The sequence below is a fragment of the Perissodus microlepis genome, chromosome 16, assembly GCF_051167445.1.
Source record: "Perissodus microlepis isolate ML-2025 ecotype Zambia chromosome 16, ASM5116744v1, whole genome shotgun sequence".
Taxonomy (NCBI): Eukaryota; Metazoa; Chordata; class Actinopteri; order Cichliformes; family Cichlidae; genus Perissodus; species Perissodus microlepis.
This window is the reverse complement of record NC_140476.1, coordinates 9,090,136-9,151,083: the sequence shown is the minus strand read 5'-3', so window position 1 is coordinate 9,151,083 and position 60,948 is coordinate 9,090,136. Positions and strand designations below refer to the sequence as shown.

General features: G+C 40.9%; 3 protein-coding genes across 3 annotated transcripts; all 3 read right to left on the bottom strand.

The window, feature by feature from the left end:
* Window positions 1-278: 278 nt before the first annotated feature.
* slc10a2 (solute carrier family 10 member 2) lies at window positions 279-4,485 on the bottom strand. Its single transcript, XM_084908573.1, has 6 exons — window positions 4,088-4,485; window positions 3,510-3,628; window positions 3,276-3,364; window positions 2,895-3,070; window positions 2,650-2,807; window positions 279-617 (listed from the first exon to the last, which is right to left on the bottom strand). The coding sequence occupies exons 1-6, from the start codon at window positions 4,483-4,485 to the stop codon at window positions 430-432; spliced, it is 1,128 nt and encodes a 375-aa protein (XP_084764699.1). The 3' UTR covers window positions 279-429.
* A 3,379-nt stretch (window positions 4,486-7,864) lies between these two features.
* LOC146370384 (ileal sodium/bile acid cotransporter-like) lies at window positions 7,865-19,024 on the bottom strand. The gene is made up of 6 exons (XM_084908032.1): window positions 14,920-19,024; window positions 14,336-14,454; window positions 13,060-13,148; window positions 12,447-12,622; window positions 12,201-12,358; window positions 7,865-8,497 (listed from the first exon to the last, which is right to left on the bottom strand). The coding sequence occupies exons 1-6, from the start codon at window positions 15,315-15,317 to the stop codon at window positions 8,307-8,309; spliced, it is 1,131 nt and encodes a 376-aa protein (XP_084764158.1). The 5' UTR covers window positions 15,318-19,024; the 3' UTR covers window positions 7,865-8,306.
* Window positions 19,025-21,353: 2,329 nt separating this feature from the next.
* Window positions 21,354-36,293, bottom strand: gtpbp8 (GTP binding protein 8). Its single transcript, XM_084908033.1, has 8 exons — window positions 36,162-36,293; window positions 35,678-35,878; window positions 34,715-34,868; window positions 31,855-31,953; window positions 29,587-29,717; window positions 28,784-28,883; window positions 26,771-26,889; window positions 21,354-26,485 (listed from the first exon to the last, which is right to left on the bottom strand). The coding sequence occupies exons 2-8, from the start codon at window positions 35,845-35,847 to the stop codon at window positions 26,395-26,397; spliced, it is 864 nt and encodes a 287-aa protein (XP_084764159.1). The 5' UTR covers window positions 35,848-35,878; window positions 36,162-36,293; the 3' UTR covers window positions 21,354-26,394.
* Between the last annotated feature and the right edge of the window lie 24,655 nt (window positions 36,294-60,948).

Below are 60,948 nucleotides of genomic sequence, written 5' to 3'. Positions count from 1 at the left end.
TCTTTATTGTCATCACTGTGTTCTTGTTGCTATTGAAATAACATTAATATGAAATAAATTATGGCTGTCACCTTACAAAAAACCCCAAACACCCTGTTTACAATCACTGAAGCACTGATTAAGACACATGTCTAACAAAGTATAGGGAACGTGGTTCTAAATATTTAGATATGAATAAAAGTAAATAACACATAATTCAGCAGTTGGTCCCCACCACGTTCCCACTTGAAGTTAGATACTGACTGTTCCGGGGAAGAAATTTGTGCAACCCTGTTCAGCTAAAACTTTTCCAAATGGTTTAGTGTGGTGCACATACAGCCTGCAGAGTGCAGTGTGTCTTCACAGTAGAGTCCGAATGCTGTGATCACTGATGCAGTTGTTATTGCTCATACCAACAGTCCAAAGTCTCTGGTTTTCAGAGCTGCAATATCACAGCGCAGTGCTTTTGTCAGTGCTTTTATCCTTCACATCCGTGTTGCCGTTCTTATCGCCCTCAAAGCCACCATTTTCCTGTGGGCAGTGCTTTTGCTCTTCTACATCAGCGTTCTGACCTTCCAAGTATGGAGCGTCACTGTTTGCAAACGAGCCACCACAAAATCTTTTATAAAGCTGGAAGCCTGGACAGGAAACAAACCATAGATTCAGAACCAGTAAGCAAACACCTTTGGACAAAACCTTTAAAAGTGGAATAAACAGGACTTCAGGGACAAAGCATCTATGCAAGATGCCATAACAAGAAAATTTGAAGCATCCCATGTTTTCTTTTCTGTTCAGTTTCAAGTATAAGTGAGCATCGATACACTGTAAACCAGTGGTTCTCAAATGTTTGGTGCACAGGACAGACAGAATTCAAAATTTCAAGGTATTCTGCAGAAGATGCCCTCTATGTCAGCGGTCCCCAACCTTTTTTGTGCCACGGACCGGTTTATGCTCGACAATATTTTCACGGACCGGCCTTTAAGGTGTCGTGGATAAATACAACAAAATAAAACTAGTACCGGTACCGAAAAAAAGAAGATTTATTCATAACATACGTGAAAAGACCCAGGAAAACCGAGTTAACGATAAAAACGATAACAAAATAACGCTGAAAACCGATAAAAACCCTCAAAACCATACATTTCACACCTGAGCCTCAACTCTCGCGGCCCGGTACCAAACGACTCACGGACCGGTACCGGTCCGAGGCCCGGGGGTTGGGGACCGCTGCTCTATGTCAGTTTAGACAATGTGAACTCTAACTTCCATTCATTCCCTCACTGCACATTTTCACACGAAAACCTATTTTAATGCAAGCCTATTCTCACGTCTGGGGTATGGCATTAGTGGGATTGTGGAAGGTCCATTTCGTCACTGGTAAATGTGCAGGAGGTTTGTTTTAACCTGAAGTGAAAGGAATAAGTAAGGGATGAAAAAAAAACAGCAAGAAAAAAATACCACAAAACAAAAGATCTCCTAGGTGACATAAAAACTCATGAAGATGTTGCACTTCTTTAAGTTTTTCATAGGTGTTAGAGCATCAGTGCAGTAATGCTAAAGATGTCTGCATGCATGGGGAGACACAGGAAGCAGACCCGAGAAAGCGGTGTTGTACAATACCTCTTATTGAGAGTGCATTGTTCCTGCTTCTTCTGGTTCAAATCCACCACTGTTTTACAGAAGCCAGTATTTCTCTCAGGAGAATGTTTAGTTAATTCCTGCCAACAAATGCCACAGTTGGGCTAATGACCATTGACATCGCTGATCCAACTAAAGCCTTAAGGCTTTTTACCTGACAGTTGGTTGCTACTGGATATTTCAGATATCAGTTGCCTAGGTAACCCTATAACATATATATTGTCTTCTCATGTCACTTATAATCCTCTCAACGTCTATTTGAGCTGTTATTTTACACACTGTTGCAGGAAGTTGTGAAAAGTCATTGCCATTCAGGAGTCTCAGGTTGTAAAGCTGCTGCTAGTTACTTCATGCGAGGAAGTTTCTAAAGACAGGTAGCTTTTGTAGGTGATTTTGGGGGTGCTTTTCTTCATCTTCTCCGCCATTCTCCAATGCTCTCCTCAATCACAGCTTTAAATGCGTCAGTCAATAATATAGTCAAATTCAATTTCTTACATTACTTTTTTTTCTGTTACAAAATGATGTTTGGTTTACACAAAGTCCCTGGCACACCTGGACACCTCTTGGGAAACACTTGAATTAACCTTGACTGGTGCCCTTGAATTCTAAGCAGCATCCCCCTTTATGTAATTTGCTTTCACAGTTAGATAATTCAATGGTCAAAGAAATAGTAATAAGACTGTGAGGTAAAGTCATCCATTTTCCCAATTTTCCCGAAAGAAACTGGTGGAAAAAATATTCAAACTATGTGCTGACATGGATATTACGATACTTTATAGCTGACACAGGCAAACCACTGAAACAACATGAAGCACGCTTCAATTCTGTTACTGGTTAAACTTGGGTTAAACATTTAATCCTTATATGGCACAACACCTGGCTCAAACTGTTGACTCGACACAGCAAAAAAAATCACAATGGAGGAAAACAAGGAAAATAAGGAAGCTGCATTCACTGACCAAGAACTAAAAAAAAGTCAAGCGATGCAGGAGAAAATGGCCAATGTATGTGTTGTTTGTTTTAAGGTCTTACATCCCACAAAGACGAGTGCTGACACGAGCTGGAAGATGCTGTAGATGAGGGGGAAGGCAAACATCTTTTCCAGCTCCTCTGGGGTGAAGGACAGTTGGACGATAGTGCTGCACAACTGGGCATTCTGGATACCTGTCTCCAGTGCAATGGTTCGACATCTGAACAAATAAAGAAACAACGACGAACCTCATCAGTAAGTCAAACTTGAATGTAGCTGTGTCAGAAACATTTTGCTGTCACCTCACCTGTACCAGGGTTGACCCACAAAGCGAGCCAGGGAGAACCCAAGGCTCAATCCAATAAAGGGGTAGATGGTGCCAATTATCCACAGGGAGGGAGCAATGGTCCAGGATGACTGGTAGAGGACTCCTCCAATCACAGCTATAATAATAATGAGAACCAAGCCAACAATGGATCCAACCTGTGCACAACATAAACACTCCATTAAAACCCAGTCCAGGTGATTTAACTGGTTCGGCACTGTAAAATGGAAATATCACATCCCCCCAGTATGTATGATGGAAATGCTATTTCTAAAAAGAAACATGTCACAGAGGCACAAGATGTTATAAGTGAAAACATTAAACCTGTAGAATTATATTCAATAAACTGTAGAGTATTCCTACCTTCAGGATCTTTTTTGCCATCTCAGGCCACCCGTGCTTTACGTACATTCCCTCACCGATCGGGATGATTAGGGCTGCCAGTGTGATACCTGAGGATGCAAAAAAAGTAGATTATAAAAAGGTTACCTTAGAGGCAGGAACAGCATTCACAGTTACATCCTGATAATACACATTATTGAGAGCACTTGTTTGAAATTCTTTAAGGTGTTTCAGTTCTGCGAGAGCTTTCCTTACCGATACTGTCATACGGGATCTTGATGGTGTCACTGGATGTCCATACACTGGTGTAGATTAAAAGACAGAGAGGCATCATCCCCAAGGCCAGGAGAGAGGAGCAGGCTGTCATACTGAGACTGAGGAGCGAAGGATTTGGACACAGATGAGTTTCCTGCATTTGTCCTTAGCTGTGCTTATACACACTAACGCAATTTGTTTTATTTAAATAGTGCATTGACATTGAATAAATGTAAATAAAACTCTAGACCAATAAAAACTTGTAATACATTAATTCTATTGTGTTCTCCTGCCAGGTAGCTACACAACAAGAAAGTCTTCCTTAAAATAGCTTAAGAGTGTTCTGGGATTCAAACAACATGAAAATGTTCTATTTAGTTTACATACACAAGAGAAACAAATAGTTATCATAGAGTAAACATAGTGGTCCTCTAAGAGCAGCATTTGGTGATAGTAGGGAAAAAAGAAGGTTCCTTTTTTAACAGGGAGAAACCTCCAGCCGAAAAAGGCTCAGGGAAGTCTGCTCTTTAACATAAAGGGAAAAAGAAAAATAGCAGTGAACCTGCCCAAGGTCTTACCTGAGGTCCATGTCTCCTTCCAACCAGTAGCAGATGATGTTGGAGTTTGAGCCACCTGGACAGCAGCCCATGATGATGATGACCACTGCCTGCACAGCCTGGACCCTAAAAGCCAGTGACAAGGCAAAAGCTGTGAAAGGCATAATACCAAACTGGCAGAGGAAACCAATGATAACTCCCCATGGCTTCTTAATGTGGCCCCACAGCTTTGCAGCCTCCACTGTACAGCCCATGGCGAACATGACCATTGCGAGCATGATGGTGAGCACCGTGCTCATCACTACTCCCAGAGTGGCATTGAAGTTACTGGGAGGAACAAGGCAGTCTGTGCCCGAGCAGGCTGTGGCAGCATTGTCACAGATAGCTGGCAGCATGGTGGTTGGCTTCAGCGTGGACATTGTTGTTGCAGAAGAAGAATATCAGCCGATACTAAAACTTGCACACACTTTGGGGCTTCTTAGAGTCCTTGAGGTGAGACAAGTCCGGTTTCACCACCTGTCCAGGAAAATGGATGTGACAAAGAGAAGGAGTGAGCTTGGATCACTGCCCTTTATGCCCACGGTTCCAAAGCCAAATAAAATTGGGCTGAAAGATAAAAAATTAACCAATAGTTTTATGGGGTCAGCGTTCAAAACACATGCATATAAAAAAGAAAATCACAATGAAATATGAAATGCCATTACACCATGGCTCCATTTTTTACAGCCTTGTGGGTTTTAAAGTTTTAATGAACTCACATGTCATCAAGCATCATCATGCAGGAAAAGTTTCAAAGAGGCAGCAGCCACAGAATACATGTCCTTTGCACAATTATATATGGCCCTCTTTGGTCTCTTAATCATTCTTTTAAACATGAGTAACCCAGAGCCCATAAAACAAAATAAAGGTGTACAGTGGTCCTTCGTTTATCGTAGGAGTTATGTTCTAAAAAATAACCTGAGATAGGTAAAATCCGCAAAATAGTCAGCTTTTTAAAAAAAATTATTATAGATGTTTTAAGCTGTAAAACCCCTCACTACACACTTTATACACTTTTCTCAGACAGGCATGAACATTTTCACACTTTTCTCTCTTGTTTAAACACCCTCAAAGTTCAAACCTTTGTAGAAAAATAAGTCCAGTATTATAGAATGAAAACAAAGATCAAACCCTGTTTCAGGTGCAGAACGTGAATAGAGCAGCTGCCAGAGAATTCAACATCAATCAATCAAGTAGAGGAAGCAAGAAGAATGAGCTAAGTTTGACTTATCTGTTTTGTTTCGCTTAACGCGCTTTATAATCCGGTGTGCCTTATAATCCTGTGTGCTTTATAATCCGGTGTGCCTTATAATCCGGAAAATACAGTAACTTCTACCTTCCTTTAGCATGTCCGGAAGTCCAACTTTTTGTGCGATGGTTAGCCCAAAGTCTGCATGATCAATCTGCATGATTAATTTTTAATCTGAAATGCTGTTAATATAAAAACAGCTTCCCTAATTTAAAAACAAACAAACAAATCCACCACGTGAGTGTGTTTAAACCCAGCAAGAGATCCCAGGGCTGTTCCCTGATTGTTGGCTTTATTTTCCATATATTTTATCTTCTTCCTAACTGACGTTATGCAACTTTGCCATTTTCCAGACTGGTTTATGTAATTTATGATTCTTTCACAGGGGTTTCGTTCAAATTAATGAGAACATGTTGTAACAGTCACAATGGTGTGGTTTCTCTTTAAGACAATGTAAGGTAAGGGTTAGTAACTTCATAAGTATGCACCAATGCCCTCCCTTTGCAGTATGAGAGCAACGTGCTTGCACGTGAGCGTATGGACTGGACGGACCTTAAATCTTTCACCTCTTTAACTACTTGCAATGTTGTAGGAACACAGGTTGTGCTTCATGTATGATAAGCGGGCCTTGTAAGGTAGATGTAAAGAGTGTGCACTAAAGCAGCGGTCCCCAACCCCCGGGCCTCGGACCGGTACCGGTCCGTGAGTCGTTTGGTACCGGGCCGCGAGAGTTGAGGCTCAGGTGTGAAATGTATAGTTTTCAGGGTTTTTATCGGTTTTCAGCGTTATTTTGTTATCGTTTTTATCGTTTACTCGGTTTTCCTGGGTCTTTTCACGTGTGTTATGAATAAATCTTCTTTTTTTCGTTACCGGTACTAGTTTTATTTTGTTGTATTTATCCGCGACACACTAAAGGCCGGTCCGTGACAATATTGTCGGGCATAAACCGGTCTGTGGCGCAAAAAAGGTTGGGGACCGCTGCACTAAAGGACAAGCACTGTGGAATTCCCAGTACCAGTGTGGTCGTGAGTTTTTCTGACTGAGTACACTGAGTACAACCCGTGTTGTTTTAGTTTATTAAAGTCTTTATCTCCTTCCTAATTCACTTTATGCAACTTTGCCATTACCTATCATTTAGCATCTATCATTTATTTTTCAGACTAGTTTATGTAATTTATGATTTCTTCACAGGGGTTTCCTTCAAATTAATCAGATCATGTGTTGTTTCATTTTATTAAAGTTTTCATTTTAAGCACTTGCTATGTAGTGTACTGTACATGAGTCATCATGAGCTTAGAAACCTAAAACACATCAACGTGATACCTTTTTTTAATCCTCTCTGGATGCCCATATCAGTCCATAATGGTGATACCAATATTTAACTTTCATTTGTGAACTAAATTAAATGTTTTACATATAAACATAATACAGATTCTTGAGGAAGTAAACATTTCCATGCTAAATCTGGTGCATCTCATTTTAACACATGAAATGTCTGTCTGTGTGTTTGCTGCTTTATCCACCAACTCCCTCTACACAATCAAGAGTTGAGCAACCAAACTTGGCACACAGGTACATTTTAGGCCTCTACAGGTTATTATCTATATGGTGGATTTACAAATCTGATTAATGTTGCCTTCACCCTCCACATCTCCTTGAGTTCTTTTCTCAGCTCTTGGTATTTCTCCAGCTTCTTGTGTTCCTTCTTTCTAATGTTGCTGTCATTTAGGATAGCTACATCTATCACTACAGCCATCTTAATCTGCTTATCCACCACTTCTGTGTCCAGTTGGTTAGCCGTAATCACTTTGTCTGTTTGTATCTGGAAGTCCAACAGGATCTTGGCTTGGTTATTCTCGACCACCCTACGGGGTATGTCCTATTTTGACCACGGCACTTCTAGGCCATATTTGGCACAGATGTTCCTGTATACTAAGCTGCACATTCGGTTACGCCGCCCCATGTGTGCCCGGCAGGGCATAAATAACATCCAACAAATATGCTTGTTTAGATAACAACAATAATAAAAATCTGTTTATCTTTGTCTACTTTTATGGAGCTGTTACACAGTTAATTCATGCTAACAGCTTTATTGGTAACCATATTTTTTATATAAGAAATGTCACATTTTTCTTTAATGTTATAGCAATCTATTTACATTTTTTCTTGTATTTGTGTAACTTAAACTGATCTGTATGCTTTTGGGTTTTCTTCATCCTACTTGATTTCTACTTCTTGTCCATTGCATTTATTTAACTGCCAGCCCCTCTGCCAAAGCAAGTACAGTTGCACTCAGTTTTTTAAATTGGTGTTTCTTCAGATTATTTGTATGTACCACCACCTACATCTGAGTTATCCTTCTGCGGTAACTGTACCTCAGTGCCACTTCATCAGGCAGGGTCGTTTCAATCACACACTTTGAAAAAAACAACTCCACAGCACCTTTTACATGACTGGATCTCACATAGATTTTTCTTACGCTGTAACTACATCAGTATATTGCTTTTTGTTCTTTATTGTCATCACTGTGTTCTTGTTGCTTTTGAAATAACAGTAATATCAAATAAATTATGAGTCTCACATTACAAAAAACAACAACAACAACAACAAAAAACCACCCTGTTTTCCACCACTGAAGCACTCATTAAGAGACACTAACAATGTACAGGCAAAGTGGTTCTAAATATTTACATATGAATAAAAGTAAATAACACATAATTCAGCAGTTGGTCCCCACCACCTTCCCACTTGAAGTTAGATACTGACTGTCCCAGATAAGAAATTTGTGCAACCCTGTTCAGCTAAAACCTTTTTAAATGGTTTAGTGTGGTGCACATACAGCCTGCAGAGTACATTGTGTCTTCACAGTAGAGTCTGAATGGTGTGTTCAGTGATGCAGTTGTTATTGCTCATACCAACAACCCAACATCTCTGGTTTTCAGGGCTGCAATATCACAGCTCAGTGCTTTTGTCAGTGCTTTTATCCTTCACATCCGTGTTGTTGCTCTCATCGCCCTCAAAGCCACCATTTTCCCGTGGGCAGTACTTTTGTTCTTCTAGATCAGGATTGTGACCTTCCAAGTACGGAGCGTCACTGTTTGCAGACGAACCGCCACCACAATACCTTTTGTAAAGCTGGAAGCCTGGACAGGAAACAAACCATAGATTCAGAACCAGTGAGCAAACACCTTTGGACAAAACCTTTAAAAGTGGAATAAACAGGACTTCAGTGACAAAGCATCTATGCAAGATGCCATAACAAGAAAATTTGAAGCATCCTACATCTTCTTTTCTGTTCAGTTTCAAAATTAGTAAGCATCTATGATAATCTGTAAACCACTGTTCTCAAATGTTTGGTGCCCAGGACTGAAAGAAAAGTGAAAATTTCAAGGTATTCTGCAGAAGATGGCCTCCATATCATTTTCAACAATGTGAACTCTAACTTCCATCCATCCCCTCACTGCACATTTTCACACATTAAAACCTATGTTTATTCAAGGCTATTCTCATCTCTGTGACATTAAGTAGCACCATCTTCTCAAACACACAGGCATTGCTAATTTAAGCAAAGTCTTTCCTTCGGATGTGTTCCGATTTGCACTGGGGTATGGCATTAGTGAGATTGTGTTAGGTCCATCTCATCACTGGTAAATGTGCAGGATTACTATTTTTAGGGGGTTTGTTTTAACCCAAACCAAAGTCTTTCTCTCTAAATTACTTAAAGTACTTGTAATTACCTAAACTCAACACAGAACCTTTTGGTTTGCAAACTAAAGAGAGTAGAATTGAAAGGAAAAGTGAGGGATGAAAAATAACAGCAAATAAAACATCCCACTAAACAAAAAAACTCCTGGGTGACATAAAAACTCGTGAAGATGTTTCACTTAAAATTGTTCATAGATGTTAGAGCATCAGTGCATCAGTGCTAAAGACACAGACACACAACGCCCCGCCATTGATGCTGCAGGTCAGCCAGCTGGCTGCTCAGTTGCCTCAGTGACACGCTTGCACCTGGCTGCGTGGCTGCGTTTCATCACTGCTTCGCTCAGTTTCATCTGGGACAGAGACTGCGTTTCCAGACGATATTACATTTGTTGGGCACGATGGCATCTATGATCACTGTAGTGCCACTTGGACTGGTAAAGATGAGTGTTTCAATGCTGGACTCTCTCTCACCACCTGTGTGCATCGCGTCACCTCTGGAGGAGGCTGATGGTAACCGCATCGTGCATGCTAGTTCTCTATCCCTGGAGGGAGCCTAGGCTACTGCATCAGGGCTCTCAGATGGGAGGGTGTTGTTTCGCAAGGTGGTGTCCACAGATGCTTCCCTAAGGGGGTGGGGAGCGCTGTGCGAGGGTGCATCAGTGAGAGGGATCTGCTCCGCAGCCCTGCGTGAGCTTCACATCAACCACTTAGAGCTGTTAGCAGTGTTCTTAGCTCTCAAACATTTCCGTCCAGTCCTGGAGGGCCAGCATGTCTTATACAGGAAGGACAATTCAACAATAGTCTCTTACATAAACAGTCAGGGAGGGACACCCTCCCTTCCCCTATTAAAGCTGTCTCGCTCTCTGCTGTTATGGTGCAGTGTTCATTTCCCCCAAGGGGGGCACTCTGGTGAAGGAATGGAGGTTGCACCCTTTGATAGTGGCTCAGATTTGGAATCTGTTTGGCAATGCACAGGTAGATCTTTTTTTGCCTCCAGGGTAAATATTCACTGCCCCCTGTTCTTCTCAATAATTGTTCACAATGCAACCTTGGGCATGGACGCGCTAGCGCACCAATGGCCAGTCATGCTCCTGTATGCATTTCCCCCAGTGGAAATGATATCTCCAATTTTAGAGAGAGTGCGTCGGCAGTCTCTCTGACTGATTGTAGTGGCCCCTTGGTGGCCCACAGGGTCTTGGTATTCAGAGATAATCAGCCTGCTAGCAGTGAGTCCTTGGCAACTTAGTCTCCGCAGGGACCTCTTCTCTAAGGTGGGAGGAGAAATAATTCATTCGCGCCCGGATCTGTGGCGTCTTCATGCTTACCTGCTGAGAGGTCAAACTTGATTGCTAAGGGTCTGCTACCTAGTGTGATAGCGACAATTCAGAACACTACGGCCTCATCCACTAGAGGCTTGTACTGTTAGAAATGGCGAGCCTTCGAGCAATGATGCCAGGACCGCCACACTGTCCCATTCCAGTGCTCTTTTGTGAATGTTTTGAAATTCCTGCAGGAGCTGCTGGATAAGGTCCTTTCATTTTCAACGATTAAGATTTATTTAGCAGCTATATCTGCTTGTCATTTTGGCTTTGACGGGGTGACACCAGGTGCACATCCCCTCACCATACCTTTTCTGAAAGGGGTTTGTTGGCTGAGACCTGTGCTTAAGTCCAGTGTCCCTGCTTGGGACTTTTCTTTAGTGCTGGAGGCATATGTAGCCCCCCTTTTGAACCCATTGAGTCTGTGGATATGAAATTTCTCTCATATAAGACTGCATCAGTTCTCACTTTGGCTTCAGCAAAGTAAGTGGGTGACCTACATGCGTTGCAGTGCATCCCTCCTGCACAGTGTTCTCTCCTGATGGCCTGTGCTGCCCCTTTAAGGCAGGCATGATAATTTGGGTGTGTGTTTTTTGTACCAGCAGACTTGCCGTAGTACCTCATCAGTGAAAAACAGTCCTTTAGACAAACTGTCGTCTGTTCCACTTTTTGTTCACTTTTTCTTGCTGAGCCTGAGAGAGCACATGCCTGTAAGTAGTTGCTATCTGTTTTGTAAGCTTTCCCGCGATAGTTTTGTGTAGCAGTTTAGAGGTTTGTGTGGAAAACTTTCTTTTGTGAGGAAAAACGGCCGCGATGCTAACACGTTAGCCCGTCTATGGGATTTCCCATGTAATGTTAGCATTAAGCTAATCGCTAAATGCGTGAGCCTGATAACCAGTGAAAGGGTTTGGATAAGTTTGTGTTTATGTGTTATATACATTGTAGTGCACGGTTTAATGTTTGATGTTGTAAAGAAAATGCAATTACAGCAGAAATGTAATATTTTATTTTTGTTTCTGTACCAGTTTTACAGTGCTTCAACAGTAAACATCTAAAACGTATCCGCTGACTCCTGGATGTTTATTGTGGACCTGTTAGCTATCTGCCAAGCTAGAAACCAGCTTCACACCCTAGTGAGGGCAGAATATGGCCATAAGGTCGTATTGCGTCCGAATGCTGCCTATTTTCCCAAGGTCAAGCCTGCATCTTATAACTGAATGGAGTTTGAGTTGCTGAGCTTTTGCTTCCCTCCTTTTGCATCTGAGGAGCAGAGGAGGATGCATTCTCTTTGTCCAGTGTGTGTGCTACGTACCCACATTGAGAGCACTCAGAATGTGTGTTTATGTTACCAGCTGTTTGTTTACACAGAGCTCTACCTCTGGCTGGATTGGTGAAGCAGACAGAGGCTGTCCCACTGGATTATAGAAGCAAGCTCACTGGCGTACAGCACCAAAGGTCTTGCTTTGCCCCAGGGAGTGAGAGCTCATTCCATCAGGGAATGGCAGCCCCTTTGGCCCCTTTTAAAGGGGTACCTGTAGCTGATATTTGTGTGGCAGCTAGTTGGGCATCACCGCTGCTGTCATAGGTGTTATGATACTTGATCTCTGAAGCATGCTGCAACTCTATTACTGGTTAAACTTGGGTTAAACATTTAATCCTTATATGGCACAACACCTGGCTCAAACTGTTGACTCGACACAGCAAAAAAACATCACAATGGAGGAAAATAAGGAAGCTACATTCACTGACCAAGAACTAAAAAAAAGTCGAGCGATGCAGGAGAAAATGGCCAATGTATGTGTTGTTTGTTTTAAGGTCTTACATCCCACAAAGACGAGTGCTGACACGAGCTGGAAGATGCTGTAGATGAGGGGGAAGGCAAACATGATTTCCAGCTCCTCTGGGCTGAAGGACAGCTGGACGATAGTGCTGCACAACTGGGCATTCTGGAAACCTGTCTCCAGTGCAATGGTTCGACATCTGAACAAATAAAGGAACGATGACGAACCTCATCAATAAGTCAAATTTTAAATGTAGCGGTGTCAGAAACATTTTGGTGTCACCTCACCTGTACCAGGGTTGACCCACAAAGCGAGCCAGGAAGAACCCAAGGCTGCATCCAATAAAGGGGTAGATGGTGCCAATTATCCACAGGGAGGGAGCAATGGTCCAGGACGACTGGTAGAGGACTCCTCCAACCACAGCTATAATAATAATGAGAGCAATGCCAGCAATGGATCCCACCTGTTCACAACATAAATGCTCCAATTAAAACCCAGTCCAGGTGATTCAACTGGTCGGGCACTATAGAATGGAGATATCACATCCCCCCAGTATGTATGATGGAAATGCTATTTCTAAAAAGAAACATGTCACACAGGCACAAGATGTTATAAGTGAAAACATTAAACCTGCAGAATTATATTCAATAAACTGCAGAGCAGGGGTGTCAAACTCCAGGCCTAGAGGGCCGGTGTCCTGCAGGTTTAAGATCTCACCCTGGGTCTACACATCTGATTCAAATGATTAGTTCATTACCAGGCCTCTGGAGAACTTCAAGAAATGTTGAGGTCATTTAGCCATTTAAATCAGCTGTGTTGGATCAAGGAAACATCTAAAGCCTACAGGACACCGGCTCTCGTGGCCTGGAGTTTGACACCTGTGCTGTAGAGTATTCCTACCTTCAGAATCTTTTTTGCCATCTCAGGCCACCTGCGCTTTACGTACATTCCCACAGTAATCGGGATGATTAGGGCTGCCAGAGTGATACCTGATGATGCAAAATAGTAGATTGTGTCTGTGAAGGTTCTCAGTCATCCAGGTCATCGTAGTCAAAGGAGCTTGCAAAGAAAAGCGTCTGGGTGTGGGTCCCAATCACCCAGTTTCACACCTTGGCTCAGGCGATTAGAGGATCATCAGGGGGTCCTTTTGTCCCTCTGTGGGGGGATACTCCCACTAGGTTTATATCTGGGACTCTCCTCCATTTGACCTTAGAACTGAAGAAGCTTCTCGGATGAGAGGTGAAACGTCTTCAAGAAACTTAAAGAAGTCCAGACGCTTTTCTTTGCAAAAATAGTAGATTATAAAAAGGCTACCTTAGAGCAGTGGTTCTCAAACTTATTACATCAATTCCCACATGGCAGGAAGAAATATTTTCATTTCCGATCTAAACAAAACAATGACAGAAAATCCTACCTGCAACTTTATTTAGATAATAAACTCATTCAAAATGAATCCTTCAGTAATTTGTGTTTTAAAACAACTTTCATTTCAAATTACTATTTGTAACTTTTGTCACTAGACTGCTTCATTAGTCTGCACCACTTCTTCAAAAAAGCAACAAGTTAAACAGAATGTGAACATTATCAGACATGGAAAAATAATGTTCAGTCTTAGTTTAAAAAAAAGAAATCCAGAAACTTGTGAACAGAGATGAAAAATATATCATTTAAATGAGAGTTTAATACTATTCACTAATAGTGGCTGCAGTGAGCCTGCTTTTGATTGCAGAGCTTTGGCGGGGCGTGGTCTGTGGGGCAGGTGAACATACCTGAGCGCCATCCGCGAACACACCTCACCAGCTTAAAACAGAATGAACTAGGTCCTGTTGATGTGTGTAGGCTGTAGCCAAAAAGCTGCAGCCGCATGTGTAAGTCGACAGCCGACAGACTTGCACACACGGCTGCAGCTTTTCAGGGGATGCAGTGGATGTGCATAATATTAACCTAGCTGCCACAAATGTCTTTGTTCCACCATAAAAGTGATTCTGATGTTAGTTCCGCATAACCTTTCTGCCAGGTAACTTGTACCCCACCAGTGGTGTGCTCCACACACTTTGAGAACCACTGCCTTAGAGGCAGGAACAGCCTTCACAGTTACATTCTGTTAATACACATTCTTAAAGGCACCTGTTTGAAATTCTTTAAGGTGTTTCAGTTCTGCGAGAGCTTTCCTTACCGATACTGTCATACGGGATCTTGATGGTGTCACTGGATGTCCATACGCTGGTGTAGATTAAAAGACAGAGAGGCATCATCCCCAAGGCCAGGAGAGAGGAGCAGGCTGTCATACTGATACTGAGGAGCGAAGGATTTGGACACTGATGAGTTTCCTGCATTTGTCCATAGCTGTGCTTATACACACTAACACAATTTGTTTTATTTAAATAGTGCATTGACATTGAATAAATGTAAATAAAACTCTAGACCAATAAAAACTTATGACACATTAATTCTGTTGTGTTCTCCTGCCAGGTAGCTACACAACAAGAAAGTCTTCCTTAAAATAGCTTAAGAGTGTTCTGGGATCCAAACAACATGAAAATGTTCTATTTAGTTTACATACACAAGAGAAACAAATAGTTATCATAGAGTAAACACAGTGGTCCTCTAAGAGCAGCATTTGGTGATAGTAGGGAAAAAAGAAGGTTCCTTTTTTAACAGGAAGAAACCTCCAGCTGAATCAGGCCCAGTGAAGTCTGCTCTTTAACATAAAGGGGAAAAGAAAAAAAAAAATAGCAGTGAACCTGCCCAAGGTCTCACCTAAGGTCCATGTCTCCTTCCAACCAGTAGCAGATGATGTTGGAGTTTGAGCCACCTGGACAGCAGCCCATGATGATGATGACCACTGCCTGCACAGCCTGGACCCTAAAAGCCAGTGACAAGGCAAAAGCTGTGAAAGGCATAATACCAAACTGGCAGAGGAAACCAATGATAATTCCCCATGGCTTCTTAATGTGGCCCCACAGCTTTGCAGCCTCCACTGTGCAGCCCATGGCGAACATGACCATGGCGAGCATGATGGTGAGCACCGTGCTCATCACTACACTCAGGGTGGCATTGAAGTTACTGGGAGGAACAAGGCAGTCTGTGCCCGAGCAGGCTGTGGCAGCATTGTCACAGATAGCTGGCAGCATGGTGGTGGGCTTCAGCATGGACATTGTTGTTGCAGAAGAAGAATATCAGCAGATCCTTAAAACTTGCACACACTTTGGGGCTTCTTAGAGTCCTTGAAATGAGACAAGTCCAGTTTCTCCGCCTGTCCAGGAAGATGGACCTGACAAAGAGATGGAGTGAGCTTGGATCACTGCCCTTTATGCCCACGGTTCCAAAGCCAAATAAAATTTGTCCGAAAGATAAAAAATTAACCAATAGTCTATGTTTTATGGGGTCAGCGTTCAAAACACATGCATATAAAAAAGAAAATCCCAATGAAATATGAAATGCCATTGGACCTTGGCTCCATTTTTTATAGTGGGTTTTAAATTTTTATTGGACTCTCATGTCATCAAGCATCATCATGCAGGAAAAGCCACAGAGCACATGTTCTTTGCACAATTCCCATAACATTCCCAATATAAAGGCATGCAGCTTACACAATCATAAAAGAAAGTGTAGAAATATTTTTTGCATGCTGATAGGAAAAGAGCACATAAATTGGGGTGGGCTAGAGGTGATTTGTCTGTGGTGTCATTCATTTTTGCATTTTGATTTTACATTTTTTTTATGTGCCATAGGTCTGTAAAATATGCTGTAAAAAAATAAAACATGAAAGAAGGATGAAAATGTTTACGGGCACTTCATGTCAATTTAAATTTAAGGGCTATCACAAGGATAGTACCAGCATCATCAACATAAAAACAGTTTACCTAATAAAAGAAGAAAAGAAATCTGCCACATGAGCATGTTTAAACCCACCAGGAGATCCCTGGGCTGTTCTCTAATTGGAGGCTTTATTTTCCATATATATTTTATTGCCTTCCTAACTGACTTTATGCAACTTTGCAGTCTCGGTCGTTGTGTCCTTGGGCAAGACACTTCAACTACCGCCTACTGGTGATGGCCAGAGGGTCCGATGGGGCGATATGGCAGCCTTGCTTCTGTCAGTCTGCCCCAGGGCAGCTGTGGCTACAACTGTAGCTTGCCTTCACCAGTGTATGAATGTGAGAGTGAATGAATAGTGGTATTGTAAAGCGCTTTGAGGGTCCCGAAAAGCACTATATAAATGCAATCCATTATTATTATTTTTCATCTATCATTTATTTTTCAGACTAGTTTATGTAATTCATGATTCTTTCACAGGGGTTTCCTTCATATTAATCAGATCATGTGTTGTTTCATTTTAGCAAAGTCTTCATTTTAAGCACTCACTATGTAATGTACTGTACATGAGACATCATGAGGTTAGAAACCTAAAACACACCAACGCAATACCTTTTTAAATCCTCTCTGGATGCCCATATCAGTCCATAATGGTCATGTCAATGTCTAACTTTCATTCTTGAACTGAACTGAATGTTTTACATATAAATATATTGCAGGTTATTGAGGAACTAAGCATTTCCATGCTAAATCCTGACATTAGTGCATCTCACTTTAACACATGAAGTGTCTGTCTGTCTGTGTGTTTGCTACTTTATCCACCAACTCCCTTAACACAGTTGAGCAACTGAACTTGGCACACAGGTACATTTTAGGCCCCTAAAGGCTCTTATCTACAGAGTGGATGCCACGTGGTTGCCAGGCCAAGACACTAAAATGATTTATGCACATATAACATCCTATTAAACAACAGTGGTATTTTCATTTCATGGTAGTAAAATGTAATTTATATCCACAATAACTCATTTATGCATGACAGCCAAAGTAGGACCAAAGTAGTATGTTTTTGCATTTTTGCACCACAACACCACCCCATCAGTTTAATTTAATCAAAATAAGACCATGTTTATATTTACAAATCTGATTAATAAATGTTTTATTTTAATCCCATCATGTTGCCTAGAACATGAGGACATTCCTACCTAGCAATGGGCTAAAATGATAAATAAAATTACAAAAAAATCCCGTCTTGCCCCTTCAGGCACTCTATCCTTCAAGCTTGGGTTCTCTACCACAGGCTAATGATATATGTAGTGTCGCTACATCTATTGACCACCCTATGGGGAGTGTCCTATTTTGACCTCGTGACTTCCAGGCCATACAGATATTCCTGTATACTATGCCGATCAGTTCGTTATAGCCAGGGGTGGACGTAACGAATTACAAATACTCACGTTACTGTAATTAAGTAGATTTTTTGGGTACTTGTACTTTTATGAGTAATTTTTCAAGTGTGTAATTTTACTCATACTTGAGTACAACTTACACCATGTAATCTGCTTCGCTACTTATAAAATCAAAAGTCGCTACTGAGTACGCCCACAATTTGAGTTAATATTCAAACCTTTCATCTGCATTTTTGCAGCCAATAACGCTGTGCAATAGCGACCGCGCCAATTTAAGACGTAAGCAAAGAATAAACTCCGCTGCAGCAGCAGGCACAGGTGTCTAGAGGTGCTAAATGGTGGAGTATAAACTACTTTATAGACGGAAGATTTGGAGACAAAGAAGCCAAAATGAAGACAGAGGACCCTGCTCTTGCTCTTGGCGAAGGCAGTCGCACTTTTCTCCTCTCCTTCTCCTCCTCTCCCTTATCTTCCCTGCTTAGCTTCTTATGTCCTTGTCTTGTCTTGTGTTTTTACTTACTTTTCCCTGGAACATTCTGTCACAGTCTGTTCTCTAAAACCTAAAAGAGGAATTATGGATTGGATCAACTGGTCCCTAAATGCAATTGACACCCCTTTCTCAACGAGAAGTTTGGGCTTGGGTGAGCCTGAGTGCTGAAGATATCTACCTATTCGGAACCATGGTAACAGGGTTCTGGCTGATCGGAGCTGGCTTGGTCCTGACTTATCGAAGAATTAAGAAAGCGGAACCGGCTGTTCAAACCCCCACAAGGCTGCCCGCTGGGATTGGAACGATGGGAGAGGCGTGAGTTTCTCAAAATGGGCTCATTGAGTCAGCACGGATAAGATCTTGGAGAGGCTACGGCTGCTGAATAAGATCTCTGACTGCAGACTGGATACATCTCAGAAGGGCTAGCCTGGACTAACATCTCTGGGCGCAAATTGGATGACATCTCGGGGAGGCACACTGCCGTGAGTTCTCAGAAATCGGCTCCTTGAGCACAAGAAATGACAACATCACAGAACACAAGTATGGCGAAGCTCGCGGGAGATTGAAAGACCAGTGTTGGACTGTAGAACTGCTTTGAAATTCATATGAGCTGTTCGCACTAAAGTAAAAATCACCATCACTTATGCGGATACCCCCTTTGGCGCCAGTTGCGGTCTCAAGGCTGGAGCTGAACAATAACACCCTGATAACGACTGTGTTTAGTCTGTTCCTTCCCATTCCACGCAAGGCCACCTGGGTTGGCTGGAAGACTGTTTACTTAGCGTAGCAGGGCGAAGGACACTGTCTCAGCTGAACTCTGGACACGCACACATATACACTGATATGCACACACTCATCCCCCCTCCCTTTCCAAACGCCTTCGACACTTATTCTCTTCCGATGCTGACGGGGATCAAGGAGACCAGCGCACGCAGGCCCGGATGTACTGTCTAATTCGGCTGTCTCTCACCCTTTACCCACCCCTGTCGCTTGTCATGTGTTTCTTTGGTGTATTAAGAGTTTTTTTCATGTGCTATGTGCAGAGGTGTTTTTTTTCTGTTCTCAAACTGATCTCCCTGTTGGAGCTAGGTCTGGGGGGAGTTATTTTTCTCTCCTTATCTTTCCTCATGTGGTGCATTTTCCATTGTTATACCTCTGTGACCTGTCTTCCCCATGTGATGTTTTGTGTAATGTATGTATGGTCGGAGGGTAAGATGGCGCCGCCATTGCGTGCAATAGGTCGGCAGCCTTATGAAATTTCCCCTTGTGGGACTAATAAAGGTATATCAAATTTAAATTTATCAAATCAAAACACTGTCAACCATGAAAACGACGTAGAAAAGATGGAGGACGAGTGCCCCCCGTGGCCGTACCTGGAGGAATGTTTCATGTACAGAGGGAGAAAAGGGGACAGCGTCCAGATGCAGTGCAAACTTTGTTTGACCTCATTCGTAGGAATGTTTTAGCTTATTATTTGGACAACCACCACCATTACAATAAATTAAATTTGTAGTCATTTAAAAAACTTGAGGTAAGAGGTTTTACAACTATACGTGTACAATATTGCTTTCTTATTTTTCATGTGTGTTAAGGTTATTAGTTTGGCTAAGATATTGTCACCGCCATTGGTTAGCCTGATATTAAAATAAGATGGAGCTAGCTAACGTGCGTGTGTGTGTGTACATGCATAATTGAGCTACAATTCATAGGATTGTTTTAGCTTATTATTTGGACAACCACCGTCATTACAATAAATTAAATTTGTAGTCATTTAAAACTCACAGGCCTACAATCAGCTGGCCTATATTTAAAAAAAAAAAACTAAACTGGAACAAAGTGCTGAGCTGCATTTCAAATTAATCTTCCAGCTCTCAGCTGACATGTACCGGAGCCAGATTGATGGATCAGTTGAACAGTATCATTGGCCTGAGATAGGTCTATCATAGTGACATGGCTCTTAATCAGTAGGGTTATATGTTTCCCAATATGATATATTTTTTTAAAGAACATAATGTGGATTGTTTTTATTTGTTAGCTGTATGGGCAGCATTTTTGTGTATGTGATCCCTTTTCTTAAATTAGATTTGCTAAATACACATATTTTGCTCTCTAAGTATTATCTACTAGCAATTACAGCCTTAACATACATCAAACAACATCTTGAAACGACAGAGCATGGGAGTGAGGATCAGCAAAGAGAGTCATCTGATGAAGATGAATTCTTCTCCAGACCAATCTCCAGAAGGCTGTAAAGTGCAGTTGAGCTTGATGGTTATCTTGCTTGTGCCACAGATACCATGGAGCTGCTGCACTCCTCAGCAATCAAAAACCTCTCTCTTAAACTGAACACAGCTCTGCCTGCTTCTGCTGCGTGTGAACGACTTTTTAGCTGTGCTGGTTTACTCTTCACAGCCAAACGAAGTCGGATAGCCTCTGTTAATTTAGAAAACCAGCTCTTGCTGAAACTGAACAAAAGGTTCAGATAGTAAAGTGTGACAGAAATGCTAAGAGTTTAAGACACTTACCTGCCTGTTGTTCAGTGTATGGGGAAAAGTTTAAATGGTTCGACGCATGTTCAGAAACATTTTTGTCATTCTTTTAACAAACAAAATTCCTTCTTTTATATCTACATTTATTTACAAAACAAGTTACCTTTCTATACCTTGTTCATCTGAGAAATGTGCTTTGAACATTATACTGGTGAATCGAGTTGAATGCCTGCTATTGACGACAGAATAAAACATCAGTCTGTTAACAAGTAATTAATACTCTGAGTAGTTTTTGAGAAGAGTACTTTGCACTTTTACTCAAGTATTTTTAACACCAGTACTTTTACTTGTAATTGAGTACAATTTAACCAGTGTAACAGTACTTGTACTTGAGTACAAATTTTGAGTACTCTTTCCACCTCTGGTTATAGCACTCCATGTATGGCCTGCTGCTAGCATCTTGCACCCTGCTGTTATGTTCTGGATTGTCTCAGGGGCATCTTTACACAGCCTGCACCGGGGGTCTTGCCTGGTGTGATAGACCCCAACCTCTATGGATCTTGTACTTAGAGCTTGTTCCTGTGCTGCCATGATTAGTGTCTCTGTGCTGTCCTTCAGTCCAGCTTTGTCCAGCCACTGCTGGGATTTCTTTTTTTTTCTTTTTCTTTTTTTTCACCTGTCCCCTGTCCCGTTTGGTTCTTTTGCCATTGCCATCAGAATTATTGTCTAAAGGCAAAGAAAGATGCCCAACGGATTTACAGGGTGGGCCATTTATATGGATACACTGTAATAACATGGGAATGGTTGGTGAAAGTTCTGTTTGTGGCACATTAGTATAGGTGAGGGGGAAAACTCCTCAAGATGGGTGGTGACCATGGTGGCCATTTAGAAGTTGGCCATCTTGGATACCACTTTTGTTTTTTCAATAGGAAGAGGGCCATGTGACACATCAAACTTATTGGTAATGTCACAAGAAAAACAATGGTGTGCTTGGTTTCAACGTAACTTTATTCTTTCATGAGTTATTTACAAGTTTCTCTTTGTTCACAGCCATTGACATGTCGAAGAGGTTAACACGTGAGGAGCGGATCAAAATTGTGTTGATATCTGGTGAACGCAGTAACCGGGTCATTGCAGCAGATTTCAATGCAAGACACCCTACGAGACCCCCCATCTCCCATGCTACAGTTAGCAAACTGCTTGCTAACTGTAAAACACATAAATGCTAACACATAAATTAAAACTGCCAAAATGTCGACGCAAGAAAACTGTCACTAATGAAGAAACATCAGTGGCTGTCCTAGCTTCATTCATGGTAAATGAACTGGTTCTTATATAGCGCTTTTCTACTCATCTGAGCACTCAAAGCGCTTTACACAACTTGTGCATTCACCCATTCACACAAGCACACTTTTGTAAGTGCTTCATAGCTAACATTCACACACATTCATGCTCCGATGGATGCATACGAAAACTTGTACTTCATAGTCAAAATCGACACAATACAGACAAGAACAGGAAGACTTCACAACCAATGACGGTCAGGAAAAATGGGTGAAGACCTTTTCAGACAGGAATCTCACTGAACCTGAAAACCATTTCTCCACAACAGTTGCCCATAGTGGACCTCGGCAATACATCAATACATGATATAAGAAACTTAACAAAGTCCAGACGCTTATAGTATGGTATAATTTTCATTTCACAGATAATAGCATGAACAGGCAAACAGTACTGCAGCATCAGTATGTACTAGTAAATGGCGGTAATGATCAATGGATAAATTATGTTCTGTAGTGGTGGGCTCATAAGGTGGATAAAAACCTGAGTACAAAATCACCAGCATGCTCTGGTGAACCCAGTGACTTGTGTCATTGTACTGTCGTTCAAAAAGTGAAGCTCCAGGTGGCACTTTAGTTTAATGAGTTTAATGACTAAAGTCATTAAAAATACAATGACGCATGAAACCTTTACTTCGGTTAGCCATTGTTTTTAAAGGAGTTATTGATGTGTTACATTTTTATGAGACTCCCTGGAAAATACCACATAAATTAAAACTGAGTAAACAGTTTTCAAAGTTTCCATGCATGCTCAATCATCCAGGTAAGGAAATCACAAAAGGTTTAATCTGTTCATCTGGACGTAGAATTTTCAGTGAGAGAAACAAACAAACAAATGAAATCAAAACCTAATTTATCCTTTTCTTGATAGAGATAAACTGGCCTCACAGCCTATTATTTGTCAGCGGGTTCAGTCATTATTCAAACGTACTGTTTATAATTTTGGGGAAACCTGCATTCAGCTGAGACTGAAAGAGTCACTTGGATTAGCGACGAAACATTTCTCCCATTGAAAACAGTACGTCCAGAGTAGAATAAACTTTTTGGGAGTTGTCAAAGCAAACACTGATAATTAAAACAAAGCAGTGTCTGATATAACTTGTAGTTACATTTTATTTTATTTTTTTTTAAATGATGATCAGTTGTCTAGGAATGGCTCCAAGAGACCTTACTAACAATCTCATCTCAATTTTCATTCTTAGACCATCATTGAGTGCCTTGGACTTCTCCATTGTTCTGAGTATTGGTCAATTTAGTGAGTACTGTCAAATAAATCTGTTTTATGTTGGCCAGTTGTAGTTTCTAATATCCGCTTTTTAATGAAAACAGATTATGTAGTCTGATATGATACCCATTCTTAAACAGCTCTTTGTAATCACTTCTTCAGCAACTTTTTGTCAGGATCTAGTGAGAGAGTTATGTTGATGAGCTTTTACAAAACGTCTCTCTTAATCTATGCTTCAGTTTTCCAAATGACAAGATCACATCAGCAGCTGAAAGATTTAAATCTTTAATCATTTCTTTGGAAGCTCAAACTGTAAATGTAACTGGTGGAAAAAAAAAGGTTTGCCTATTACTAACAAAAATTTAATAGATCTTGGCCTTGCCAAGGTAAAAGACACTGTATAAATTTCAACACAACCTAATAAAATACATATCTATATATTATATCGCATATGTATATATTCAAACATGTATGTATAATTTTGAGCCTGTGTGGATTAGGTAAAACCTAAATTAAATTCAAACTAACTTTTTCAGTTAATTAAACATGTATGCCGTGCAATCATTCCTCTGTGAAAAAAGAACACTTACAATAAATCACTAAACATGCCCAAAAGTTACCATGTGAGGGAGGATTTTTTTGATCGCACCAGTGTTTTAATAAACTGTAACATATAGTTGAGTAATGATGTTGCTGAATATCAGTTTTTGTATAAAGTGGGCGTATGTAAATATACATAATATCTCTTCTGCTTTTTAGCCGTACTACCTTTTCACGGCTCATAAAGTGTAAAGGTATGTGTGCAGATCAGCTATGAGAAAGGGGATCATAGTCATCCACTGCAGTGTAAAACAGTTTGTCTTCAGAGGGCGTCTTATCAGTCTTTATCTTGGTCAGCTGTTATCTTTTGTGCTCAATCTGACTTGTCCTTCATTCTGACTGCAGTAAACTTTAAGTATGGCTTCTCTCCTGATGTGAACGAGCGTGTGAAGGCTTGTTGGGTCATATCTCCACAAATCTGTCTGCAGATAACAATCTAATCTGATAGGATTCACACCGTAGTTACTGCTCTACTGTTAAAAAAAAAAGAGCGATAAGAATTCATCTCGCTTGGGGAGAAGCCAACTAACTCAACAGATGTTGAGTTTGCGTTGAGTTTATGGCCCCGATCTTTTGCATAGTAGTTCCTGTGAAAAGTTTATGGATTTACGGATTTGTACCATGTTGTGCCATCTTCAACCTCCCAGTCAAAAGTATTTTGTTGTTGTCTCAGTCATCCAGATAAGGAATTTCCAAAAAGTTGATTCTGTTCATGTGGCCGTAGTGTTTTCAGTGGAGGAAACGTTTTGTTACTCATCCAGGTGATGTCTCAGCAGACTGCAGATTTCATAAATAATGGACTGTGAGGTCACTTTCTTGATCATTAATATGCAAACTGACATGACCATTGATCAACAACCTTTGGTCAATGGCCAATGATAAATGGATTTTAGCACCATTTACATGAAAAGGGAAAAGACCATCTCTGAATTAAGGAGGGGGCCTAATGGTACATCTTTTACCATCTTACAATGCTGTGATTGCAGCCATTCCCCAATTCTTTAGATATTGCTCAAACCAGCGTTCCTCCCTGTCCAGGATGTGTACATCCTCATCATTGAAAAAGTGGCTACTGGCCTATAGGTGTAAATAGACTGCAGAGACCTGCCCTGATGTGTTGTGCTATCCGTTTAGCCAGAGGTTGTTTGGTTTCCCTAATGTATAAATCATGGCAAGCCTCCTGGCACTTAACAGTGCACACTATATTATTCTGTGTGTGCCAGGGGACCGGATCCTTGGGGTGGGCCAATTTCTGACGCAACATGTTTTGGGGTTTGAAAGCCACAGAGAGGCGGTGTTTCTCCCACTGAAAATGCTACGTCCAGATGAACACAACCAACTGGGTGATATTAGGAGAGAAGGTTTGATTCTTTTAGATTTTTTTTAACAATATAACAAATTTTATTCACATGTTCAACAGTTATTGGTCTGTTCTTGCACCTTTTTTCACCGTGTCAGAGTAAAAGTAGGAACAGATAAAAACCTTCAGGAATAGAAACACAGCGATAAATTTAGACATTTTAAACCCCAACGATCTAAATTTGCAAAGCTGCCAAGCCTTGTAAAAGAGATTTCAATCTCAGTGGAACATTCTGGTAAAATAAAGGTAAATGTAAGAGGGTATAACAGAGATCAAGGCATCATGAGTTTTCTTTTTTCAACCATGTAGATTTTTATTTTTAGTTAAGAGGTTTTTATTTTTTTAATCAACAGAAAAAACAGGCCTGAGGTTAGGCCTATGCTTAAACTGGAAAACCTTTAAAATTTTTACATCCAGGATTATCTTAATGGCTGCCAGTCTCACTGTTTTATGGTGTTGTATAATCACTTACTTGCTATATTAAAGTTTAGCCAAGTTCTGTGAAGGATATAATTCATTATAATGCATTCAACTCGTTATATAAGGTTCCTTTTTTATTATGTTTGAATTACCAGTGAATTCCTGACATTAACATTGTGTATGTAGAAGTATTTCACAATTGTTGGTTATAGTTATGACATTGTCTTAGTCATAGTTGTATACTGGAAAGTCAACTGTGACATGGCGTTCACTCAATATTTAACCAAAACGGTCATCTTTTCTTACGCAACCCAAAGCCTTCCCATGCAAAAGCCCATTCAAGGTGCAGCATGGAAACTCTAAGACCCACCGTCAAACATTCGCCCTTTGTATCCGTCTACATGCCAACCTCATTAGACAACACTCTCTGGATAAGACAAAACACAATTTTTAAAAACAAACTGAATAAAAACACTTGCAGTACAGAGAAGTGGGATTGTAATGAGACATCTGGCAGCATCATGTAAGAATAAATGTAAAAAAATAATAATAATAATTTCATCAAAAAATAATCGCCTCCAATCTGACCCTGAGAATTCTGATATTCCGCATACAGCTTCAGTATATTTAATGAGGCCATGCAAAATATTACCCTTATACTATGATCATTTTCTGAGACGCAGACCCTCAGTAGGCGTGGGTGCAAATTTGTTTTTTAATTATTGTTTTTAGCATTTTTCAGCCCTAATAACTACATAAGTACTAGCGATATCCTCAGTAAATTTTCAGTAAATTCTCCTTCCCATTATTGAGTGTAACCAGTGGTTTGTACATTAGAAATAAACAGAGTTTACAGCAATCATGAAGGAAACTTGACAGTGATCCTACTACCTCCTAAATAGTGTTCCTGACTTGGTTAGATGATGTGAAGTTGGTTTTCATAACCATGGAAATAATTGTCATCATCTCATCAGGTTTTGTTGTTGTTGTTGTTGTTGTTGTTGTTGTTGTTGTTGTGTTTTTTTTTAAAGAAATGTAGCAGAGAAGCCCGTTTGCCCTTCTCAGTGAGACCGAGTCGGCCTCTTTTCAGCTCTGTGACGTCTCCTTTATCCTGATGCTGCCTGTTACATGAGCGATGAAGCATCTCAGCAGGTAAATCCCCCCAAACTGGAGTGAGCTGTTTCACAAAGAACACAAAAAGGGAGAAATATAGACATTTTATTATGCTGTGAAGTATTGTTATAGTGTAAAACTATCAGCTTTCAGGCACTGAGTTTGAACAAAAACAATAATTAATGAAAACATATGTGTCAGAGTCAGGTTTAATGTAACAATAGAAATCCAGGAAGTATCACTCAAGCTTCAAAGGAAGAAGACTCATTGAGGGCTCTGTTTATATTTTTTCATCACTAAGAAACTCACTGTGTGAGTCTTGGTCTGTGAGAGGAAGTGAGACAGTTACCTAATAAGAAACGGTTGAGGGAAGCAGCTCGTCGTCTCTGTCTTCACCACATCCTGAAGGTTCAGCAAATTTGTCAGCAGAGTGCCACTCCCACATTTGTCGATCTTTGTCACCACCATCTGAACAATGAAGTACAACCCTCAGAAAAGCGCACAGACAGGATGTCCCCGTGGCTCCCCCAAAAAGCCTTCAGTAAATCCAAAACTGCAAGAAGAATACTAACGGGGCTAAGAGTTGTGAAGAATCCAGCTCCATCATATTCTAAATACTTAATTGTGCCATATTATTCCACTTATCTCAGTCTGTCGGCTTACTTGACTTACATAGTTTCTAAAACTAGAATGGGAGACAAGGCCCTCTGCTGTGGAACCAGCTCCCAGTTTGGATTCAGGACACAGAAACACTCTCTAATTTCTCTTCTTTTAAGATTAGGCTTCAAACTTTTCTTTGTGATCAAGGTTATAAATAAGTTATGAATCAGATGATCCTGATCCACTGATAACTTTAAGCTAGTGCAGAACTGTTAGCACTGTCACCTCTCAACCAGAGGATCCTGGGTTAAAATCCAGGTTGTGGTCTCTGAGTGAAGTCTGACCAATGTCCCTGTGGTTTTTTTCTTTGGATGTAGACACCCTCACACAGGCCAAATGCATGCACGTTAGGTTAACAGGCACTTTTAAAGTGGCAAATGAAAGTGCTGGGAATGGCACGAAAGCACGGTTAGAATAGTTTTTTATTCTAACTGTATTGAGTGCCCAGTAAGACTGGAAAAGCACTATATAAATACTGGTACCTTACATGGACCCTCCCTTAGCTAGGATCTCTTTCACTTTATGCTTCCTTCTATCATCTTGAACTAACACAGCAGACTAGCTCTGACACCTGGTGGCCTCTTAAAAACACTGCACTCCCTGATCAGCATTTTAAAGGATTCACTTTGTTGTTGTTCTCCTGCAGTTCAAAGAAATGAACGAGGAACCCGGTGAGTCTAAAATGGGTGCAGCCTTGACTGTAAAAGCTGTAAAGAAAATCTATCGGCAAGAGAATGTAGACCTCCTGCCACCTACTACCATGTGACACGCAATAAACTTCACTGACAAGTCTCAGTCCTTTGCCTTGTAAATCATTAAAAGAATCCGATCATTTGCAACCACTACTTCCATGTAATCATATTTAAAGTGTGTACACTCCCCATTTCTTTTTCAACTTCACAGAAATATCAGTTTTAAGTTTGAAACTGTCTTCGACTGTGCTGTCACAGCCTTAATGTGTTGCAGTGTTTAATCAGCTCAGAGCATGAATAATTGACCGCAGAGTGAGCAGCGAGCGGGGCTGCTTCATTTTAACGTCCAGTTTTTAAATAGCTGAGTGGGAACGTTCAGCATTAATTCAGTGTGGACATAATGATGAAGGACTGAGAAGAAGAATGAGCCACATGTAAGGCGGAGGGGGAGGCACTTCGATGCTTGTTTCCTCCTGGAGAACACGGCGGGTCTGGACCCGCGCTGGAGTGGCGGCGCAGTGGCAGGATGGCTGCTGTGTTTGCTCAACCAATGTGCTTTCTGTGCAGAGGAGTTTTTTGTTTCCTGTTCTCATGCTGTCCTCCCATAGGAGCCCAGCATGAGTAGAGGTCTCTTTTTTCCCTCTTGTACTTTCCCATTGTAGTGTACATTTCAGTGGTTTTCTGTAATGTTACCGATCTCCGACCTGTATCCCCATGTGATGTCTGTGTTGTGTGTGTAAGATCGGGGGCGGGTCCATTCCACTGCAGGGCAACCTGCATGTGGCGAATAAAGCTGATTGATTGGTTAGTGCTCAACAACTCCACCAAAGAGCGCAAACCCAAAGAGACCCTAATTCCACAAAATATTCCACATGAAAGCTGATTAAATTTAGTTACTTTCAATCAACTAACCAGGCTTCACTTGTTCTACAAACCGCAAGATCTTAAAACCTTTTTTCGCACCAAATCATCCTGATGATTACAAAACTGAAATTAAGCCAGAGTCCTACCACATACGGACATCCGGTCTCCTCACACATCTCCAAGGCAATCAGGTCAGCCTTCTGCAGACCGACGCTTCCATCGACCAACAGGAACGTCCTCACGAGGCTGAAAGAAGACATGTTACACAAGGTTTTTTTTAGTGAACACCAGGTTCGCACCAGGAAGACACGGTCGCTCACCATCAGAAAGACAGGAGCACAAACGCTGAGTGACATTTAAGCTCACCGCAAACCTAGATGTGTCACCTGAGACCTGGTGAACATCCATTTAGTTTTTGTTACTTTCAGTGTTAGTTTATACTCATTAGGAACTCCTAAATAAGCGGGAAGGATCAAATTAATATAAGAGACTGCATTTAAAAGCTTAAGACTACTAATGTTAAACATTTTCCTTTTTAAAATGTTGGTGGTCAACCACCTTTTAAGTTTTGTATATATTGTCTGTGAAAGTTCTCAGTCATCCAGGTCATAGTACTCTAAAGAGCTTGGAAAGAAAAGCGTTGATTTTTGTGAACATGTCTTTGTTGGCAAAAACATCACAACAGCAATGACCAATCACTACAAGGCAAAGTAAACAGGCTTATATTAGCAGACAGCATTAGCCAAACTGGGAATAAATTCATTCATAATTAGCAGGCTGATTTTTCACTGCAATAAACAACTTTTCCTTACTTACCTCAACCCCTCAGGATAGTTTCATAGCATGATTTCTTTGGCTAACTGTCAGAGGAAATCCTCAGTATTGCTCCATCATAGACATCATGAATAAACAACACAAACAAGTCTTTCATCAGCTCTTCATCACTTACTTTTTCCGTGTGTAGAGGTAAGGCTCTACCATATCCACAAAATCTCTGGGTGCCTTGTGTCCATACCCTGGCATGTCCACGATGGTGAAGGCTTTGCCCACTCTGAAGAAGTTCATCTTCTTTGTGTGACCCTGAAGGTAAGACACAGGCAAAGTTTATGATGTCCAGATATTGATGAACTCAATCATTGCAGCATCAGTGAGTGTTTTTCAACTTTTTAACATTAAATTACAATGTTTAGTTTTTATTAGTTTGAGTCTTTTTATTTATCACAAGGAGGAGCATGTAAGAAGTTCCAGATGGGTAAAACATGCAAACATGTAGACATCCTAGCCTCTATAACCAGGCTGATTATGTGTAAAATTAAAACCATTGAGATTTTTTTTGGTCTAGTTATTTTTCCCACTCTTACTTTGATTTTCAGATAAGTTTTAAATAACCAGAAAAAAATCCTGATTCTTGCTGATTGTTTGTAACCCTCATAACGAGATGCAATTAACAACTCAGGACCAGCTCCCGATTATCGATCGTATGGTCGCAAGAAAATTGAACCTGTTTGAAATCCTGTCGCCCATTGTGAGGGTGTCAACGCAGCCTCACAGCACGCAAACACAGAAATGGAAGTGAAAAGATGGAGTAGCATGTCAGTGCAGTGTGTGATCTGGGTACAAGCGAACTTGTAGAACTTTGGCAAACTCATCTGAGGATTTTCGATGTGGCTTCACAAAATTATCACGATCAAAACAACCGTGAAAACTGTTGTATGGACATTGCTGCTCGATTGCAGCTGCCTGGTCAATGTTTTTCATTAGCAATATAGCAAAGTTGATGGTGGTGGTGTGTGTGTCTGTGTGAGTGAAAGACAGAGAGGGGCAGAGCGAGAGACAGATTTTGTATGATAAGCTTCATTTTATGGACGCACAGTTTGAGCACTCAGGTCGCATCACAGCATCAGGCCGTATAGTGTGAGACCCTGCATCGTGCCCTACGAACTTCTAACCCTTGCGATTCAATTGTACAGTTTAGGCAGGAGCTGAATAACGCGACTGACGACAAAAAGAAAAAAAAAAAAAATCACACAGTGTATGCCCAGCTTTAGATACACCCTAAACAGATCGCCAGTCTGTTGCAGGGCTTAACACATAGAGACAGACAACCCTTTACACTAACATTCATACCTATGGGAAGTTTAGAGTTACCAATTAACCAATGCTCACTAACTGCATGTCTTTGGACTGTGGGAGGAAGCGGGAATACCTGGAAAGAACCAACACAAACACAGGGAGAACATGCAAACTCCACAAAAAAAAAAAAAAAGACCATGATGGTGGAAATGAACTCAGGGCCTTCTTATTGTGAAGTTTCTATCTGCCAGTTTCTATCTTATTTTTATCCCTGTGGCAAATGTGCATCTTCTGAGCCAATCTCTTTGTAAAACAGTGACTTTTATTATTTTCTACATGTAACACATTTACAGAACACACACTGAATGGTCCCCACACCAACACAAATTCAATTAAAATGTGCACATCATATTACCAACACTTTCTATAGTGCAAAATTTATGTTTTTAACTTTTATGCTCAGTTTTGTCAAACTGAGAAGTATTTTTGATGATAGCAGGGTACTGAAAGTACATCAGTATCTTTTTAATACATTTTCAGTAAGATAACTAATGTTTGAGATGACTGATTTATAATAGAGGCAGATTAGAGTTTCCTGTCCAAGGTCCAAACTCATCACCTCCCGTTATGTCACGGCAGAGGGAATGATGGGAAATTTGCAGCTTAAATAGGCGTGAAACTGAGTGAGGCATGCTCATGTGTACCACCTGAAGTAGTTCCCAGGATTTGCTCCATTTCTTAGATGCAGGTATAAAAACATGTTATTTTTAGAAAAAAATTTTCTGCAAGCTAACCCTCGTCTGTGTTTAAGTGAGTTGGTCAGAAATTCTTACATCTCCTCCCTCGCCGTAAGAAAGAAACTGAATAAGCAAAGTGTAATTTGAAGTTCCCACTTCCAAAAAAGGTCATAATTTTAAGAGTATTTAAAAAAAGCCATCTAATAGTATAGAGCAGATCATTTTAAGTCATTTTCACAGCCAGAGCGGCCAAAGAACAACAGAAAATCAGCAACAATCAGGTGTGAATGTAAATACAGAATTTTATAAAAGAAATACAGCTTTTATAAAATAAATAACTGAGGTTTGTGTTTGTTCACCACTTTAAAGGGAAACAGTGTGTGGAGCTGGAGTGACGAGTTACTCACTGGAGTTTTAGAGACTCGGACTTCCACCTCAGGGGTGAGAGAAAACAGAGCTTTGATGAGAGACGACTTGCCCACGTTGCTCCTGCCGATAAAACACACCTGGAAAACACCAACAGGAAGTCAGCTGCAGATTTGTGTGCTGTAATTTACAGTTCTGTGAGTTTTATCCTGGAATCTTTTTCCTGCTCCAGTTGCCACCATATCGCTTTTAGCGCCATTTAGCCACGTGGCACACCTGCCAGGTGGACACTGTCATCGAGCTTTGAACGCTTCGCCTTCTGGAGAAGGCCGAGTGGTAACGGAACCTCTCAGTCCTGTTAACACTCGCTGCCAGAGCTTAACGTTCTTCTCCATGAGGTTATAAATCTGATGATTTATTAGCCATGTTCAGTTCTGCTTCATTATTCATGAGGATGAAGAGACATTAGGTTACATTTTTCATCCATTTAGGGTTGAGGAGGGGCGAATGAGCTACTTAAAGTCCACATTCTCTTTCTTTACCAGCTGCTTTCTACACAGCCATCCTACCTGACCCAGAGTCAGGGAAATTATTCTGCACAAGTGTTTTGTGTTAAACCTCAAATGACCACTGAAATAACTGAGTAAAGTGATCATATTTTACACAAGAATCCTTTTTTAAATGGTTGTTTGTGCTCCTCATACCTACAACATTTACTTTATCATTCAGTTATGGTTTTGAGTCACTTTTCTGCAAGGAGGAGTAATCCAACCCGACTCATCTTCTGAGCTGATTTCATTGTCACTTTGAGGCAAAATTTCCACCTCAAACCTTTTCCAGCAAGAAATGTTGCTACCCTCACTCTGTTAGTAAAGAGGCTTTGTCCAGTAAATGTGGTTTACTTTGTGAAAGTGCTTTGAGTGCCCAGTAAGAGTAGAAAAAAGCCATTTATAAACCAGAAAGGAAACAATTATATTGTAGTGACAAGAAGTGGAAAATTATAGTCAAAGCATCAACATGTTTGAAAGAAGACATGTTGTCATGACAAATGCATGGGGGGAAAAAGCCCACTTTTATCATTAAATATATCATTAAGAACAAACAGAAATATGCGTAACCCTTCCCTTTGTAATCCACTTTGATCAAGTATTTACCTATTAAACAAACCTGCAATGTACTGTTGGGTAATTATCACCTTACATTAACTATTAATGACAGGCTAAAGAAATTCATGATGGACGCAGCTAAACTGGCATCACTGATTGATTTGTGAACTCCCGTTGATCTCAGCACTGCAGTCCTCAATATCTTGTTTCTGTGGCGTCATATTTAGACAAGAGGAACAAATACTATGTTTTCAGCTAATGCTGCATCCACAGATACCTGCTAATTAGTGTTCAGTAATATCTAAACAAAATCACTCACCAAAACTGGAGCTCAGACTTTTTGGATGGTCTGTTAGTGAAATGAAGTGCACAACACCCATATTTTTGGTCAGAACTATGGAATTAAAATGCTCCAAAAGGCTCCAAGAGCACAAATGTGGTCCAGAGGTCCAGTTCAGAGACTCTATTTAGCAGTTAAGAGTCAGCTGAGCGACTGTGAAAGTTAGTGTATCATGATAGTATCAAGATATGGATTTTGAGCTTGTCTGTCTCACTGTGGCAATGGTAACATATACAGATTGGCATTGCCTAAGGAGCTTGGAAAGAAAAGCGTCTGGACTTCTTTGAGTTGCTTGAAGACGTTTTCACCTCTCATCCGAGAAGCTTCTTCAGTTCTAAGGGTCAATGGTGGGAAGACCTAGCAACACACTCAGACAGAAACACCACGTTGTTAAGTTTGTGTTTAGGTCTGAAGACCCAGCAACACACTCAGACAGAAACTGGTTCACCCGAAAGACAAAACTCCTAAACACAAACTTAACAATGTGGTGTACGCTGTACAGTGCAGCGAGGAATGCCCAGACCTCTACATCGGAGAGACCAAACAGCCACTTCACAAGTGCATGGCACAACATAGCAGAGCCACCTCCACAGGACAAGACTCAGCAGTTCATCTGCATCTAAAGGACAAAGGTCACTCTTTCGAGGATGCCAACGTTCACATTTTGGACAGAGAGGACAGATGGTTTGAAAGAGGAGTGAAAGAAGCCATCTATGTCCACTGTGAGCGACCATCTTTGAACAGAGGCGGTGGTTTACGATACCAACTGTCTGCAATCTATAATCCAGTTTTGAGATCCCTTCCCAGACGCCTTAACGCCCACTCACATCCTGGGCCATCTGACCTCAGGAATTCGCATGATAAGGTGGGGTCAGGTTTCACAATGAGCTCACCCGAAACCCTGGCTGAGACTGATGCTGGGACCCACACCCGCTTTCACACCTTGGTTCATGTCATTAGGTAGAGGATCATCAGGGGGTCCTTTGTCCCTCTTTGGGGGGAAACTCCCACTGGGTTTAAATCTGGGACTCCCCACCATTGACCCTTAGAACTGAAGAAGCTTCTCGGATGAGAGGTGAAACGTCTTCAAGCAACTCAAAGAAGTCCAGACGCTTTTCTTTCCAAGCTCCTTAGACTACGATGACCTGGATGACTGAGAACCTTCACAGACACAGATTGGCATTATACAACTTTGTAGATAGATATAGATATAGGCCATAGACTGTATATAAGATATGGAGGTGACTAGCAACTAAGACCACGGTCTCATCAGAAAAGTGTTTTATGAGGTCACAGATTCAGTGAGTAGGCTTATTCTCTCATGGCCTTCTTTTTAAAAGCTGAGGAGTTGCCTCCTACTGGCCATTAGAAAGAATGCATGTTTACGGCACTCCCAACACAAGAAGTTACGTCCATGATTTATGTACAATGTTTTGAGCAATGCTGTCCTCTGACCTCTGGCTGTTTGAGATCGGGTGCGTGCTCCATCCTTTCTGCAGAGATATAGTAATCGATCTTATGAGACGGTGAAGAGTGGAAGAGCTTCTCTGCCTCAATCATGTCCTCCAAAGTGGGATCAAAAAGCTGGAACTGTGTCCGGTCCACAGACCTGAAAATACAAATATGGTTCAAGTTCATTAGAAAATGTCTGTATCAACAGCTACATGCTACAGATTGAAACAGAAGCCACTGGCAAACTCATTTATATTTTTTTTAAACGGTAAAAATAGTTCCTCCAAATCTTTTACAATAAAAACCTTGATAAAAATGAAGTCTGTCAAAATGATACCAATGAGCTGCCTCATTAGTTAGAAATATGCTGCAGTGTAATATTACATAATAAGATAAAGTTATTCATGTGCAGTTATTTACAGGCTTGTACCCATTATCTATTACCTACATGTACATTATGTTTGTGTAATCAAAGTAAAGAGCTGACATGTTACCCTCCGATTTTTGGAGGCTTGCACTCTCAGAGTGCTTTTTATTGCTTTATTATTTATCATTGTCTTACATTCAGGTATTTTTATTTAATTAAAGTGAGTTCACATGTATTGCTGTCTTGATTGTCTTTGTTTTCATTTTGATTCATGAAAACTTTCACACAGATTTATAGTTTCATCCGTACATTTTTCCATAACTTAGACATACATAAACATTTTAAATTAAACATTTTAAATTAAATTAGTTGTGAGAACAGTGGCATAATTTCTGTTTTATTTGTCGTAATGTTTAATTTTTTTGTGTCTTACATGTTTCTGTGAAGCATTTTGTGCGACTGGTTGTAATGGGTGCTGTACAAATAAACTTGATGATGTTATCTTTCACAGTTATCAGTGCAACTCCAGCCGATGATGCCAGCTCACGTTCACAAAATCTCCTCTACTGATGACTAAGAACCAGCCCTGTTTTACGCACCTGTCCAGGTAAGCCTCCAGCTCGCTGAAGGGGTACAGCAAGCTTTGCAACTTCTTTGGGGTAAGTGATGTGACCTTCTGCACCGAGGCCAGTTTATGGATCCTCTGCCCAGTGGCACAGCTGACAGCAACCCCAGGCCGGAGCCGCAGGAGCTGCCGGACAGGAAGCATGTTACCCCGCTGATTTCAGACCAGTCAGACCCTGAGAGGAGACGCACACGCGGAGGTCACCTGACAGTTTCGCACAGGTGCAGTCCCCCCTGAACTACAGCAGCATAAAAAACCTCCCCGCTTCCACTTCTGTAGTTTTACTGTGGAACACAGTCACTCACTCTTCATGTTTCATAAAACAGTAAATTAGAAAACGTCCGAGCACATTCTGCGGCTTGTCTTGTTCTCTGCGAGCTTTTCTGATCATATTTAATGGGGGGCGGGGGGAATAAAAGCGTCCAAAGTGACTCCATTCATTTCCTTATATTGCTTACCCGAAGACCTCCACCTTCACGGCTTCATGCGATCAGAGAGCAGCGGAGTTGCTTTGAAAATGAACCTTTAAGCCGCGTCCATCGCTTCTGTTTACACACCGTCCTCCATGTTGCGTGCACCGGTCAAATGCATCCGAATGAAACAGCTCAACAACAGTTCCGCGACACAAGTTTAAAATTCCGATTTCCCCCAACGATTGAAACTTTACCGATATACTTTTTAAAAGTCCCAATCAACAACAAAACAAAACAATCGAACAACCATTTTTTTTAAAGATCCTGTTATTCTGTTTTATTTCTCACAGAATGAGATGTTTCACTTCATGCAGCCGCTTTGTTGTAATACATTGAAGTTTGTACTTTTTGTGTAGGCTGCTTAATCTATATTTTTAATTCTTCTTCTTTTTTTAATTTCATTTTATTTTTAGTTAGGGATTCACTAATTATTTTTCTCGCATGACCCACATCCATCATTGCAAATCTAATTTCGGTGGTTGTTTATGTAGTCTAAAATAGGATGAGCAACTGTCCTATTTTTTTGCACTTGTTGACTTGTAAAAGCCTATATGACATTTTTTTATTTCACCATTCATTAACTGCACAGAGAAGGCATCGTTTAAATATGGTAAAATTTTCTTTAAGCAAACAGTATTTTTAAAGTTCTTCATGACTGGGCCAAGTGTCCTCTTTTTTGGAAATCAAAATATGGTCACCCTAGTATAACATCATGAAACTAAAACCATTTTTGTTAATACTAAACATATGTAAACCAACACTTCTTGGTTTACAGGAACAAATTATTAAGACTGTAAAATATTTGGATTTAACAGAAAGTCAAAGTTTATAGAAGGTCCCCAGATCTCTGCAAATGTTATTTTTATTTCTCCTTCAATTCTATTCTGTTCTGATGAAGTAGATAGAAACAGATGATAAAAAGCAGTCTCTGGTGTGTAGTTCTTGTTTGTGTGTGTATTATTTTATTTTAGCTTAGTTTGGATTGAAGAAGCTTAAAGACAAACAAATTTTAGAAATTTTACCATCATTCAATGATTTTTATTTTGTATTCTTTTAGTCTATTTATTTATTGTTCAACCCAGTTCAGTTTTGAATTTTGTTCTGTTAAAGTGAATTTATATAAAATGTTGCTTTATTTAAATTTGCCTAGTTTTTATTTTTATTGTGGTTAATTTTCACACTGTTTTTCAGTTTTCACTCCAGGATGTCCTTCATAACCTGTCATAAAAATTAAAATGTAGTTCCTGGTTCATGATTTCAGTTTATTGTGTATTATCTGTTCCTTGTACAGCTTTTTATATCACTGGCTTTGATAAGTGCTACACAGATAAACTTTATAATTATTATCATCATATTACTGGCACAGCATATGATGATAATCTGTGTTTCCTTTTGAAATGCTGCTGTGATCTGTAACAGCCCAGTTTACACTCTAAATCCCGCTGATGATACCAGCTCCCATTCAGAAAACCTGCACGAGGAAAAAGGAGGAGGGAGTAATCCCAGCCCTGTTTTCTGTAACTGAGACATTTGTGAACAGACGCTGGCCCATCAAGCTGCCCATCATCCTGTTTCCCATGAAAATGTCATGTTATGAAACATTTTTCCATGTGGTTTAAATGAGCAACGCTGAAATGAGTCTGATGATTCCATCTCCATCCCTGTGCTGCTCTAACGTCACTCTGCTTATTAAAAGGTGATTTATGAGCGTGAATCCTCGCTCAGATTTCCTCATGCTGATGCACAGAAACATTCCTGGTACAGCTCGAGCTGTCTCATACATCCTCCCTCACCCTCTCACTGAGGATTACTCAGGATTAGAAATCTGACGTTTAGGCCGAGCACGCCAGAGAAATGTCTCTATAAATTTGCTTATAGGAGGTGGCAGTGATAAGAGCAACTCCAGCCTCGCTCCCCCCACAGCATTCTTCTCCTCTGAGACTCCCGAAAGGAAATGGATTTTCATGTGGAAATGGTGGCAATAGAGCAGTTCTCCTCCTTCCTGTAATACTCTCATATTCATCCAGCTTTGACCGATGGTTTGTAAAGCAGACTTTTATTTCAAGAAGGAAACGTTGGGCACATTTTGGGGCTCTCATCTATACCTTCGCTCGCCACACGGTGGCAGCGCAGACTGCTGAAAGCACTCATCCACATATGTTAAACATCCATCCTGCTGCTCCATCTGCTTTTATGATTCATAGTATGTTCACTGAACACATTAATTCACAGTCACCGGCTTACAGCCCTCACATCCCCCCGTGCTTCAGTCTTTTATGTGCTAATACCTGCAGCTTTTTCATTACCTCCCATTTAAGAAAATATATGCTGGGAATCCAGCTGCATTAAGTGTCTGATCAAAGTGGAAGATGGAACTGGTTGGTTCTCCCTTTACTGTGTCTGGCACACGGAGAAGGAAGTGGAGCCCAGTTTACAAATTAAAAGCTCCTCTCTGCCTTACATTATCATTTTATTATTTCACAGAGGGATCTGCAGCAGGGGAGACTCATAGGTAGAAGTCTTCGAACCATTAACCTCAAATCGCCCTAAAAAATCTATAAGAGGGAGCATCAAAGGTGAATAACTGCAATGAGCCTGTACTGCTTTAGCTCAACCCCAGTCCGGTGTGTTTAGTGATTTATGAAGTGACACATATCAGACAACTGGCAAATGCAGGCTCATTTAAATGCTTATATACCATCTGGAAGGTTTTTTTTTAAAATTTTGATTTAGTGGGTGTCCCTTTGCTTAATTTTGATAAGTCAGCATGGCTCTCTGTCCATCCTTGCGGTTTGTACCTCACAGAGAGCCTTCTTGAACTTCTCGTGACAATTTTGTACCTTAATGTGATGCTACAAAAAGGATTCTTAAAAGAAAAAAATTCAAAGATTAATCGATGTGCTTGGAAACAAGCTATCCTTTGTATTTTTACATTTTGAGTGCAATTAGTTTCTATCACAAAGTCATGTTTCATTCAGACTTTAAGTATGGAATTAAAAATATATTAAATATCATCTTAAAAGCAGATGTAACCAGGCCTTTTTTCTGGGAATCAAGACAAATAGGGGGAGATAAATGATGGGAAAGGGATGAGAGGGACCACAGAGGTGGGGAAAAGTGAGCAGGGTGGCCATGAGTGCTCTCATGGCTCTGTGTCCCCATCCTACACTGTGAGCCACAGGATCAAATGCCAGACCAATCAATCTTCCACCAAGCAGACATCTATAGCACGAGCCATGATGGCATTTACCTCCCCAGGGTGCATATCAATAAAAAAAAAGAGATATCATACAAAATTGATTGTCCCCAAACAACCTGCACACCCACACCATCAAGCCTGAGAAAAGCCATCGTCACTCGTTGTGTTACTAATTCTCTTTGCGTCTCCATCTGTTCCTTTTGTTCGGTTTGATTTATGTCCAAGAGAGCTTTATTTTATTAATACTGATTTTTATCTACTATCACTTGATACACTTGATTTTTCCATATTTTTATAAATTTTTTTCTTTTGTGTTTTATTTTTAAAAATTATTTAATCGTTTAATATTTCATACAAAACATTTTTATTGTATTTTTATGTTTTTTTTTATTTGTACTGTTGTTACGTTCCATTTAAAATTTGTTATTAATTACACTGAATTTAATTGTAAATGTATGATTTCATCTTGTAATCGATTTAAATTGTTCTTTTTTGGATAGATAAAATCTGCAGTTTCTGAAACAATCTGACAATCTTACTCTCCACGTCTACGCTTTAAAGCAGATCTATTCTGCTTCTATCTATGCAAAATATGTTCCAGTGGTGATTTGTCATATTTAACATGTCCAAAAGTTTACAGTAATTCATGAATCATGCAAAGCTAATCTCGTTACAAATACAAAAACAAAAATAAAAAAAAAATAAACATAAATAGCTGGAAATGCACAGAATAGCTTCTATTTAACATTGGAGAGCAAAGAAAGAAGTCCAGCTGCAACGCTGCTCAGCCACCCACAAACACCCACACATTTGCTCCGATGGCGCTTTAATCTCTTTCTCGATTATCACAGAGCTCGACCTCCATGACCTTTTCAGGCCTATTAAATGCTTCATTTGCATGTTAACCAGGCAAAGGTCAACCCCCCCCCCCCACCTTTCCTTTGGCCTCCTCCCAAAGCGATGTGACAGGGCCACAATGGAGACGTGCGCCACCAGAATACCAAAGCTCGCCCCTGCCCATCATTCCTTGCTTTTGTCTGCTCCAGAGGATGAAGTACAGAGGAGTTTATCGAGTCAGGAGGTCAAACCGTCAATACGCCTCATGCAAACACCCTTGACAGTCACATCCACCAGCCACAAGGGCAAAAAGACAACTGGAGATTAACACGGCCTGTGTTTGCTCTGTTGCCCATCTGGCAGAGCTGGGAGCTGTCAGGTCTCACACCTGTGGCAGACCATTCACCAGCGGTCAGCACGTGGAGGAGAGGAAGCTCATGTCTCCCTTTGTCTGTGTTAAATAAACACTCAAAAGAACGAGGTCATCCACCCTCCTGTAACCTGCAGATCAGTAACATTTATCCTCCTCAACAAACTTGAGCTAAGACTGAGTGGAGCTGCACCTCTTTAATGAGAACAGTGTAAATCATGAGCTACTGTGATACGGTCTCGTCACTCCTTATTCCTCTCTGTGTCTCTCTGAAAATCTCCCATGAACACAGCATAAACATTTTGGCAGGCGCCGCTCGGAGGATATTAGAGCACAAGCTCCGAGCGCTCAGGGATATCGATTTTCCTTTAGCGGCCAAGAACCTTGGCTCTCCTGGCATCGATACGTTGAGAAGAGGAGGCTGAGCAAGAAGAAATGACCTTGAGCCAGGAAGCAATCACGACAAATAAAAAGCCCGGGAAGGAAACCCAGGGAAACAAAACACTGAGGATGTTAAAGGGTAAAGAGACCGTGGGCTTTCCAGAATCCCAATACAGATGAAGTACTCAGATTATTTGATGTTTAAAGGAGCTCTTTGCTTCCAACTCTTATATTTTCCCTTGGGATGATGCCTGCATATCTGTTCAGGCTGGATTTACATTAAATAATTAGAGTCTGTGCATAATCTGTACATCTAGACGACTAAAACTGGCAACTGAAGACATAAAAAGCACATCCAGAACGCATGCAAACATCTTCTTTCAGCAACATGAGTTTCACTGCTCAGTTCAAACTCAAAGCAGAGGTCAGAGGGTTTAAATCTGCCTGCTTTCATGTATACTGTAACCGGCATGTACCCTAACTGCTGAAAATAAGATGGTGTTTCATAAAAGCAAAAGTGTCAGATGAAAAAATAGCACCACCTAGTGTTCACATGAAGACAATTTAAACTTGAGCAGACAGAAGGACTTTAATTTTTTGCTTTTTAATCTTTAACCTTTTTAATCAGTTTAAAGATGTCATATTTTGCTCACTTCCTGTTTTTATTCTCGGATTATACTAGAATTAGAGGGCTTCAGTTCATCCACTCTCTGAAACAAGCTTTTATTAGCTTGTCCTCCTTTAGTTCAGGTTTCCTATAATTGGCTGATTTTGAAAAAAAAGAAAAAAAAGAAAAAAAAAAAGAAAAGACCAGCAGGTAGGTGGAGCTTCTGTACTTCTGACATGACCACAATATGAATATCACCTCTGTGACTCCAGAAACAAAAAATGTGTGAATCTGAGTGTTTTAGGCATTAACACTAAAATATTTCTGGGGAATTTCCCAGTTAAAAGAGCTGTTCAATTCCTCAGAGTGTCTAAAAAATTAGAAAGAAAACATTGGCTACTGACCATCTGACAGCGTGTGCCATTATCCGATCTCCTCTACAAACCAGTTTTGAAAAGAGCATCGATCAGCTCTTAAGTCAAGACTGGCAGGATGAAGATATGCTCAAGAATCATGTTTGTTGGGCTTAATTTTGCATTTCATTCTATCTATTTGTACCGTACCTACATTATTTGGTGCACAGATGAGATGATGGTATGTAAAAAAACAAAACAAAGCAAAATACCCAAAACCTGTGATTTAAGGGTTAGATCATTTTAGGTTTTATATTTCATATCAGCTACCAAAACCTCTTTAGATGATTTGAGTCAAACCTATCTTTCTGAAAGTTAAAAATCTCCTGAAATTTGTATAACGGCTTTGTCTTTGCCTCAGAGTTGACCTCCTGTTTAGATTTCTGGCTTATTTTAGCTAATCTGCTTATTCCAGAGAATTTGTTGATGATACAGTCTGTTTCAGGTCAAGGGGAAATGGAGTTTAACTTGTGTTTGCATGCTCCAACAATAAATAGCACCTGAAACAACAAGCACAGACTCCGTATTTCTTTTTCTGGGTCATATACAGAGTCATAGGAGACCAATTAAAAACCACAGGACATCAGTTCCTTCAGGAGCAACGCAGCGATCTATCTGCCGTGGGAAAAGTGGAAGAAATGAGAGATGAGGTAAATGGCATTGAGCTGATAGGCCTCGATCCAGAAACTGTGAACTGTTGTTAATTCATCTGATGCATTTGTCAGTGTGGAAATGAAGTGTGATCCTCCCACAGAGCTGCGCTGTGAGGTAACCTTCAGATTTATTAGGTCATGTTTCAGGATTTAGACTGCTCCCCACTTCAACAAGACCATTACCACTGCCAGCAGCTAACTCTCTCTCTCTCTGCTCCCTATTGCTTCTTCTCTGCAGTCTTTGTCCGTCACACACTCACAAACCCACAATCCTCTTTGTGTCTCAGTCTTTCTCTCTTTCATTCCACAGAGATGATTTATTTTGTTTCTCCCCCTCTCCTCCTCCTCCTCCTCTACTCCTCAGTCGCCCTCGGGGTCAGCGCCGAGCTCCATCACTCTGTCTGGATTCTTAATCCCCACACTGGAGACGCCCGTGCCAATACAGGAGAATAACAGATTAAAAAAACGCATTCAAAGCCCCGAGTATCTCCCCTTCCTCTGCCTCTGTCTCTGCCTCCCTCCGTCCTCACCACAGATAAGTGGAAAAATAAACTCGGGGGAAGCTAAGCCGGAGTTGAGAGGCAAGTCATCGACCCAGGGATGACAGGGAAGCTTCCAGCACGGTGGTTAATGAAGGTGATGCAGTAAAGCAAGGCCCTCTGCAGAAGCTCCTCTGAGTTATAACACCGGAGCCTTGGGAGGTGACACGAGTGCTGGCAGGAAGGTTTCCACTTGGCTGCAATTGTCTAAGGAAGATACATGGATGACCCGCACAGGCAAATACACGAGTAGCTGAACATAAAAATAATGAAACCCAGGACTCTGCTTCCACATAACTAAAACTGATGGCATCTTCACCTCCGGGAGGTCAAAGTCACAACTTTGGCTCCAAAGTAAATGGTGGGCGGATGGGTACTAAAGGGTTTCATTATGAAAAATGTAAATATACAACTTGAAAAAGCTTTAATCGGACAATCCACTAATCCATGGCTCATGCTAATATTTGCATGGCTTTACAACAAATCGGTGACCTTAAAGCAGAATCTTTAGACAAAGCGGCTGCCGTCCTTTTGTTCGGGTATGAGACTCCCCTCCCTGTTGTGTGAGAGATGGGAGAGTGGAGAGGAGGGAGGGCTGAGACAGAGCAAGATAATGGCTGTGTCAGTTTCACACTGCTGTCCTCTCAAAATCTGAGCCAGGAGGAAGATGAGAGGAAAGGGGAAAGCAAGTGTATTTGTGCCGATGCACGAGGTGTAGCTCAGTCCAGTCGCCATGTGAAGATTTTGCAGTGTACTCCCCTCAACACTCCAAACTCAAGCAAATTATTTAATTATCCTACAAAATCACAGTGATTTTGTAATTCCTTTGTGATTAAACTCTTAGCATACAGTAGCTGCACCAGTTAGCAGTCCAGGATAAAGGTTGTTAAGGCTAATTTTCTTTGATTACCAAAAACAGGGTTTGAATTTCAAGTCTAAAAAGACAATAAGAATGGTCATGTGCTAGGTTAATGTTACCTTTACTGGAACGTGCTTCTGTTGAAGCAGTATTTTCATCTTTAAAACCCACCGACTAGGTCTGAGGCTGTTTTTGGTTTTAGCCATATGCTAAATGCTAATTTTCACATTTTCAAAAGATGCTTCATATCAAAACAAATCCTTTATTGTGGCATTGCATGATTTTAAATGTAGGTATTTGCTGGATACTTAAGTCAATAAAAAAGGGAAACAAATACAGTTATGGAGTGACGTAGGCACTGGTGGTTTGAATGACAAGTGATGGCCTGTGAATTATCTTTGACTTCTCTGCTCCAAACCACATTAAAGTTCCTTAAGAAATCCAGTTTGGGATTTCAAAAATTCACCTGCATGGACTTGTACCATTTGTCCAGGCAAGAAAAGAGTTGTTGAGACACAAGGATAAAGACAGGTGTCAACGACAGAGCAGTTGTATTGTGGTAGCACAGCTAAATAAACACTTTACCCTTTTCTCTCTATGAAGGCTTTTTTCACTCTTCAGCTAATCCTGGTTTCTATTACATATGCATACTTATACTGTGATGTGTATATTTTATATCAGCATGTTTACACAAAACAGTTCTTGGCCTTAACACTGAAAAGCTGACTTCACTACCTGCTTATTCCAGGAACACCAGTGACCCTGAGAGCCGACAGAAAAATCAATCAAAACACAGAACTCGGTCTGATTGACCAAATCATCACCAAAATGCACAACAGAAGCTCCTGTGGGCAACAATGACACAACACAGCCACAGTCCCACTCATTTCAGCTGGATACCCTTCTATAAACCTCATATGAACCAACGCTTTTTAACCTGCTTCCACCCCAGCTCCTCCTTAATGCAAATGCTGGTGAGTCTCAGTTACGCACTGAAGCACATATACCTTCGAACTGAAAGCTGATCTCAGCTACACACCTGTAAAATTTCCTGACTGGAACTTGTAATATTGACATGATAAAATTAGTCACCAGAGAGACACGTAAACACCTGCTGAAGTACTTCAACCAGCCTTTGTGGTTGCACCTACTGCTTTAGGTGTCCCCATAATAACACATACAGGCACACAATACAGACAGACTAACATGGGGCTTGTATCAGCTGGTCACATGAGTGTTTTGAGCTACGCAATTGCATGTCCAGCATGAGTTCTCCCACAGATATGTGGGACGAATCAAACTACCAGTTTCTTGCACTTTTTTCAAACTAGCCATTTTACTTTTGGGTCATCCAGTCTTAAAAACCATTCATTGCTCCAGGGTTCACTGAGAGGTTTGGTATCATGAAGCTCCAGCCCCCAAATTCCCTGTATGGAACAAACCAATGCAGCGATTTCCACATGAAATCTGAGGAAAAGTATTGTGGTTGCAAAAGAAAAGAACTTATGTGTCTTGCTATGCATATCTTGTGCTAACAGCTCCATTCTTCACCTCTGAATACCTCAGGAGGTTGGTTGAAGAGGGATGCACTGTCCTCTCTCCTCCTCCTCCCTCTGTGTCCCTTTAAGGCCCCGACAACAGGACATCACTGCACCCAGAACACACACTGTTGGCTCATTGTGACTCGTTGGACTCGGACAGCACGGCACAATGTGTTTATTGGCTGCATGTGGCGCTTTAGCCATCCGGCTCCCACCCCCACACGGGCCCCTGAGCTCAGTCTGCGTGGTGCCAGTGGCAGGTGGGGGCTCCGGCTGGACCGTAAGGTCATCTGTGCGGGGACGATGAGGCGGAGGCTGAGAAGGGGAGGGCAGAGTGGATATGTGTGTGGACAGTGAGTGAAACAGAGCAGGGAGAGTCTGTCTGCAGGAGCAAAGAGGATTAAAGCCAGAAGTGTGTTTAGTGAGGGAGGGGCGGGCGGAGGTAAACAGCAAAGGAGCAAAGCGCTGTTCAGGTTGAAGAGAGAGAGGTCGGGAGAAAATATTTGCTGTGTTCTCCGTTACGTAAATCCACGCTTAATTATTGGAAGTGTTGGAAGTTAGTATCACTGTAATTCCTTTGACAAGAAGCCAATGAGAGTTTTCCTAGGCCTCCGAGTTATCAATGAAAATAAGATAAGATAGATATGTGAGAAATAAAAGTTTAGAGTCAGAAAAGATTATCCTGCTGAACAAAAAGTGTATGACTCATAAAGTAAAATATTGAAGTTAGGCTGTAAACAAACTATACCATGGTCCCATGACTTTAACGTCAATGCCTTTACGTTGCTGTATTTGGCACGATAGCCTGGATATCCCCAAACACCTTCCTCAGTCTCAATGAACTACTTGTTAGCAAATAGTTTAAAAAAAAAATCACACAATTACTTCAAGACAGAGAACTTGAACCGCAAAAGGATAACTGGGTATTTCCATATAAAATCAACCAAATGTGAAGCAAATTCCCACCTGATCTTTTCACAATAATTTGTTTTATTTCTTTATCATATTTAATGAAATAACTTTATCATATTTAATGAAGTTGTAAATATTTTTAGAACGACAGGCACATAGAACTGAGCCAAAATTTGGTGTTCATTAGCTCAAGTTACTTTTTCCAGGATTTTTGAACTCTCATAACCACATTTAAGCTCCAGTTAAAAAGGCAACAAATTACAGTCTAAAGGCAAAATCTGTTTTTAGTTCAACATGATTCTTTCTATAACCAGCTCGGAACATCAATATGATGGGACACATCGCAGTTTGAATAACGTGCAGCAGTTTAATATCTGTGATGCAAAGGAAAAGAAACCAGCACTGGTACTCTGGATGTTTGATGAGTTTTCTAATAATTTGCTGGAGGAAACATCAGAAAAGTGCATTCTGGGTAAATTTTCAAGGCTTGAATCATGATGGGGCTTAGGTGACTATTCAAAGCACATTAGATCATATGAAACTCTTTTTTTAACCTACATTTTAACATCGTATGCCAGATGACATTGGCATTTACATGCTCTTTTAAATATTTTGGACACATTACATAATTCAAACAATTTAAGGCCCTAGGAATTTAAGCATGCATGAGGTGGGAGGTGATTTTTTTTATGAAATGACCCAATTTATATCTGAGTTTTAGGACTCATTGCTGCAGCACTCCATCCACATCAATAATGCAAAAGAAAATCATACTCTAAACTGTGGCTGAGGGGGACCGAGTAGTTCAGCTAAAGTTTAAAGTGTGGCTGTGATCCTGAGTTGAGAACACCCATTCACACAGAGCAGAATAGAAAATGACTTGCGTTTTATTCATATTTATAAATATGGCCAGTTTTTGTATTCGTTGGCTATTTGTATCTTCAAAGTTGAATGTTTTTTTTGTTAACTAACACAGGTTTTATTTTTTATTTTTGGTGTATATTTACTTACTAAAGTAAGTATTTCATATTTCGGCACTTTGTGACAGATTTAGCTTCAGTTGTCAAATATAATTAAATGCTCTTAACTTACAAAAGTTCATCTCTCCCATCCCTGCACTACCTATAGAAGTTGTTGCTGAGCTACTTGACTTTGGCCTGAAGCGTTGGAGTGACCACATGGCATCTGTCTGTCTGTAACACTGGTGTGCAGAACAGCGGACACAGACAGAGCTGTTTGATGAGTTCTTAACCTTGCAAAGCCTCGTAAACATCCTGCAGAGAGACCTTCCAACTGCTCATTCCTCTTTTTGTGTGCGGACTTGTGTGTTTTTTGTGCCACTCTCATCCGATCGTGGAATTTGCCGCTTGCAAGTCTTTCACTTTGAGACGACAGCGCGCTGCCCTCCGTCTTGTTAGAGCGGTGATTGATTGAGAAGGTCTGGCAGTCCTGAGCCCCCTGCTCGGTTCATTTGTTATACATTTATAGTTCATAATCCATCTGCTCTCACCTCTTCACATTCCATGCCATTTTTCATCCCTCCTTTTGTATCAGGGGGGTCATTTTTCTATACGCCTGTGATAGATTGTTTAGTGTCTGCAGCCTATAATTGGCCCAGATAGTGGGAAGACTCACATGTGTTTATGATTAGAGCCCGAGGCTGTGCGGAGATCTCTTCATCATCACTCACAATAGCTGTCGAAACCTCACTTATTGATTCATTAAGCAGTTCCAGGGCGTGTTGAGGGTAGAGTGGTGCTATGTGTAAAAGTGGCACACAGTGAGCATTTAAAAAGATGGCAAATAGTGCAACTTTACCCCTTATTTGTAACTTAAAGCGCAGTCGCTCCTTACTGCATGTGACCTGCAGGTGCCAGTAGAGGACCATGCATGAACGAGCTGCAGCTGAGTCACTCAGAGTTTACCATCTGTTGCTCTGCAAGAGTTCCCGGGAGATGCCAGACACGGGAGGTAGAGCTAATGCTCGTTACAGCCTCATCCCAGGTTTTATTAGTGTTTTTTTTATTACTATTTATCCCCACAGCTCTCGACTCTGTTTTTCCTGGTCACTGTTCACAAAGCCTGAGGGAGGGTGAAGCTTTTACTGACATGGCCAACTTCTGGGTCAAGACAAAAAGTGGCCTGAAATTAAATCCTCCTGAAAAAGAAAAAAAATCTAATACACACAATTGATTTTAATGATAGCTTAGCTTTATTACTGAAATGAAAAACCCAAATTGAACAGATGACGAGCTGCACTCGGGCCAATGTGAAAACAACCAGAAGCAGCTGAAAAATAGCAGAGAACATGCAAACTCCTCAGGCTTACAGTAACTACAGGACAAGGTTAAACAGCACGGCTTTCGAATTTGCAAGCCAGAGGAATTTTCTGACCTCGATTTGTGGTTGCATGCCAAACATGGTTGTAAAGATTTTGGATTAATGTTGACCTATTTTCCAAACAGGGATTTTTCAAATGTATCAGCACAGCTACTTCACCTATGCATGACCTACAAATGATAAAATCCAAGCTTAATTTACTGCTAAAGAAAAACTAAAAGATTTACTGTGGAACATTGCATGTTGAATTTACTGCTTCTTGTTTTCCTTCCCTTCCCTTCCCTTCCCTTCCCTTCCCTTCCCTTTCTTTTTTTTTTGGTTGTATGGATGATTCACCAAGATTTAGAATCATTTGTGGTTTGTTTAGTCTGTCTTATATATATTATAAAATGCTGTATTATTCATTGGTGCAGTGTTATTAACTCAACATTTATAGTTATTGAGACATTTTAGGGGGAATTAATAGAAAAGGACTAAAAAAGGTTTTGACATTCCACCTTAGATGTACAACTTTTATTCATATACACTAAATCTTTCAGTACGGTGTCACTAAGGGAAACATTGAGCGTACATACAGTATGTTTCAGCAGTGAATTACAGCCAGTTTTATTGTCATCTTGCTGCTTGTCATGCTGCGTGTTAGCTTTAGTGAACATGAGGTAAATGTGCAGGTTTGAGTGGAAAGTGCTCCAAGCAGATGACGATCAGTCGAAGGCGCTCCAGAAATAACAGTGTCAAAGTGAGAGCTCCCTTCAGTATCAGGCAGGAACCCACCCACAACCCCCACAGCGGGTGTTGTAATCTGGATGGATGACTGACCTCTGTGTGTGTGAGAGGAACAGAATCCTTAGAGCAAAGTGAGGGTGGTGTGTAATGAGAAAGAGTCTGATCTCGCTCACCGTGTCACTAAAAGCACGCTTTGGTGGCTCGTTCCCCTTCTTTGTCCTCATCGCTCCAGAGGACAGCTGTGCTTTTTTTGTCCTGTTATGAGACCTGCAGCTCAAGTGAGGACACTGTCACACAGAAGGAAAAGAAATATTATGGTGAAGTATTGACAGCTAAGTATGTCTGAGTTCTAAGCTGACGTGAAGATGGGTTTAGCTTAGCTTAGCATAAAACTCAAGAAAGCCTGCCTTTGTACAAAATAGTAAAAAAAAAAAAAGTCAGTTAACTTTCACCTGGAACCCAGAAACAGCAGCTTTCCTTCATTCTGTTCATTAATAAGTTAATGAAAGTAATCCACCTTGGGAAAAGACAGCATTAGAAGTGTAAGTAGCTAATCGGCAGCTAAGACCAATGAACCACTGCTGCAAACTTGGCATTAAATATCTCCAAAGACCTGCACAGGTAACATGCTAACACACAAGCGATAGTTAACACTGAAAGGCTGCAAAGCCAAAATGATGCTGAACAGCAAACAGAAGCACAGACCTGAACCATGGTGTACAATGGTATAGAAGCTTGTGTCCTGCTACTAAAATAAAAACATATTTTAATATTCATGAGCAAAAAAAAAGAGAAAATCAGTTAAAACTGAGAAAATAACTTGAAATTTTGACTTATTGTTGACTTATTGACTGGTTAAAAAAACAGAGAATTTTTTCAGCAGTCGAAACAAGCTTTCCTATGAAGTGAAATTGGAGCGTGTTAATGTCACGAAAAGGCTTGGTTAGCAATATTAACCCTCACACTCTATGGTTCAGATGTATGCTAAATATTGTTAAGTAACATTATCTTATAGGCATACTTCTATAGCTCTTGAGGCTGTTTAGTTTCTACCATAGTCCAAATTTTAAACCTTTACTACTGTTTTATGTCTCCAAGTGACCATTCTGAGTGGGAGGATGAAGTGCCAGCTTTCAACAAACACTAATTACCTTGGTTTGCAAGCTAGTTAGGTTTGAGTGCATTGTGCAAAGATGCCTGATTAGTTTAGTAAAATCCAAATAAAATCTGATAATTTCACTCATCAAAACTGGAACTCAGACTTTTTGGACAGTTTGTTAGTACAATTAACCGCAGATCAGCCAAATTCTTGATCAGATAATTGCATTAAAATGCTACAAAAGGATCCCCAAAACAGCCCAATTAGCTGAGGTGAGGCCTAGCAGACAGCTAGAAGCTACAGCTGCCTGTGTCACCATCCACCCATCATTCACAGACACCAAACCCTAGTTTTAAGCCTTAATTCTATACGAATGGGTCAGTTATAATAATGATCACCTCTTATACAGCTGTTATGAAGGGTGAAATTAGCTATAACAAGTAAAACAGTTTTGTTATCAGGCTGTGAACATACTGATTTCTGCTGTAGTAGTGGACATTTTAACTTAAGAGACTGACTCACTGCTGGAGAGATCCATGAGCGGTAATCAGAGGAACTGCAGTTTTTGGCTCATCAGAATTAGCTTCATTTGACAGCTATAGAAGCTGCTTCTTTATTTGTACAGTAGAGTTGTTGCTGCCACACATCTCAGTTAAACACAGTCAACTTACTTATGGTCAATTTTCAATACTTATTTTGTTTCTGTCCTCACTTAAATGTCAGGGACTTGTGCAGATATGTGGGCATATGCTAGGTTTAAAGATATTGAAAGTCAAACAATAAGGAAATGCTTTGCCTTGTATCTGTATCTGAAGCCCTTCCCTCCCTGCCTCTAAAGGAATGTTTAACGTTGAATGTGAACGCCTCTTTTTGATGTTTTTCTAGCCATTCACTGACTCATGGTCGATGACTTCAGCCTCAGTGGAGTGCAGTATATCAGGCCACTTTGCACTTACTATACCCACTACTCTTTTTACCCAGTGTTTTTATAGGAAACCATAGCAACAACACTTCATGCTACATTTCCTGTCATTGCTTTCAGGTGCAAAGAACAGCAGGTGCAATGCTTCTGGCTGCATGGCATTCTTGTCTATTCAGAGGCATTCTCGGGGTGAAAGGCTTGATTAAGAAGCCGTTGCTATTATTTTTAATATTTTCATATTAGAGCTTTCTTAGAGCTTTTTTTCAAGCTGTAGTCACAGCTCCACCACCTTATGCCAGCTGTCTGCGTGAAATGAAATATACACTGTGAGAATGTGTCTGCTTTTCTTTTCTCCTAATCATATCCAGTGGATGCACTCAGCAGATTTAAGTGTGCTAATGCTACCTGAAAACTGCCTAATTAAGAATAAGATCAAACTCTACCCAGTCTAAAATCAGAAATATTGCTAACCTAAAGCCAACCATTACGTTATTTGTTCATAACGACCCGACTTAGGATGTGAAATGGTTTTTCCCTCCAGCTTTACTGCTTTTTGAAGCCCTGTCACTACTCTGTGGTGGACACTGTCCAGACGTACCCTCAAAGCTAGTTTATTTGTTCTGTGCTCATAAATAGACCAGTTTCATCTTCACCCACAACATGCTGTAATTCCCTATGTTATTTCATTATGGCACATTTTTGCCCTGTGAGCAATGCCTGATAGGTTTAACAGATTGACAAGTGGGACAGCCAAAAAAAAAAAAGCGCAAAGGAGAATGACGAATAGAGCAGGAGCCAAAGGTGGAGGCAAAAACTGACAGAGATGGAGAGAGGCTGAAGCTGGAGAAATGAAAGAGTGATGGGTTAAATGAAAGGGACTGAGCAAGCGGTTTGTTCCAGGCTCTGCGGTTGTGGGTGCCTGTCCAGGCTTAGATGAGAATGGGCCACAGCCGCTAAGATGTGCTGCTAGCTTTGGCTGCTTCAGTCTGCCTCTTTTGGCTCCATGCTACCCTTCTCCTCTATAAAAGGAGAGCGCTGGCTAACGTCAGTGTGGCCACACTCCTTATTGCCCAGAACAACCTCTGGCTCTTGGGATCGCTTACTCATCCCCATTTGGCACTCACAAAAAAGACTCCACTGCCTCCACCTTTCACAATCCCAACAAGCTCTGGTGGAAAAAGCGACACTTTCTCATGGTTAAAATTCCCCCCTCAAGGACACTGAACTCGCACCCAAGGCTTTTTCTCCTTTTTCCTCTTTAGTTCAGCATCTGAGGACTGCAGGAGGGTGATAATGTAGCAGTCTGGATGATCAGCAACAATATTAAAACCACTCGCTGATGAAGTGAACAATGATCATCTTGTTCCAGCACTGGGAAATGTCAGGTTCTTCCAATCATGCGGATGTTACTTTAATACTTACCACCCACCTAAACATTGGCATAGCCTAAACATGAACAGCACTTGCCCGCAAACAGCTGCCAAACTCTCGATATCCCAACTCAAACGAGCATCCAGATCACCAGAGGCTTCGCCCATCAACTGCTGAGATCTCAGTGTCAGACACTACTGGACATGTGGACTACAGTAGCCCACATGTCCTGTGGGTCTAACATGTTAATGTAATCACATTATATTTTTCAGTGTGTGATTGTTCAAAATGTTGTAATCACATTACAGTCACTAATCAACCTCAAAATCATCAAATGTGCCTGTTGTGCCTATGCAGCTTTTTTTCCTTTTGTGCACACGGTTTGCATGTAGGAAAACAGTGGAGCAGTCTGCAAGTTTTGAGGAGTGAAAATATGGACATTAGTTTTCTTTTTATTCCATGAAAGGGTGAGAATGTAACAGTAAAGTGCAAACTATTGCCAGATCAGAGAAAACTTTGGCTAACACAGAGACTCTCTGCAAGCATCTGGACAGACAGCATGCTAACACAAAGCTAGCTAAGAACCTGGAGTGATGTTCAAGTGTATGCTGTAGTGTATGTAGCCAAGCAGCCAGAGCTTGATCTTCAGCAGCTAACAGAAGCAGAGAGAAGCAGTCAGCCTTGTAGCCTTCATTCATGTCCCAGTGCATGTTTCTACAACAGAATCACAGTGGCCATGTTTTTCTGTCAAATGGTTTTTGGGCTGGATGTCAGCTCTGCCCTCAGCCTTGTGCTAAAACTTCAACACTAGAAGAGCCTGCCTGTGTGTCGTCATTAGGAGAGTGATTTAAGGTTTGTATTGATAATTGGTAATAATACAACACATACATCAGGCCATGTAGCAAAGTAACTGGTCAGGAAATACATATTTTCACTCAGAGACCAGAGGTGACTGAGGTCTTAATGACCTTTTAAAAACATACAAAATTGGATCACATATTCATTTTTTAAGAGACTAACATTTGTGGAGTGCTTTTATAAATCTGCATCCACACTGGGAGCAATCAGGACAACCAGAGAAAAGGCACTGTGAACTACGAGTGACATAAATGCTAGTGACATGAAATGAGTGGCACCTGAGATAAACCTCTTTATCCAGGTGAGTTATTGATGGAACTATCAATGAGAGCACAGGATACTATTGATTGACATAAGACTGACACATGACAATAAATACATTAGAGGATTAGCTAGACAAGTGAAGCATGGAATATCCACGAGCAACCCACCATCATCTTCAAAGTGAGGCAGTTTTCAGTTTGGGTGCATCTTTAGTGCGACATGAAAACTGCTTTTTTATGTACTACTTAACTAGGATGAATGAAATCAGTTTAGGGGACAGTTAAACTTTGAATTGTAATAAGAAAATGATTTTTTTTAACAAATTTCTTTTTGTATTTGCCACAACTCAGACTCTCTGTTACTGAAGCTTATGAAGCTTTCACTGCTTGGGAGCATACATGTACTATGTTGACACTCAAAAGAGTATACACAGTTATCCTGAGGTCCATTAATAATCCCTTGGGGATACATTGATGCACATGGTATCTGTGGAGACATAAATGGACTTTTACTGTACCCCTGTCTCTGAGAGTAGTCAACATGTCAACATGTATTTATGTACAGTGAAACACTGCACTTCAGCAAGACTCCACATCCGTGGACCTTTAAAGGTTCAGATCAAAAACGGAACTTTGCAAATATCCAGCTGTTTAAATACTTCTTACATCTTGGTTTATGGATTTGTCTGAATAAAATTTGGTCCACATTTTGGGTCATCATCATCCTCAATTTTTTTATTGATATTTTCAGTCTCATAAAATTCTGTCAATGGCAGCATGGTCACATTTGCCTTCTTATTCAAGATTCAAAGTTTTTTTTTTTTGTCAATCCACTACATGTACAGGACACACAGGAGAATGGAAAAAAAGGTTCTCACACTTTAATTTCCTGAATAATATGAAAAGAAATAAAGGACACTAAGTAATATATTTAAAGTAAACCTGTGTACAGTTGTGGAAGTAGTGCAGGATGTAAAATAAATAAATAAATAGAGCAGCTTGTGAGATTTACAAGCACAGTAGTGTAAAAGACCAACAGCAGCAGATCTGATATAGTGCATTCTTATTATTTTATTACTGTTGTGGCTGCAAGAATGTACCACCTGTAACTGTAGTTTAAAGGCTTAAAGCTTTTCATAGAAATACTGTCATTCTTACACAGATTTTCTACTTATGAAGAGTGAGCTATAGCTGCAGTCTGATAGTTTGAGGTTTGGGATGGAAGGTTGGTGGTTCGATCACTGGCTGGTCTAGTCTGTATGCCAAACTGTCCTTTAGTTTCCCACCAAATCTATTGCCCCATGAAACCACACTCTTTTCTTGCATTCAACCTATAAACATGTTTATTTCTGCTGAAACATTTTAACATGGGAGTATATATGGACTACCTAGATTTTAGAGCAACCCTCAGGTGGCCACTAGAGGAACTGCAGATTTTGGCTTTATGTTAGACCTTTGATGCTGCCACGTGATTTAAAGCCTGCTTTCGGTGTCCAATACTACTGCAGCCGTTAAATCAAGGCATCAACAGCAACTCTAAAAAAAATCTAAAAAAAGGCAAAATTTGCGATATTTGAGTGGGAATGAAAACTAGTTGGTAAAACAAAGAGATATGAACGTGTCTTTAAACTTTAGATGAACACATGAAAGAGAGCGGGGTGATGTCAAGTCCAAAAAGATAAAAAAAAAAAAAAAAGATTGTCAGCTTAACTGAAAACAGCCATCTTGTTGGTCCTTGGGGAAAAAAAGTGGCTTGATTTCAACTCTTGACATTTCCGTGCCTGGATTGAGGATTAGCAGCTTGTCCCTCTGGAGTGAACACATTGTGGTTGTTTAAAAAAAATCAGTTTTGCCTAAATGAGTCGAGTTTTCATGCCCTCCTCTAATCACAGGCTCCAGATTGTCTTAAGACAGAGGGAGTTACCACTTCTCCTGTAAAAACAGGAAGGCATGGATACATCGAGCGCCATAGTAGCCATGAGTGACACTCTGCAAACACGAATCCCTTCTGTCATTCATCAGCTTCCCAGTGGTCTATCGTTGCTATGACTCCTCTGCCACAAACAGTAGGACTTTCTCTATTGTTCTTCACAACTACATCCCACTCTCATCCAAGACTTTCTAAGACATGCTGTGATTTGTCATTACTCATTCTGTTAATAAAACACCCGGTGATTTTATTCAAAAGGGGATCACAAGAACACACAAAAAGCCCCATGTCATCACAGGTAAAAAGCTGTTCGCGAGCGAGGATGAAGTGAAAGTCGTTTACGCAGCAAAGCTAGAACTTTACGCTGCAGCTTGAGGCTTCACTCTGTCCCCAATGGCTAAATGTTTGCAATTGTGCTGCATGGGACCACCACTCGTGAATGAATGACAGCTTCTTGACAGCTTCATTAAGACCACAGATGGCAGGGGAAGTGGAGAGGAGCTGGAACAAATGTAGTGCTGGTGAAATGTGAACAAGGCCGCGGGACCTTTTCACAGCTTGCGTGGCTGGCCCAAGCCCAAGCAGCCTGTTTGGGCAGCCCGTTCCCCCTATCTGAAATCTGGCTTCGGCTGAGATCATGGTGCCCCTGCAGGTGAGATCTGATGTCGTGGTGGTAACTTCTCTGCTGCTTCTGCTGGTGGGCGAATTCCAACTGCTGCCCCCTAAAGACCGGGATGGGGTGTGAGGACTACATGTGTGTGGTCATATAATTACTTACATCTGCACTTACACGCAGGACAGTCAAGAACAAGGTTTTGATAAATTAATGAGAACGCTGATGTGACCACAAGTGCTTTTTTACATCCTCCATATGGTGTTTTTGTGTAACAAAGGAAAAGATCTGTCATTCGGTCATTAACTATTGATTCCCATGTAAGTCAAGCTCCATTTAGGCTTTTATGAAAACAAACCACAGGAAAGAAACCAATCAATAATTATTGAGTATATCGTAATGTAGGAACCCACAAGGTCTGGGGGTCGTTTGGCAACAAAAAGCTGGATGAACTTGAGAAATCCCACTGTCGCCGCACTCATTTTTAATAGCTTTAAAATGACATGTGTGTTAACACCAGTGATTTATGAGGGGTTAGGATAGAAATGCAAGCCAACTAGCATCAGGAGCAGAGACAGAACTTTTCTTCTGGGCAAAACTGCTCTTCTAAAACATGCTGTAAATACAGCCAGAGGTCAAATGGCCTCTGCGGCCCTATTTGGATGTCTCATTTTCTGTCTGGCCAAAACAGTCGACCATGCAAATTATGGGAACATAACTGACCACTCCCCAAGCAACCACCATCAGGCACTGCAGGGCGGCTGAGATCCACACTGCTACTGTGGAGAAGCTTTGCATAGAACAACATGTAACACTGCTATTCATTCTAACCACTCTATCAGATTTTACAGTAACTATCATTATTATTGCATCTTTATTAATGAGGCAATTCCACTTCATTTCCCTGAATTTCCTACTGTGGGTTTGCAGTCTAGGGGTTAATTTTGCACTCTCCAGCATCTATATAGTTAACCAGGGAAACACGTTAAACCAAATATAACATGTTGGGGAAAAAACACAAGCTCTTTGTTAATTTTTATGTGATTTTTAAATGCTATAATTTTTTCCAAATATAACTGAAAAGCTTTATTCTTGAAAATCAATCAATCAGCATGCTTGTACTATGTAGTTAGACTGCTACCCTGATTTGTGCTTTGCTGCTGTGGCTGTTGTGTCAAGCAATTAATGGCAAAGGGTCTATGTATCTCATGTGTCTGAAGAATTAAAAAAGAGAAAGAGAGCTGACGTGTGTCTCAGAATAAAGTCAAATTAACTGAAAATCACACAGCCAAAAATACAGAGTTGTACAGGTGGAGAGGTGGACACGGATTTAACACATGCATTCAGCCCTACAAGAGGTGAGATAAAAGAAATGCCGAACACACGCGAATTCAGCTCCAACGTCACATTTTTGCCTGGGAATGATTAATGCCTGTAGAGAGACTGTGCATCATTGCCCTATTCAGACACATGCGGGCACCTTCATACACAAGCACACGCGCACAAACACACACAGCACCCAGGAGGGGAGGGTTATCAAACATAGAAGGGGATAAATAAACTTGTGTCAGGAAGCAACTAAGAGGAAAGTCTCAGGGGGTCTGCAGATAGAGTTGCCAAAGGATCTGTCTAGACTCTTTGCTACCACCTACACAGCATATGGTACAGGCTGATAACTGAGGCACAAACGAATAAGACTTGTGCATGTTAACAAGGAGGGAAAATGACCAGATATGCTAATGAATGTGTCCAGTGACAGCAGCAGAAAGCAGAGGCTGCAGCAGGTGAAGCCAGAGGTACAAAGAATGGAAGGTGGTGCTATCAACAAGTTTTAAAAAAATCCTTCAGGGTGGAGTGTGAGCGAGATTGTACTGACATTTGATTTATCTCTCATTTCCTCAGCTGACGTTATCACTCCAAAATAAATCATCCTTCCTGGAGCCATGGGAAAAACAAAAATACTGCGCAGATTAGTCCCTGCTGTCTCATTTGAATCATACTTTTTCATAACTTTGTTTGCTGAGAGATGTACAGTATTTTTGTCTCATATGAGTGGCGGTGCGAGGGCAGTGTGGTTAGCCTGGCGTGGGCCTGGGCCAAAGGCGCCTCATATAAAAACCAGCCACAGTGAGTCCTACAGCTGGGACCGGCCGTGAATTGACACTATGCCCATTCCATTAGTGGTTAAAATGGGCTGTGGTGTATGTATGAAACTGTCCAAGCTATCCACTCTGTGTTATATTTTAAAGCTGCTCCCGCATTACATGGATGGAACGTCCCATTCAGCAAAAAAACAAAGCACAACCAAAACATGTTTCCTCAAGTTTCCACATTTCTATTTATGTTTTTTTTTTTTTTTTTTTACAATACATATTGATTGCTACCTAAGCAGGGACTGCTGGCTCTGAGAAATGAAAATGATATAAAATAAAAAAGTAAACTTAAAAAGGGGGCGAGAAATCACTCTTTTGGAGCCTTTGATGCAAGGTGGGGGCATCTTTGTCTCTTTCACATGCTGCTTCACTGCTCATCTCTTTTTCTCCTCACACACACACACGCACACACACACACACACACACACACACACACACACACACCTTACTTAGAAAACATGTTTAAAATGTCAAATATGTTTGCCCGTTCAACACTGGCTGCAGCACGATGGTAAAATTTGCACTGTAGATGGACACATGTTGACATTTTTTTCTATGTACAGTACTGCTTTAGTCAGACTGTTTTTGCAAAGCAACAGATATCTTCAATAAACTTTTGACATTGAGAAAAGACAGTAAGGCAATGCTTGAAATGCTTGCCAAGTAGTTATAGAAGTGAGGAGAGGACATTAAGTGTGGATAAAATTCAATACAGCTGATGCTGACAATTCTCAACATTACTAAAAGATTAACAATTAAACCCTGCATTTCCTCTAATGTCCACTAGAGGCTCCAGAAATAAGTCAGTCCCCAGAGACTACTATGCAAAAACGTCCAACTTTACAGCAGTAGCTGTTTACAGAAAAAAATGTCTTGATCTTTATAGCTAATTTTTACATTAGCTGTCTGCTAGTCTTCACCTCAGCTAATTGGAATCCCTGAACTGGACCTTTGGACCATGAGCTGTCATTAGCAAGTATATGTATCCACACAACCTAACTAGCTAGAATTAGTTTATATACAATCTATTTCACTACTGCAGGTTTAATTTGTTCACTCTGAGGAGCACGGTGTGCCATAATGGTGCCTTGCCTAATGTCTGCTTTGGGTGGAATAAAAAAGTCTTAATATAACACAGGACCTTTGGCTTATAACAGATGTTGAATTTTGAACACTTCCACGAAACACTTGATATGCTGTGACTTACAAAAATCTGCTGCATACACAGAAACAAGCAGCATCCAGGATGTCCTTGTGTTTTTCCTGATACATTCCCTCATTTCACAGTCGACCCACCACGCCGTCCTTCGCACTCCCTCGGACACCGCCCTCCTCTTCCTCCCTCCTCCTTCTCCTCCTCCCTCCTCTCTACCTGCAGGACCCGAGCTCATTGTTTTTGCCCTGCTGATTAACCTCTCCTACGCCTCAAGGAATGTCTCACATTGGGTTTCCGGATGTTTCTGGCTCCACAACATGCCCAGCTTTTTCTAATGAGTTCCAGCCACTCTGAGCTCTGGGCGAGTTTGCCTGCTGTGATTGGCACCTGCTTGGGAGGACAGTGTGGCTGTGAAATAGGATGAAGTTTAGGCCCATCCTACAGCAATCAAATGACAGAGTGAATGCCTGAGTGAAACTGCAACACATCATGCAGCTTTAGATGTTCTGTATTTTGTAAATGTCTTTTTGTTTGTTTTTTTTGGTCTATAAATAATATGAAACTGATGTGAAACGTTATAAATTCACAGTCCTATGTTCCAGTACACATCATTTTCATTTCATTTTCATAATCCATCCATCCTCTTCCGCTTGTACAGTCCAGGGGGGCTGGAGCCTATCCCAGCTGTCTTAGGGCAAAAGGTGGGGTCCATCATGGACAGGTTGCCAGTCTGTCCTAGAGCTAACACAGAAAGACAGATAATCATCCATGCACACATTCCCTCCGATGGGCAATTTAAAATCACCAACTGACCGAACCCCATGCATGTCTTTGGACTGTGGAAGGATACTGGAGCACCCGGAGCCAGGATTTGAACCCAGGACCTTCTAACCAATGCACCACAGTGCCACCCTCATTTATAATTTAATTGGATTTTATTTATAGCACCAGTTCACAACAAGTCCCCTCAAGAGATCTCAAGAGATACGCTATGAGCAAGCATTTAGCAAACTCCTATTTGACAAGAAAG

What these genes read in the sequence shown, in the direction of transcription:
- slc10a2 (XM_084908573.1), bottom strand. Translation starts at nt 4,485, where the DNA reads ATGTCCACGCTGAAGCCAACCACCATGCTGCCAGCTATCTGTGACAAT. An exon ending in GAAGGAGACATGGACCTCAG is followed by an intron (nt 3,629 to 4,087) that starts GTAAGACCTTGG and finishes TTCGCTCCTCAG; the next exon opens with TCTCAGTATGACAGCCTGCT. An exon ending in GTGGGTCAACCCTGGTACAG is followed by an intron (nt 2,808 to 2,894) that starts GTGAGGTGACAG and finishes TTATTTGTTCAG; the next exon opens with ATGTCGAACCATTGCACTGG.
- LOC146370384 (XM_084908032.1), bottom strand. Translation starts at nt 15,317, where the DNA reads ATGTCCATGCTGAAGCCCACCACCATGCTGCCAGCTATCTGTGACAAT. An exon ending in GATCCCGTATGACAGTATCG is followed by an intron (nt 13,149 to 14,335) that starts GTAAGGAAAGCT and finishes TTGCATCATCAG; the next exon opens with GTATCACTCTGGCAGCCCTA. An exon ending in AGCACTCGTCTTTGTGGGAT is followed by an intron (nt 8,498 to 12,200) that starts GTAAGACCTTAA and finishes TTTCCTGTCCAG; the next exon opens with GCTTCCAGCTTTACAAAAGG.
- gtpbp8 (XM_084908033.1), bottom strand. Translation starts at nt 35,847, where the DNA reads ATGCTTCCTGTCCGGCAGCTCCTGCGGCTCCGGCCTGGGGTTGCTGTC. An exon ending in TACCTCTACACACGGAAAAA is followed by an intron (nt 28,884 to 29,586) that starts GTAAGTGATGAA and finishes GTCTTCTTTCAG; the next exon opens with CCTCGTGAGGACGTTCCTGT. An exon ending in CCTCAACCGTTTCTTATTAG is followed by an intron (nt 26,486 to 26,770) that starts GTAACTGTCTCA and finishes TTTGTGAAACAG; the next exon opens with CTCACTCCAGTTTGGGGGGA.